General features: G+C 37.6%; 1 pseudogene; it reads right to left on the bottom strand.

The window, feature by feature from the left end:
- Positions 1-42,880: 42,880 nt before the first annotated feature.
- LOC142442470 (histone-binding protein RBBP4 pseudogene) lies at positions 42,881-44,880 on the bottom strand (annotated as a pseudogene).
- Between the last annotated feature and the right edge of the window lie 27,209 nt (positions 44,881-72,089).

Here is a 72,089-nt window from a genome sequence, read left to right as displayed (position 1 = left end):
ACTGGTGGGTTTGAAATGCACACCTTACGGTTAGCAGTCTAATGCTTACCTGGCAGCGCCACAGAGCATTTAATAGGAGTGAACTAATGATATAACCTATCTTTTCATTTGTTTTTTTGTTAGTCATTTATCTTTTATAATGACATTTTCTTTCCAGTCTTCAGTCCAGTTGCATTGGGCTAGATGCATCTTATTATTTAATTTTTAAGAGTTCTGGATATGTTATGTCACTACTAGATAAGTCAACAGGTTGCAGATCATTCGTAAACAAGTTTATTCCTAACAAAATATGTTCAGTCATATGTCTGCAATCCCTGGAGCATGGCAGACACAATCTCTCGGGAATATACTTGTCTTAGTTTTCTTGTTGTTGCTAGATGCTTTTGAGTGAGTTCTGATCTCATATTTAAGAGAGAAACACTGTTCCATTCCAACTAAAATTGTTATTATAGTTGAGTCTACATTTGCAGCCATATGCCAATCAGCTCCTTGAGGCCCTCCACTTTCATGCTGGCCTTCCACTGTGCCAAGCATGATGCCCTTTCCCAGGACTGGTCACTCCTGATAAAGTGTCTGAAGTTCAAGAGAAGAAGACTCACCACTGTAACCGCTAAGAAACACTGTGGCTACACTACTTCCAAGACAGATGTGCTTATTCTTTCGGCAGTCCATTATTCGCGATTTCATCTCCATATGTGATGTGAAGCCTTTTGCTATATGTGATGGTTGTTTTCCTCTACTGAAACTATTTTTGATGGCTTGATTGAATCCTGAAAATGCACCTGTAGTCTGGGTAAATGTATGTCCAACTTTGAATACATCTGGTTTTGTTGTTGTTTGTGTTGTTCTCCAGAATGCTCTCCGTAAGATATTCACCAAGAGAGAGGAAAAGCTAAAAGCAATTTTATTTCAAAGTTTAGGTTAAAAAACAACAACTACCATATGTATGGCTTAGAGTCCAGTACAATGTCCATATCCTTGAGCACTAAAGCTTGGTCTGCTGACAACTGCACCGATGGGAGAAAAAGGCAAATGACTGGAACTTGTCTTTTATCACTCAATACATTTCCTTGTTAGTCTCCATGAAGGAATTAAATGTATGGTGGCGTTTTGGGTTCCTGCTGGCCTGCTGACTACTCACTGCCATGTCTACAGTTAGAGTCTTTGAAAGAAAGCTGAGGCTGTCTCCCCCCCTGAAGATTAACAGGCTCAGAAACCCACAGGGGCAGCTCTACTCTGTTCTGTACAGTCACTAGGAACTGGAATGGATTCAATAGCAGTGGAGTTTATTTCCAATACATATTTCATGATCAAATAACATTTTATAAGTTTATGTGGACTGAAAAATCTGTATTAGACAATTTAACTGCACAAGAGACTAGATATTCTAAATGGGAAGGTAACATATGTATATGAAATGGTGGGCAATTATTTCTATATTCTTGATTTTCTTATCTAGTGGAAATAAAGAAAAGATTGCTTAAGTTACCCATCTAGTACCAATTTTGTAGGATCGAAAATGTCAAAAGAATTTCTTTTTTATTGAACTTATTTTTGTGATTGATAATGAGAGCTAGTTCATGGTTATCCTCAGAAAGTACTGTTTGTCTTGTCCTAGGGATGGAAAAGCTTACCAATTGTGACTTTACAGTTGATCTCTGTATTTATCACCATGTGTATAGACCACAGCCATATCTTCAGAAGTCGGTGGGGAGTAGGGGAGTAGGGGAGAATCGGGTGCTAGGGAAGGTACTACATGAACAGATTGAACATTAATGGGACCAATCCACAACCCTCCTTCAAACGTGTTGTATGGTTTCAGGATAATTCTCTAAATTTCTAACTAGTTCAAACTATTATATAATAACCCTTGATACTTGTCTTCATGATTGAATCTCTGTTGGATCCCAATGACTATTATGTAGGAATGTGATGTCCTCAATGGCAGACAGAGAGTGTTGTAAAGTGGATTATAGAAACTGTAGTTAGCCAGGAATGTAGCACCTTGTATGGAGACACTTTATGTGTGTAAAAGAGAGTTTTGTATCAAAAAGTAGTTATACATCAGGGACACATCCCAGCCCAGTCCAGATCAAGTTCATAAGTCCTATACTAGTCTATAAATTCCTCTTCAGATTCATGCAGCCACAAGCAATGATGCAAAGTGCAGGAAGATCACAGGTCAGGCTTGCGGATCTAATGATGATTGATGCATCGCAGGGCTCGTGCAGGGTCAGACATGAAGGTGAAGACATAGCGAGGGTGAGTTTCCCAGGCCTCTTTTGATGAGTAGGCAATGCCCACAAGGATGCAGCATTAGGCTATGACTTGATAACAGGCTTACACTCCACCCCCACACGTCAAGTTGACATGAAATTATGTAACTACCACATGAAGTTCAAGAAATAATTTTGTTCCCACTGGCAACTAAACTGCCTCCAAAGAAGTAATATTTTAATGCTCCTTAGATGTAAGTATGGTGAGACTTCCTCTCACATACTTTTAACACTTTATTAAGAGAAACCAGTCACTTGAAATGGACATCAGGTTTGCTAAGGTAGAGGATCAGGGGAAAAGACAAGACCTTTGACCCTTCAGTAAGAGGATTGACACAGTGGCTGAAGCAGCAGGCTCAAACATAGCAACGACTGTGAAGATGGCACACAGCGGGGCAGTGTTTTGTTCCTTTGTGCATGCAGTTACCAAACAACAAGGGTATAGAGGATTGGGACAGGAAAAAAATAGCAACCTCCAAACTATAAAATACCGATGGAAGGGATTATGAAGACTTTAATAAATGGAAAAAATAATTTTCATGGATTGGAAGATTTCATATTATTAAAATATCAGTATTTTAGAAAACAGATCTTTATATTAATTGCAATTCCTTCATTACATAAATATGGAAAATAATACTCAATTTTATATAGAATGGCAACAGGTCCAAAGTAATAAAATTATGCTTAAAGAAAAGAACAAAGTAGGATAATTCACATTTCCAGATTTTAAAACATAGTCTACAACTACTGTACAGTAGTTTGTACTAGTATAATAATGGACACATAAACAAATGGAATTTAATTGAGAATCCAGAAGTAAATACAAAATCTATGGATAGTTGATTTTTAACTTGATAAATCCATTCATTAGGGAAGAGGAGTGTCTAGTAAATGGTGTTGGGAAAATTGGATTTCTAATTTCAGAATAATGAAATAGAAGCCACAACTCACTCCATGTACAAAGCAAATAAAACAAGTTAAAACATTAAGGACCTAAATGTGAAAACTGTTGCCAGGAAAGAATGACACCCTAAATTCAAATATAATTATAGAGACACGTTTATTCGATCTTAAATAACACAAAACAGGACAAAGACACATAATCTGGATGGGAGGGACGTTGAGACAAGGATATAAAGACATCCAAGTGTTTACAGAAACAGGGGCGTTTAAACAGCACATGGAGTAAGACGCTTGTACAAGGCATCCAATCTCTGAAGCATGACTGGTAGCAAATTGATACACTCTAGTTGCAGACAGAACTCTAGAAGTGGAACGGTCCCAGATTGAGCTGTGTGTATGGTGCTGGAGAGGAAAGTTTCCAGGATTCTCTGTGGGCCCCTGCACCTGAAGCTACCAAGATCTGACTCATGATTATGAACTCCAGGGTCACGAATTCCACTGTCAGTCAGAATAGACTAGAGAGCAGCGAGTGTTTGGTGGTTTTCACCATCATTTATGAATGTTAAGGAGGCATCTATTATAATACAAGGAGTCCTTGTATTATAGGAGAGAAAAAATACAATGATCATGGTATGTGGAAGAAATACTACTCATGATACCCAAAATCAAAACAAAACAACAAACCTCTGCCATCAAGTCATCCCTGACTCATAACAACACTTTCAGTGGAAATCTTTGTGGGTTTTGTGGGTGTGAATTCATGACCTCATGGTTAGTAACACGATACCTCATCCACAATACCACCAGAACAGCTCACTACTAATTATAAACATAAATAAGTAAACAAACATTGTGGTTATTAGGGGCTGTCAGTCCAACTCCTACTGATAGTGTCCTGTGTACAACAGAACACAACACTACTTGGTCCTGCTTTATCCGTGCAATTGTTCTTACATCTGAGGACACGGTTGCAGCCACTGTGTTAATCTATCTTGCTAAGGGCCTTCCTCTGTGTTAGGCTGGGTGGACTAGAGAAAAAAAAATCATAGAAACTCATATGTGTATAAGAGACAGTTTTATATAAATGGTAATTGTACATTAAGAAAGCATCCCAATTCAGTCCAGTCCAAGCTCATATGTCTGTTATTGCCCATATGTCTGATCCCAATCTATGAAGTCCTCTTCAGACTCACGAAACACATATAATGATGCCAAATGCAGGGCAATTGCAGGCCAGTGGGTAGAAAGTCTTTGGATCCAGTGGCATAAGCATCTCAGCGCTGGCAGGGATTTCCTTCCGCTTGGCTTTCTACTTCCCAGGGCTGCATCAGGGTAGATCCATGTCTTCTCATTAGGGATGCCTCACAGGAAGTGAATAGAGAGAGTGTGTGTGTCTTCTGCCTCCAAGGTGGAAATTCAGGATTTTCCAGAATTCTCAGGAGAAGACATGCCCACAGAGAGGCTTCATTAGCTATAATCCAATGGATAGACTAGATTCCACCCTTCATTCTTAATCCTATCAAATCCCAAATTGACACTAGATTATGTAACTACCACACTTATCTTTGTCACCCTTCTACTTTACCAGGCACTTAACTCCTGGTAGCATGGCCACAGTACGTGAAAGGAAGTCTTGTCATCCTTGCTTCTAAAGGCACTCGACTACTTCTTCTAAGAGAGATTTGTTTGTCTTTTGGCAGTCCACAGTGCTTTTGATATTCTCCACTGGTACCATAAGTCAAATGCCTTGACTCCCCGATGGTCATCCTTATAAGTAGATGGATAGAGGAAATAATTAATCAAACTATCTGAGGACTGCATAGCAAAATAGAACTACTATTAAGGAAATGTTGGATTAAAGAGAGAAAGGAGGGATGAAGAAGTTATTACCACATTTGATTCAACCATAGTCTATCTAGCAACATACATACATTCATATATGCATACATACCGAGAGGGAGAGAATTTCAAGGAAGTGGATCATGCAGAGTGGAAAATAGCAAATCCCAAACTCGTGGTTTAAGCATTAAACTAGAAGCTTCTGCTACCTTAGATGGCTGTCAGGGCTATATCTAGAGATCAAATGGCAAGATGCTGGCTCACATTTCAAGAACTGGAGATCAGAAGTGGACGAGGTAAAAGCAGGTTTAGGAGAGGCTGAGCTTTGCTAAGATATCCCTGCATCCTATTCCAGACCTCACCTCTACGAAACCTTCCCATGTCTCTCAAACCACTGAAAAGCATGGCCCTAGTGAAATTGACATTTAATCTTCGCCAACATAGGACTGTTCTGATGATAACCAATGTGTCAAGAATTGAAACCCTTAATATTCTAACCCAGCGCTTCTCAACCTGTGGGTTGCCACCCCTTTGAGGGTCGAAAGACACTTTCACAGGGATCGCCTGATTCATAGCAGTAGCAAAATTACAATGATGAAGTAGCAACTAAAATAATTTTATGGTTGACCGGTCACCACAACATGAAGAACTGTATTAAAGGGTCTAGGTTTTAGGAAGATTCAGAACCACTGTTGTAACCAGACATGAAATTTAAAAGCAAATAAAAAATTAAATCATAACAATTTCAATTAATTCTAATGGATGATTTTGAAACCCTATATTCTATATTTATTTTTGTGGCCTTCTTGGTGCTACCCCTTCCCTATAATCAATACATACTTATCATTACAATTCACTGAATCAATATTAACATAAACATGCCATACGATAGGTTTAGCCAAGGTTTTCCTGACATGAACTTAAAAGGGAATTGATTTTGTGAGATGGACTGGATAAATAACTTGAAGCTCCCCCATCTTCCCACATTTTAATATATTCTCAGATCAACTGGAAAAAACGAAATATGAGCTCCACAGGATTCTAAACCTGGCTAAATAACAATGGTTAATAACTAAAAACAAACCAATCTGTATTATAGGATCCCACTCTTATTTATGGTTTCGGTATTTGTTCAAAAAGCACATGACTCACTTCTCTGAGAAGATGCTGTCTCCTCTAAACTGCAGAACTGATCCTTTGCTACCTGCTGTGGGAGAAACTTTCTGTGCTTCAGTTCTTTGTGAAATGTGCCTCACTCCTCCATTAACATCCGTTAGTGTCTCTCTGCCCTGCTGCTTATCAGAGCTGCCTGACGTATTTCCAAGATGAAGAGCTGCGCTTTCTTCCCTCGCTGCTTACTAGAAGATGAATGTAGGCAACACCTCTCTGGTGCCAGCACTCTTAGAAATTTAGTGTCTTAAATATTTTCGTTGTTACTGCAGTATAATATGGCACACAGACAGTTGTGAACGCAACCTCCAGACACGTGATGTTATGAGCTGCTTGGGAGTCATCTCTGATTCATGCTGATCCTACAGCATAAAACACTAACAAGTCCTGCCCCATCTTCACTGCCATTGGCATGTTCAAATCCATTGTTGCGGCCACTGCGTGTCAGGAATGCCTTCCATGGAAGAGCTCATCTTCTCTTCTGGTACTATATAGAATAAATAATATTGTGATCTGTATGATTTTCATGGTCTCATTGTTAAAATAGAATGTCAACTCTTCTTTCTAGTCTCTTTGAGTCTGGAAGCTCTCTTAAAAGCAATCTACCTGGACAACCTTGTTAATATTGGAAACACTGGTGGCAAACGTCTCACGGCATAAAGCCACTGGTACATACAACAAACTGTCACATTGGTGGTCTGGTGAGGTTCTGCCACTCAGACAACATTCTTTAATTTTCCATTTAAATTCTAATCTTTGTTTTAATGGCTATACAGGATTCACATACAATATTCATGGTTAAAGAATTTATTAAGGAAATTAATAGGTGGCAATGCAAGTGAGAAATGCTCAGGATACATATGTTCAGGCAGAACCTGTTACAACCCTTTAGGACAGCTGAGAAATGCCTCCAAGGAATGGCTGGTGTCTAAGCCCAGATCCGAAGGTGTTCAACTCAAGCTCGTGGGTCGGTAAGCCCAGCTCCCTGAATTAAACGCCCAGATGCCCCCACTACAGTAAGCCTCAGCTTGACGGCACTCAACTCTCCCTCTCTAGCAGCAAGCCCAGCTTCCCCAACAAGAGGCCAGAGGCACCCCACTCCACAAGCCAGCCTTCTGCTCCCCAAATAGCAGCTTCACTTGCTCTGTGGACTGAGCATCCACTGCTCTGTGCTGGGCTCCGTCTCCTGGGGCTGCTGTTGCCCTTGATATGCCCCAGCTCTTCTCTCGACCAAGGAGACTCTCAGCACAGCGATCTTGGGTCCAGAAGATACACCGGACTCCTGGATCCTGCATCTGTAAGACCCCCTCTATTGCTTCTCCAAGGGCTCATTTTATACCCATCAGAATGGTATGCTAATGAGTTAGGTTAACAATTACTCACTTTTCAATGCTATTAGTGTCTTCCCCGGACTTCTTCCCCGGACCTCGGGGGAAAAGATACCTTGATGGAGGGAGAGAGAAGCTACCTAGGAGAGCACTCTAAACAACGCTGGCATTCGATCATATGCATGCCGTGTTTAGTCCTAGGCCTCACGTAGTCTCCCTTGGGTCTTTTGCTCCCCATCGTTGTTTAGATGGCTTAAGAGCTAGAATAAATGATTTAAGTGTCAATAAAGCCCACTTTTCCTTATTGTTTGGTGCTAGTCAGAAACGAAGTGGCTATGGGTTGGAACTGCCTCGATGGCACCTACCAACAGGACCAAGTGTATTCGAACCAGCTCCCCAGTCCTCCTCACACAGCCGTCTGCACTGCGTGTCTTTCCGATAAGATCATCCCCTTGGCGAGGGAAGAAACAGCATGGGAAACATCCGACCTCTTTGGGCCACACAAACGAGAAGGAACATTGAGCTGTGCACCATTCCCAGACTAAGGGATAAAGGCAGGGCTCAGGCATGCCTCCCCCTCCGTTCTACTTTACTGCTATTTTGACACCAGCCATTCTTCTCATAACACTAATTTTCTGCTGGGTTTGATGATTCTTAGAAATGACCACATAGACCTCGCGTATGTACTCACAAGTATGGTGTTTTAGTTGGGGTATTAGCAGGCTACCCCCAAGCCAGGGTCAGACACTAAGCCCTCTCCTCAGCCCACCTCCAGGTCTGTCTCTTGTCCCTAGCCTTTTGGCCACTTGGTCCCTTAGTCTTGTGTGCCTCTGGTCTCCGCGTGTCATGGCCTCAGAGGCCCCCCTCACTTTAGGCAAAGAGGGATCTCCAAGGGGTTTAGCTTGTTGCTCTTCTTCCTGGGCGGTCACAGTAATTCTCTCCTACTTCTGAGGTGGCTCTTCTATAGGGAGAATGGCAAAATGTCACTTTTTAGGGTTTCACACACTCTATTTGTAAAGTCCACCGAATCATTTGGTGCACCCTGTAGAGAAATGGCTAGAAGAGCCAGAAGTAAGTAATTTCATTTCACCACAATTAGTTTATTAAAATTTGAGGACTTGTATTAAAATATTGTATTAAATCATGATTAATAAATTCATAGAAATGACATTGTGTTCTGTTTAGAGAAAATTAAATTATCCTGATAATGGTAAACATCACCTCCTTAAACTTATGGCTTTCACCTTAAATATGCTTTCTTGGCCATCAAGTCGATACAGACTCAGCGACACTATAGGACAGGGTAGCACTGCTCCCCGTGAGTTTCTGCAACTGAAACTCTATGCGAATAGCAAGCAAGTCCTGTCTTTCTCTCATGGAGAGGCTGGTGGTTTTGAACTGCGGCATAGGGGTTAGCAGACCAATGCATGATCACTACACTATCAGAACTCTTTGAAAATATAGTTAGTATCTAACTTTTCATATTATATTCTTCATATGCTAGGAGTATACTTCAAAATTTAAAGGTTAAAATAACCAAAGTTAAGTGTAGAATAAGATATTCAGGTGTTTGCTTACTTTGACATTTTATTTTTCCCATTACTTTAATTTTCTATTAAATATAAACTGCATATCAAATAAAATTATAATAAATCTCCCACCTATGTAATCTCCCTGCTATGTGTATGCTTCTATCAGTGACAAACTTAAGAACTAATAACCAAATAGGCTTGGACATTATGTAATACATCTAGCTAAATGTATTTATATATCCATTTTTATAACCATAAATGAGAACCTAACATGTACCTTACCAAGTCATGATATTTTCAAGAGCTTTATATACATGTGAAAACTGTACAATGAATAAGAAGACTGAAAAATATTTGGTGCATTTGAACTCCGGTGCTGGCAAAGAATATGAAATGCCCCATGAATTCTTAGAAGAATGACAAATCGGTCTTGGAAAGGGTTCAGAGAGAGCACAAGAGGCTGCTCCTACTTTAAGCATGTTCGCAGGAAGGACCAGGCTCTGGAGAAGGACATACTGTTTCCGAGAACAAAGCACCAGCAAAGCAAAAGGAAGACCCTCAATGGTATGAAGAGTAGCTGCAACCTTGGGTTAAAAAATTCAGCTAAAATATGGTTCTGGTTGCGAAAATGGTGTAGAACTAGACCTAGGTATGGTGCCACTATGAGTCAGAATTGACTCAATGGAATCTCAAAGCAGCATTATATCTGCATAATGTTATTTTATGAGAGTTGGGATTTATTTTAATATTTTTCTTCTCTAAATTATCTGTTCTAATTTTTTAGCTAATTTCAAAAAATTATCCTTCTAAATAAGCTGTAATGAATTTGTTATGTCCTGTTTACTTCAAAACACAAAACTAGTGCTTTCTGTACTCATAAGGATAACAATAAATACAGTGAACACTTACAATATTAATACATTAAACAAGATCTTCAGCGACATTAAATACGTAGTTTACTTAAAATTTCTGACAATTTCACTCCTAAGTATACGTCTAAAATCATTGAAAGGAGGCAATGTAAACAGAAACACGTACACCAATGTGCATGACTGGATTATTATGGACATCGGTGTACATGCGTCTGTGAAATTGTTGGATTATATAGTAATCCTATACCTACCTTTTTAGGAGCCTCCAAACCATTTTCCACAGTAGCTGCATCATATTATATTCCAACTATAAATGTATGAGTAGTCTAATTCTCCACAGCTTCACCAGTGTATTTTAACTTAAACACAAGTTTTGTCCATAATTTTACATAATCAATATTATTCTCCGAGAAAAACAATCAGGCATATTCCTTCATAGTTGTGTGGGAGAAAATGGTCATTCTTTCTTTTCTATTGTATTTAGAACCTTTTGAGTTGTCAGTAACAGAAATCTGACAATGGGACAATTATTTTATGGAATACAAGTTTGTTTGCTTCATAGGTGCCAAGGACAGAGCAATAGCTGGGTCTCAGAAACAATAGGGACTAAGCCGGCAAGTCACTCCATCTTTCTGATTGGTTCCTTCCTGATGGTCGCCTTCACTGTCCATCTGAAGACTCGCAAGTTTTCTAGGATTAAAACAGAAAGCAATAGCTGCCTCCTGGGTCTCTTGAGTCTACTGATCGTGCATTTGTCTTTCATTCCAAATTTGCCTCCTTAGAGAAACCGCTGACTGGCCCAACCTGGATAAGCTTCTGAGTTATGAAGCAATTAGACGGAACCAGATAGAACTAATGTAACCATGTACTGGGACATGTGTTCTTCCTTGACTGGACCAGGCGATATATCTAGGAAGCAGCGACACATTTTAGGAGACCATGATTTAGAAATTAACATCATAATTATCTAGAAATGGACTGACGTATATTTACTCTAGTAGGACTTTAACTCTCTTGGTGTTCCACCATATGTTTAAAGTTCTTGTATTTTGCGGATGTTTATTTACTGAATTGAGAGAGTTTCAGTGCTTTTACACTAACTGCAAATGTGATAATAGTATAGACCTGATCAGTTACAATATCCAGTAAGTCTTAATAGTGTAATTTATCACTTTCTCAGACTCCCAGAGTTGAAATCCAGGATTTGCTTCTTAATAGACATGTAATCTTAAACAAGTGATTTATCTCTATGTCCTCATTTGCACAGCAGTGACAATGCCATTAGAATATTATTATTTCACAGGTCCCCTTTGAGTATTACATGAGATCAATCGTGTACAGTATTTGACAGGGTGCAAGAATCCAGTGACTCTCTGTTGGTGTTATAATTCCAACTGTGTATCTCAGTAAATCAATTTAAAATCTTAATAAAAGGGTTCCATTTATCAGACATTAGAAATGAATACACACCACTGTGAGAGACTCAATTTGAATTTTTTCAAATTAAGTAACTTCTGAATTTTAGTACTAAATTTGCTAATAAATTAAAAGAAACGAAAACACTAACTTTAAAAATTCAATTTGAATTTCCAATTGGAGAAATTCAAAATAGATCACCTACTTATATTTTGCTGAGGTAAGGTTCTGACAATTTTTATTTTTATCACTGTGTTCTTGTGCTGTTTTTCTTTAGTTTTTTTTTGTTTTAATTTTTCATTTTTACACAAATATCTGTCTGGGGACAGTTTCTGCTGGGGTGCACTACATCTTTCCACAACTCATTTTCTACAACCTGTACTTCTTACTTGAAAATACAGAGAAAGATCAATAGGAGAAGCTGTAACTTTTACAGGGAAGAGGTTTTTATGATTCATATTCCCCTTTTCTGTTAGCAAAGACTAGTCTGAGAAAGCTATTTGGGGAATTATATTCTCAGTGCACCACAATAAAGTAAACTTCGGGAAAGTTGCAAAACCACCTCTCATCATGGCTGTTCAGGACTAATACTCCAAACAATGCTACAAATGTTAAGTGACAGAAATGGTACTCAGACGTTACAATGTTAACACATGCTTCAATGTTGCAATTAATGAGATTTTTTGATATCTCTATTCAAATAACTGCATAAAACAAGTTGCTACTTTTCATGTTGCTCAGTACTCAGTGGAAAGATCTCTGGCTAATCATCCTACCACAAAATCCTCACAACTGGGCCAGTAGGTATGCTAAATGAGAATAGAGTGAAGTTGTCAAGGACTTTGTCCTCCTTGGACCCACAGTCAATGCTCATGGAAGCAGCAGACAAAAGATCAAAAGCTGCATTGCATGGGGTAAATCGGTTGCACACGCCCTCATTAAAGTGATGATCAGCAAGGAGTTGCTTTGAGAACTCAGGTTCACTTAATGAAAGCCATGGTTTTCAATGCTCTCATATGCATGTGCAAGTTGGACATTTGAACAACATTTGAAGAGCAATTGATGTGTTTAGACTGTGGTGCTGCAGAAGAATATTGAAGATAGCATGGATCATCAAAAGGACAAATAAATCTGTCTAGCGAGTAGTATGGCCAGAGTGCTCCTTAGAGGCAAGAATGAGGAGACTTCATTTTACATACTTTGGTCATGTTGTCAGGCGAGATCAGTGCCGGGAGAAGGACCCCATGCCTGGCAAAGTAAAGGGCAGGGACAAAAGAAGAAAACCCACAATGAGATGGTTTGATGCAAAAGCTGCAACAATGAAATCAAGCGTAGGAACAATTGTGAGCATGGCACAGGACCCGGCAGAGTTTCCTTCGGTTGTGCACAAGGTTGCTATGGGTTGGAACAAATTGGATGGCACCAATATTTGGTATGTAAAGGAGGCTGGTGGCACAGTGACTAAGGGAACTTGGGACACTAATCAAAAGGTCAGTGGTTCATACCCACCAGTCACTCTAACAAAGATATATGTGGCATTTGGCTTCCATAAATGTTCACATCATTGAAAACCATATTAAGTTTTGAGCCGTGTCCTATGTAGTTGAATGGGAACTGACTTGACAGCAGTGACTATGTAGTATGTAACATGATAACATGTATGACCAGACAGCTAAGGATGTTGGGTCATGAAAGGATAACAGTTTAAAACAATTATGGCACACAAAAAATAGTACCCTTTCACAATCTTCCCTAACACTCTCACCATATGTGTTTGGAAATATTTGGTTAAAAAATAATGTCCTATATATTTCAAAAGTTATTTTAGGATATTATTAGTGCTTAGAACAATTTTGGAGATATGGAGAGCACTGCAGCTAGCCAGTTTGTTGTTAACTTTCAAGGGACCAGGAATAAAGGTAAGATAACTCAATTGTTTGCATCCTAAGCAGAATAATTCTCAGGAGAATACCCAAAGGAGCTTTAAAATCTCATTTTTGCTATAATCTATATATTGTCTGAGGAATATTTTCTGAACTTTTTTCTTCCTTCCTCTCATGTCAGTCCTTTCATGATCAATGTAAGTATAAATCTTCCTGAGAAGTACGGAAATGTAAGGTGCAGTCATCCAGCCCCATATTGTAAACGTGAACCACAAATTTAATGATACGAAGACACCAACAGATATCCATCCGAAGATATTTCTGTTTGTGCTTTGCCTTTTTTAATCTTTTTTTTTTCCGCCCAAGAATTTGTACTGACATTACATTGACCAGCAAATGAGATTGGGTACTATTTTTTAACAAGGCATCTAGTATAAATTATTTTGCTTATAGGCTCTCACGTATATATTTTATTTTATGCATCTCTATAAATTCATCTGTAAAATGGAGAAAATAACATACATTTTATAAAACACTGCTGACATTTTACCATTACATGTCAGCTTGTCCTACTTTAGTGGCTTGTGTTCTGAGATGATACTGGAAGTTGTGCCGTTGGTATTTCAAATACCAGTAGGGTCACACAAGATTAATAGATTTCATTAGAGCTTCCAAACTAATAACAGACTTCAAAAAAGGAATAGGGTGTTTATTTTTTTTTTTAGGAAATAGCCTCTGAAAATCTTATAAATAACAGTAGAACAGTATGAGACATAATGCTGAAAGATAAGCTCATCCATTTGGAAGGTTCTCTAAATGGAACTGAGGATGAGTTGCCCTCTGAGAGTCAAGTTGACCTTAATGACATGATGGAGGAAAGCTCTCGGGCCCTTATTTGCTCATGGGACCAATTCAAAATAAGAAGAAAGGACTGCAAACATCTACTAATAATCAAAACTTAGAATATTCATTCTATGAATCTAAGACAATTGGAAATCACCAAAAATGAAGCGGAACACATAAAGAAAGTCTAATGAAGAAGAGTAGAATATGGTCAGAGATATTGCCAGAAATCAGAAGGTTCTCAAAAAGTTGATTCTGACCTTTAGAGGTCTCCATGCACCCCAGAAGGAAACACGGGGTAGCCTAAGTCATCCTCACAGTTATTTCTGTGCTCAATGCATTGTTGCAGTCCCTGTGTTGGTCCATCACATTGAGAGCCTCCCTCTTTATTGCTGCTCCTGTATTTCACTAAACAGGATGTCATTCTCCAGGCACTGGTTTCTCCTGACAATATATCCAAAATTGGTAAGACCAATTCTCCCTACACTTGTTTCTAAGGTGCACACTGGTCATACTTTTTCATGTTTTCCCTTTTTGGAGTCCATAGTACATTCAAAATTTTCACCAGCACAACAATTTGCATTTGCAATACTAATGATGTAGAGTCTAATACCAAATTAACACATAAGCCACCACAGTCTGACAAACTGACAGACAAGTGGTATAGCAAAACAAATTAGGCTGTAAAAAATTGACAGAATACTAAGTGTAATATTTTCAAAATATTGCAAAACTGCAGCATTAGAGAAACTCCCTTGTCTATACCAAAGAACTTCCAAGACAGCTACCTGGCCAACTGCCTGGACTAGATACACATTTATGTCCTTTCAAGAGAAATGTGACCAAACATAATTTAGGAATTATTGAAACAATGTCATTAATAGTTCATGCAAGTAAAATTTTCCTAAAGGAAATTAAAAAATGATTGAGGCATAAATCAAGATGAAACAACTTGATTCAAACCAGATTCAAGGGGAAACAGAATGAGGAATATCTTTGCTAATTCAGATGAATCTTTCCTGAGCAGAGAATATGAGAAAGATTTCTACTTGTGTTTACTGAATATGAATATGCACTATTTGCTTATGTGGATCATAACACATATTGGATAGCACTGTGGAAATATGGCAGGGTTTAAAATCAAGAAAAGTATGTTCAGGATTATTTTATTTTATTACATTTATTCAAGCAATACGCTGTGCAAGCACTCAGAGGAGCTAGACCCTATGGAGAAGAACCGGGCATCACAATCAGAGGGAGGCAAACTAATGAAGTGTGATGTGTAAATTACATAATTTTGCTGTTGAAACAAAAGATAAGGAGCACTTTCTGATGAAGATCAAAGATGACAGTCTCCAGAATGGGTTATAATTCAATATAAAGAAATAAAACATGGATGTGATTGAACCAATGGATAACATCATGATAAATGGAGAAAAGATTTTGTCAAGGATTTAATTTCCCTTGGATCCATAATCAACTCTCCCCAGAAGCAACACTTAAGAAATCAAATGATACATGGCATTAGGTGAGTCTGTGCTACAGGATCTTTTTAAAGGATGAAAAAAGAAAGGGTTCACTTTGAGGTCTAGTGTGCACATGATTCAAGTCAGAGTATTTTTTAACTACTTCATATGCATAGGAAAGCTATAGACTGAAGAAGGAAGACCGGAGAAGAATTGATGCTTTGTATTATGTAATTGATGAAGAATATTGAAAGTAACAAGGAGATCCAGAAAAAGAAATATCTCTAGGCAGAAGTATAGCCAAACTATTCCTTAGTAGCATATTTTAGACGCAATATCAAGAGTGACCATTTTGTAGAACAGGACATGAAGGTTGATAGAGAGACGGTGAAAAAACTGAAGATCATAAATGAAATGTATTGACACAGTTGCTACAAAAATAGGCTCACACCATGACAATTGTGAGGCTTGACCAGTACCAGAAGGGGTTTCATTCTGTAATAAAGTAAGTCATTATGCATCAGAGTTGCTTAACAACAACAATATTTGAACTTGAAAGAGTTACATATTTGAACTACATTAATTCAGAATTTTCGATAATTTGAAAGGAACTCAGCATTACCTAGGGAAAATGGCTTTGCCTTAAATTTTGCTACATAACACTGCTAACAGATTTTATACCTGTCTATAAGTAAACAAAGATATTCTCATTTTTAATTTTCCTCATCTGCTAAAAGCAAGTCCCCAAACACCTAATTTAGGCACTGCTTGTTTATGTGTGAGCTCCTCTGGCTTGTACAGGAAAATTACTCTGAGTTATTATGAGTTATTCCCTGATGAAAATATTGGAGACATTTAGAGGAATTTCATGTTAGAACAGCTAAATGAACAAAAATAAATATATTAGAAAGTTTGAATATATTTTGAGAAAATGGTTTCAATATATTAGACCAAAGAGCCACCATGAGACTTCAACTCTATACAGAAAAATTGTTAAGTACTGACAGAAAGGATGTTAAGCTTGCTGTTTATCTTCCATTTAAAATTGCTCAGTAGCTAATAAAAAGCTTAAACTAATAATACCAGTTTGTTCTTTGACCTTACAGCCTCACTTCCTACAGATGTTATTATATCATATTAAAACTTACTGAAAGTTCATTAAAATGATACTACTACTACAAAAATACTATGAGGCTTCCTAAATAAAAACAACATAATGAGTAAATAAAAACTAGTAATAGAACAACCTATGATGCAGGACCACTACCAATCTGCCAGTTTGCTGCTATGCTTGAAATGATGTCATGGTTATTTTAAATACCAGCAGGATTAGCCAAAGTGAATAGCTTTCTACAGAGCTTCCAGATTACGATAGACTAAAAAGAAGCAATAAACTGCCAACTTCATAGGGATTAGCCACTGATACTTTGTGGATAGCATCAGAGCATTGTTAGATACTGAAAACTTCATGAACAGAAGTAGAACATTGTTAGAAATAGTGTCAGAAAATAGGTTCCTCAATTTGAAAGGTACTCAAAATATCACCGAGGAAGAGTTACCTTCTCAAATAGAGTCAGCCATACTGACAGAGATAAATTACATTCTGTGAGAGGAAAGCCTTTGGAAACTTATCTGCTGATAGGACATAATTAAAAATGAGAAGAAAGAGCTACAAGCATTAATTAATAAATGGAAGATTGGAAGTTGTCAAAAATTAAGTGGAATTCATAGAGCTCCATCTTCTAGTCGTTTGTGAACTAAAATGGACTGGTATTGGCCATTGGGAATCAGAAAATCATGTGACGTACTCTGCTGAGAATGTCAGATTCAAGACGAATGACTGCATTCATCCTCAAAAAGGACATTCAAAATCTGTAACTGAGGAAAAATGCTATTGGTGATAGGATAATATCTCTCCCCATACATGGAAACCAAATCAATACAACTATTATTCAAATGTATGCACCAACCATAAATGGTAGCCATGCAGAACTTGAAGAACTCTACAAATGTCTTCAGTCTGAAAATAATCAAACAAGCAATTAAGATGCATTGATGAGTACTGGCTACTGGAATGCAAAAGGTGAAAGCAAAGAGGGAGGGGCAACAGATGGAAAATGTGATTTTGGTGATGAAAACAAAGCTGGAGATCACATGATTGGATTTGGAAAGACTAAGGATTACTTAATCACAAATATTGTTTTCAACAACGCAAATGGGGACTACACAAATGCGGGACATTTCTAATGGACACATAAAAATCAAAACCAGATCTGGGCCAACTGTGGAAGAAACCCTCAATTTTCATATGCAAATTCAAGTTAAAGAGGAAGAAAGCAATACAAGTATATTCCACTTGGATTTGGAACATTTCAAAAAAGATTTGACAAATCGAACACTAATGACAGAAGACCTCTGAGCTATGAGATGACATCAAGAATATGAAGAAAGCAAAAGGTCATTCAAAAGACAGAAGAGAGGCAAAAGATCACAGTGGATGTCAGAAGGGACTCTTAAACTTGCTCAAATCATAGAGTAGCTAAAGCCATTGGAAAAAAATGTTGAAGTCAAAAGCTAAACATAAACCTAAAACAGAAGTAGTGTAAGGCAACATTGAGAGATATAGAAGCATGAAATCAATAAGGAAGAAAATAGTGCGTTAAACACAACAGCTAAAGAAAAAAATGAAGCCTTGATTTGCAATATTGAAACTTTCTGTTGGCCAAATATTGAAAAATGCAGAAAGCCTCTAAAGAAGATTGAAAGAATACACAGTCACTGTAACGAAAAGAACTACTCAGCATTCCACTATTTCAAGAGGTCGCATATAATCAAGGACCAGTGGTACAAAGGGAAGAAGTCCAACCTGCACTGAAGGCAGTAGCCCAAAACAAAACTCCAGGAATGTATGGACCAATAGGTAACATCATTGAAGGCAAATGAAAGATTGAAGTTGTCGAGCATTTTGTCTTCCTTGTATCCATAATCAATGTTATGGAAGCAACAGTCAAGACCTCTGAACATTGAATAAAAAAGACTAAAAGATAATCAATGAATTTGAATTATGGTGCTGGCAAGGAATATTGAAAGTACAACGGACTGCCAAAATGAACAAACAAATCTGTCTTGGGATGAGTACAGACAAAATGCTCCTTAGATGCAAGGAATTGAGACATCTTCTCAGGTGGTTGGGACATATTGTAAAGAGAGACTAGAGCCTGGAGACTGACATCATGCCTGAAAAAAGAAAGAGGATCAACTAAGAATTCCCTAGACAAGATGAACTGACACCGGGGTTGCAACAATGGACTGAACCATGAGAACAAGTTTTAGGATGGGAGACTATTTCCTTATTTTGTGCATTTGGTTGCTATGAGTTGCAACTGACTAGACAGCACATCACAAAAATAGTGCAAAATCTCCACTTTGAGCCACATATGCTGAAGATCTACTAGAAGAGTTATAAATATACACATCCACACTTTTCACAACAGCACTGTTCAAAACAATAACAACAAAAGGCACAATCTAAGTAGCCATCAATGGATAAATATTATGTTCTACATGGACATGCATATAATGAAAAACTATGCAGCTATAAAGAATAAAGATTTATTTTAAAAGAACATTATAAAGTTGATGGATCTAACTGAATTAAGTCAATTACAAAAGGAAAAGTAGTGCATGGCCTTGTTTTAATATGAAGGCAGGACATTGTCGTTGTCGGGTACCATCCAGTCAAATCAGACTCACGGTGACCTAATGTACAACAGCAAGAAACATTGCCCAGTCCTGTGGCTCCTTACAAATTCGCCCAAGGTTTGAGCGATGCAGCTATTGTAACAATTGTCCTATCAAACTCTTTCTTTTTCACTGCCCCTCTACTTTACCAAGCATGATGTCCTTCTCCAGAGACATGTCTCTCCTGAAAACATGCCTAAAGGACATAAGACAGTTTCTCCACCCTCTCCTCTAAGGAGCGGTATGACTCTACTTCTTTTAAGACATATTTGTTTATTGGAATTTCATGGCACTTTCAATACTTTTTCCCAGCACCATAATTCAAATTCATAGATCCTTTTTTGGTTTTCCTTATTCAGTATTCAAATTTCGCTTGCATGTGAGGCATTTGAAAATATCGCAGGGGCCAGACACACCTTAGTCCTAAAAGTAACATCCTTGCTTTTCAACAACTTAAAGAAACATACGCAGCAGATTTATTTAACACAATACATCTTTTGGTCTCTTGACTGCTGTTCCATGAGCACTGATTAAGGTTTCAAGCAAGACAAAATCCTTGACAATTTACAACCCTTTATCTGTTTACCATGACAGTATCAACTGATACAGGTGTGGGGACTTGGGGTTTTTTTTTTAATTGAATTGTAACCCATAAAACAGGCTGTAATCCTTGGTCTTCATCAGGAGCTACAAGTCCTCCTCACTTTCACAAAGCAAGGTTGGAATAGCTGAAAATTGCAGGTTGTCTTGATGCCACATTCTTCTTCACATAATCCAGGTTCTACGATGCTCTTCTTATCATACAGATTGAATAAGTCTGGTGTAAGGACATAAATGTAATGCACACTTAAATCATGCAGGATACCCTTGTTCTGTTTGCACAACTTCCTTTAATCCATGTACAAATTCTGCAAAGTCACAATGTAGTGTTCTGGGAATCCCATTATTCTCAAAGAGATCGATGGTTTGTTATGGTCCACACAGTCGATAGCCTTTGCACAGTCAAAACACAAATAAGCATCTTTCTGGCATTCTCTGCTTTTAGCCAAGATCCATCTGATGTCAACAATGATATAGCTTGTTCCACAACCTTTTGTCCTGGAAAGAATGAGTGAATATTTCATCACTGTGTTGAAATATTTTAACTAGTATTCCATAAATTCCTGGAGCATTGCTTTTCACCAATGCTGTCAGTGCAGCTTGGACTTCTTCATTATATACCCTTGTTTCCTGCTCCTGTGCTGCCACCTGACAAGGTGCACTGCCATCCAGTCCTTTGGGTACAATGACTGGGTGTTATTTACATCTGCTTTTGGAGCTTCCTGTATCATTCAATATTTTGCTCATAGAATCTTTCAATATTACAAAGTTGAACTTGAATATTTTCTTGAGTTGTTTCACTTTAAGATATACTGAATGTGTTCTTTTTTTATTTTCTAACTCCAAGTCTTTGTACATTTGACTATAATGTTTTACTTTGTCTTCTTGAGCTCCCATTTAAAATTTTCTGCCAGTTCCTTGAATTCATGATTTCTTCTTTGTGCCTTAGCTAAATTTCAAATAAGAGCAAGATTTAAAGTCTTTTTTGACATCCAGCCTGATCTTTTCTTTCTTTCCTGTCTTTTAAAGAGTTTTTGCTTTCTTCATGTATTGTGTTCTTAATGTCATCCCACAGCTCACCATGTCTTTTGTCATTAGTGTTCAATGCATCAAATCTGTTCTTGAGAGATTTTTGGAATTCAGGAGAGAGAGATTAAAAGTTGTATTTTTGGTCTCATGGAATTGTTTCAGTTTTCTTTAGCTTCAATCTGAATGTCCATATGTGCAATTAATGGTTGCTTCCGTTGGCATCGCCTGGCCTGGATTTAGGTGCTATTTAGCTTCTCCATTTTCTCTTCTAATAAATGTAGCCCCATTTATTTCATTGTTTTCCATCTGGAGCAGGTCACATCTATAGTTGCTTTTTGTATTGTTTGGGGGTGGAGGGAAGTTTTGTGATGAATAATTTGTTGTTCTTGCAAAATGCTTTCATGAGATCTTGGGCTCCATTTCTATCACCAAAGCCATTTTCCAACTACTGTTCCTTCGACTTTGTTTTCAATTCTTGCCTTTTGGTCACCACTAATTATCAATGTATCTCTATTGAATGACTGCTCACTTTCAGACTGAAGACAGTTGAATTCTTCAACACCTTCATCCCTAAATTTGTGGTGTGCAAAATTTAATAGATATTTACAAAGATGTCAATGTCTTTGGTGATTGACAGAAATGGGTGGCAACAGAGAGGGAGATGGGAAATCATTGGACAGATAATACCAGTACTTCTTGTAGAGTAGTCAGTTTTAACTTGCACTGACTGAGACTGTGATCTTTATGTAACCTTCTTATGTTGAAATATTGGTGATTTTGACCTACTGACCTTTAATTAAGCAACTGAGCACTTAAATAATTTATTCCCCTAGGATCTTTCTCTACATAATTCAAACCAACCAAAGCCTACTGTTACAGAAATGATTCTGACTCATAGAAATCCCACCAACCTAACATGTTAAGGGAGGATGGCTGGTGGGTTAGACCTTGAGTAACTGTTCAAAGACACTGGGTCTTTTGGATAATTTGAAAAGCAGCATTAAATGTGAAAGAAATGAGTTCAGCTGGTCCAAGGTAAAAGATGCCACTAAAATTAAATAATAACAAAAGATATAGATATTTCAAGTAAAAGATATGAAAATAATATTTTTCAATGCCAAGAAAATTAAAAAGTGAGTATTGTTATATATGTAAGTATGTATGAGTGTGTGTATATGTGTTTGTATATGCCTTAAACAAAAAAATGATTTTATTTGTATGTGTGTGATGGGTAGATTTATTGTGGGAACCTGGCCAATAGGTACATGTGGAATTAAGGTTGCACTTTGATTGGAGTGCAAGGGGATAAATGGCTCAGCAAGGCCTGCCTCTCTCTCTGTTGCTCTCTGGTGATTGGACCAGCATGCGGCTTTAGCTAATTCTCTGTCTCAACTTGTGAGCTAGAATACCTGTGGGAGAGTCATCACGTGTACCATTTTGCTAGAGCCTGGGGTTCCTTGGAGAACTGCTTTGCCACACTGATGGTTGTGGTAGTTACATAATCTGGTGTCAATTTGGGACTTGAGGGGTTTAATAGTGAAAGGGTGGAGGCTATTCTGTCAATCGGTTTATAGCAAACATTTATAGAAAACATTGCAAATAAAAAGGATTCTGGGAATTCCTGTTTTTCCTCCTTGGAGACAGGAGACACTTCTCTCTTTCTCCTCACTTCCTGAGATTTGCTCTACCGACAGGGCACATGGCATTACACTGGTAGACCCCTTGTCCTGGGACCGGAGAAGCCACATGGAGATCCCTGCCAGTGCTAAGATGCTTACAACGCCACTGGATCCACAAGACTTCCCACACACTTGTCTGTGAACTTCCTGCATTCAGCGTCATTGCATATTTTTTTGAGTCAGAAGAGAACTTTATAGATTGGTTTTGGACATGTGGGCTAATATCAGGCTTACGGACTTGATCTGGCCTGGGCTGGGATGTTTTCTCAATATCCAATTGCTCTTGTATCTAACCCTCTTTCTTATATACATCTGAGAGTGTCTGTGGATTTGTTGCTCTAGTCCACTCAGACTAACACACTGCTGTATACATTGCTTGAGCTTGAAGCTGGCAGGTCCTGTCGTCTTGCATTGCTTGAGTTCAATATATGGTCCTTGCCTTCTTTGCTAAGCTCCTGAGCTGTTGCCTGTTGGTGACCCACCCTGCTGTTTGCTGCCTGTGGCCAGACTGCCTGAATTTCCTTAGAGAAAACTCAGCTGCCTGCTTCCTTGACCTTGGACCCAGCAGCCCTCATGAGTTGGAGGACTTCCAGTATATTAACTCTTTCACAGAAGTGAGTTGAACTGAGCCCTCTGTACTGCTGTGTGGACTAATTATCTGTTAGATTCCTTTGTGTTGTATCTATCTATCATCTATCTATACGTAATCCTAAGTGTCCTGGTTTTGTGTCTCTATAGAATCCTGTCTAACACAAAGTGCTAACACACACACAAAGTGCTGGTGTGTTAGACAGGGTTCTCTATAGAGACAAAACCAGATTGCTAATAATTATATGTATATATATTTATACAGATAGATATACAACACAATAAATAAACAAATAATAAAGCAGTACAAATTGCTCATTGCAACTCACTCCCGTGAGACAGTTGTGAGACACTGGCAGCCCTTCAAGTCTTGAGGGCCACCAGGTAGTCCTCTGTAGAGCAAATCAGGCTATCCAAGCACAGGCAGCAAACAGCAAGGCAGGTCACCAACTGTCAGCCAGATCACAGGGTCTAACAGTCCCCAACTCAAGAAACGTAATTCCAATTGAAGCAGGTCTTGAAGGAACCTCAAATACAGTGACACAGTCCATAGGTTAAGTGGCCCACAGGTTGTGTAGCTTTCAAATGGAGGCACAGAACAAACAAGGCAGCCGCACACTGGTCCAAATATCAAAGAGCAAAAGACAAGAAAGTTGAGGCTAGGAGAGTCATTTATCTCTCACCCTTTGATTAATCCCACATGTGTTTATCGGCCAGGTTGGCACAATAAACTAACTACCTCAGTTAGTATATGCATTTATCAGGTTGCATATAAAGAGTAAGTAAAAAGGTATTGCTAGAAAAAAAAGAGTTTAATGAAACAAAACTGTTAAAATGTGAATATATTGTTTTTCACCATATTCTCTATTTAGGACTACACATTTCTGAAGCAGTGTTTCCATCTCTCTAACCATTCCTATAATAATTCTGCATTCTTTGATTTATATCGCATCAAAAAGAAAATTAACTTCATTGAAAGGATCAATTCATATTCTTTTTGAACATTCTTTTAAGAGTTTAAGGAACAAATAAAAATCTGTAGAGTCCTCCTAGTAGAGCTGATTTGACCAATGCAATCATTGTTGCTGTTAATTGCCATTGAGTCAGTCTTGACTTCCTGCACGATGGAGGAGAATACTGTCCAGTTCTGTGCCACTCTCATGATTGTTTCTATTTGTGGCAACTACTAATTCAATTCTTCCCCTTGAAGGCCTTTCTCATCTCAGCTGCCTCTCCACTTGACTAAACATGATGCCCTACTCCTGAAAGGCTTAGACAGGTAATGGACTGATCTCTCCTGACCATGCAAGTTCAGTACTATCTGTTATTAGATTCTATCTATCAGCCTTCACGAAACTCCAGTAAGTACCAATATACTTCAATTTTCTACACCAACCCAAAAGCTATTGATAAAGAAATTTAGTCATTCTACAATTGACTTCATTCAAAATTGATCTAACATGCCATCTAGATGCATGTATAGATATTAATAATTGGCATGCAAACATTGCAAATAAAAATTAATGAACAATAGTTGGAAAATATGGGCCTGGTGATAGAAAGGAAATGGAGAACACATGATAAAATTTTGCAAAACCAACAACTTGTTCATAGCAATTACTTGTTTTACTAACACAAATGGTGATTAAACACATGTACTTCCCCAGAAGTATTCACAAAGAAATAAAATTCACTACATCTGTAGGAAAACATTCTAGAGAAACTCAATAGAAATTCAAATCCCACACCCTGGCCCTCTGTGGAACAGAGCATCACTTGCTTATACATAAGTTCAGTATGAAGCTGAAGAAAATTGAGACATTCCCACACCATTTCATTTTTGAGAACACCTTGAAAACAGATTTGACACATTAAACACTAATGACAGAAAACCAGATGAAGTGGGAGTGAAGAGAGTGGATGGTGCCTGGCTATCAAAATATATAGCGTCTGGGGTCTCAACAGCTTAAAGTCAAAAAAGTGGCCAACTAGCAGTGAAGCAAAGAAGCCCACATGGAGGAAGCACAGGAGCCTGTGTGATCCTGAGGCATCGAGGGGATCAGGTATCAGGTATCAAAGATCCCAAACAAGTAACTATATCAATGTGAAAGAGGACGGTGGAAGTGATATAGGGAAGAGGTGATTCAACCAAGTCATAATATAGTACCAATGAATCATACATCCTTTATCTAGTTCATGAATACTTCCTACCCGCCCACCCGTCCTCCCCCCCCCCCCCAATCATAACCCAGTTCTAACTTACAAATCTGGCTAGCCCGGAGAACACACATTGGTACAGATGCAAGCTCTCAACACACGGAATTCAGGACACATAAAACCCTCAGGAGAAATAATGGGAGTGGCAATATCATGAAATGGAGAAAAGGTTGAAGTTTTCAAGGATTTTGTCTTATTTGGATCCACAATCAATGTTCATGGAAGCAACAATCAAGAGATCAAAAAACCTATTTCTTTAGGTAAACATGCTTCACAAAGCTTCATTAGAGCATTAAAAAAGCAAGGATTAAGGTGTGCCTGACCCAAACCATAATGTTCTCCATTGCATCATATGTACGTGAAAGTTGGACATTGAATAAAGAAGTCAATAGAAGAATAAATACATTTAAATTGTGGTTCTAGAGACTATAGAAAGTACCAAGGACTGGTGAAAGGCCAAATCGAGCTATATTGGAAGAAGTAAGGCCAATGTGCTCTTTGAGACAAGGATAGCGGGACTTTGTGTTACATATTATCAGGAGCTACCTTACCCTGGAGGAGGACATCTTGTTTGGTAAAGTGTATGAAAAAGAGGATGGTCCTCAAGGAGACTGATCGCCACAGTGGCTATATAGATGGACTTGAACATAAGAATGATTGTGAGGATGGACACGGAACTGGGTGGTATTCAGTTCTGTTGCCGATAGGCTCACTATGGGTTGGACGTGATTGTATTGCCCCTAACAAGAACACCAACTCTAGATCAAGAGCAAGTTTTAGAGTCTCTATTGAAATCCACTTTGATGTCTCCTTTCTTTCCTGTCTTTATACTGACCTTTTCTTTCTTCATGTAGGATGTTCATGATGTCATTTCTATCACCAATGATAATCATAAAGACTTTATACAATCGATGTCATTGTGGTCGACTCTACTTTAGGAAGGCAGCTCTTAATCATGTTGTGCAAGCCTTCTATCCTGAGGGGCTTATCTTCTGCTACTATCCATGAGGTTTTCAGTGTAGGACCATGTGAGGCTGCCATTTGTATTGTTTTTCATCGCTAACTACTCTGAAGTGGACAGCATATCAATTCTTTGTAATGTGGAAACTCTTGTTCACTTTGGATTATCCTGCTGGTATCTGGAATACCACTGACTAGCTTCTAGTACTGCAGCAACGAGCAGGCCACCACAGTGTGATAAACTGACAGACAGTGTTGATACTCAACATAGAGATATTAAATACTCTATATAAATGCCATTTTCAAAACAATATTGTGGTCAAAAGTATATTTACATATATTTAATATAAATAGTATATTACAGATATGTTTTCTTTACATAGACTTAAACATGTAGTTTTAGTATTTATGACTAAGAAATTATCATTTTAATCCATCATTCATGTTATTTCCCCTGCCACATGAATGGTTTAAAGTAAAATTTTACATTCAATATTATTGCTTACAATATATGTAGAGATTACAAGGGAGTAATTATTTTTAACTCTAAAATGTATCATGTAACGAGCACCTGCTAAGACTGTAGGTCAATGTTTTTGATGAAGCATTTTTCAACTTGTTATTGTAATTATCATTAGACTTTTAAAACTTTTCCCCACAAGAAGAAATTATTTCTTAAGATACTTTGTGTGTGTGTGAAGAAGAAAATAATTTCCTTACTAAACTTTTGTGAGTGTCTATAATGCCTGTTGATTTTCAGCGGTGAAGACATCGTTTATTTTATTCATGGAGTTTTATGGAGAAAAATCCAGGATAAGCTTTTCTTTGTAAATTGATTCCTAATTGATTATATCATTCTATGTGCAGTAAATACCCAAAACTTGATATCTTTCAGATGAAAACATCTCTTTAAGTCTTACACTTAGATATTGTGAGATATATAAGTCCCTAAATTGGTAGAGCCAGATACAAAATTTGAAAGTTGCTTCTAAATATATAATAATAAATTTTAAAATTTTCCTATGTAGTGCTTGCATGATAGATGCTTAAATTATATCAAATGCATTAGGTGTCCCTCGACACAAACCTATGAAGTTTCTGCTATTGTGCGATTCACAATACATTTGAGGGACTAAGTGGATAGAAAATTTGTTTAACATCACACAATATTGAATAATGTAAGCAGGATTGAAGTAATAATTTGGTCCAGAATCTATGTGCTCTTAGTGAGCATGCTAAAAGAGAAATATTCAGTAATCTATGGAGGAGTGAATGGAAAAACCCAGAAAGCACAGCAGTTTAATGTAGTGTAATGGGAAACTCTACAAGCAGAACAAGTTGCACATTTATTTTAATGTATTTTCTGAGGTTTCGTTTCCCAGTCTTTAAACTTAGAACCTTGGACTGATAGATGTTGCTGTTAGGGTTGGCTCAGTTGATTCTGAATCCTAATGACCTTACGTGCCACCAAACAAGCACTGATCCTGTACCATGATAACAATCATTGATATATTTGATCCCATTTTGCAGCCCTTGGTCAATCTATCTCCTTGATGGTCTTCCTCTTTTTAGTTGATCTTCCACTTAACAAGCATCTTGTCTTTCTCCAGGGATTGCTTTTTCCTGCTTAAATGTCAAAAGTTTTTTCTATGGAGTCTTGTCATCCTCTTTCCTGGCAGTACTTATTCTTGAAAGTTTGTTTGATGCACGAATACAAAGCAATTACTTTCAAAAACCCAGATGTGTTCATGGTTACCAGACTTACTCTGTGATTACTGTTAATGCGGTCAAGTTGGTTCTGACTCATAGCAACACTATCCACACCAGAAGGGAACACTGCCCTGTCCCATGCCTCCCACCTGCTCCACTGTTGAGATCACTGTTGCAGCCACTGTCTCAATCCATCTATCAAGAGACTTTCTCTTTTCAGCTTCCCCTCTACTTTACCAAGCATACAAGACCAAACATCACCATTCTTGCCTCCATGGAGCACTCTGACCACATGTATTCCGAGACAGATATGTTTGTCCATTTGTACTGCATGGGATTTTAATGGGCTTTGCAAGCACCACAATTCAAATGCATCCATCCTTCACTCCTGACCTGAAGGTATGTATGAAAGGTATCTTAGAAGTCAGAAGAGTCAATAGGAGCAGAACAATTTATACAAATAGTTCACCACTGAGTCCTGTAATAAAAGCAGAGTAAAACATTAGGTTACAGGGAGCACAATGAAGGAAGTTAGTGTGCTGCATTTTTTTAACCTAAGTAGCATAAACAAGGATGCACTTTATTTGAGGTTTCTTCCTGTATTAACCCCTCACACATTAGTCTGCTTTCCACACTAGGAACATTATATGTATACATATGTTATTTCATTTGTAGTTCTATATATAAATATATATACAGTGATAGGTAGATTTACTGTGACAATCTGTCCAATAGGAACATGTGGGATTAATCAGATCACAGTTTGATTGGAGGGCAAATAGATAAATGAGACTGTAAGGCCCCACCTCCTGTCTTGTTCTCTGATGATTAATGAATGTGCATGCAGCTGCTGTAGCTAGTTCTCGGCTTCATCCTGTGAGCTACACTACCTGTGAGCCAGGACAATCTGTGGACCATGTCCCTACAGCTTGAGGCTTCTTTGAGATCTACTTGCCATGCTGCTGGTGTGTACATTGCTTGAGCTTGAGGCTGATGGATCCTGTCATCTTGCATTGCTTGAGTTCGATATCTCATCCTAGCCTGCTTCACTAAGCTCCTGAGCTGCTGACTGTTAGTGACCCACCTTACTGCTTGCTGCGGGGAGGCAGACTCTGCTTGCCTTGGCCTAGGGAGGGTTCTGCTGTCTGCTTCCTTGACTTTGGACCCAGTAGCCCATGTGAATTTAAGGACTTTCAGTGTATTAACTCTCTCTCTGCTATACCTTCCTGCTACAAGTCACATGGGGCTACACTGATGGAGCCAAAACCCTGGACCTGGAGGAGCCACATGGAGACCCATGCCAGTACTGAGATGTGTCTACCACTACTGGATCCACAAGACTTTCCACCCACTGGCCTGTGATCTTCCTGCATTCTGTGTCATTACGTGTCTTGAATGAGTCTGAAGAGGAATGTATAGACTAGTATCAGACATAGTGGCTAATATCAGACTTCTGGACTTGATCTGGACTGGGCTGGGATGTTTTCTTAATATACAATTACTTTTTGATATAAAGCTCTTCCTTATATATGTATATAATATGAGATCTAGAGGCAAAAGTAAATGAGTACTTTCAGGAAACCACTTTTAGTTAAGCAACAGCTATGGTCTTCAGCTTCAGGTAAAGCAGTTTTAGAAATTAGATAGAGTTGATCTATTATGCTATGATAATAACTTTTCATTTTAATCTCAGTGTAGTGCTCAATCACTAAATAATTTTAATCTATAATGCAATACTCATTCATTCTTTCGGTCAATAAATATTTATTGAGTGCTTAATATGGTACCAGACATTGGTCTTGACTCGGGATAATTACCAATAGATATGAAATTATGAAAAGATTAGTCTTCCTTCAGATCAGAAAATTGATAGGATAGAGTAAAAAACCAGGAGGCTGGAATATCAATAAGAAGTTGGTGCTATAACCCAGAAAGGAAAATTATTCTGGACTAAGGAAATAGAATATTTCCTTGGACATGGAGAAACTGTACAATAGATTTTGTTGTTGTTGTTAGTTTCCTTAGTTCTCAGTCTACATATCCATGATGTGATGGTATGTTTATTGAGTAATTTCATTAACTCATCACTTAATTCAGTAAATATTTATTGTGGACCTATTTTCAGTGTATAAATCTGGAAAGACCTGGTTATCTGTTTCCCAGAGGACATGATTGACAACTCTATAGAGCGCGTCTACTTACACTGGCTTGTCATAAGTTAAACTTGGATCAATAGCAACTCTCACTAAAAACAATAGCATCAGATAATTTGTGGTGATTTTATTTTTTTAAGAGTATAAAGCATATGGAGATATTTTTTATTTTATTTCCTCATTTCCTTTCCCACTTTCTCCATTCCTGATACTCTCCCTCTCTTTTGTTATTTTGGATGTGAATATCAAATTGTCCAGGCACCAGATTTTAAAGATTATTTTGACTGTCGAATGTTGTAAAGCTTTGTCAAAAATTGATTATTCCTCTATGTTTGGGGGTATTTCAATATCCTCTTTTTTATCTCTGATGTTTTTGCAATTATTTTGCAAATATATTCATCAGAATTGCTACATAATAAGCCTTCAAATAAGACAGTGTTTATGTTCTTCCTTTCTAAGTTATCTTGGATAACATAGGCCTTTAGATGTTTTATAAGAATCTCAGAACTAAATTTGTAACACCCTAAACATATCATAGGCTTAATATAAAATTTAAAACTGTAACTTCTGGAAGAAAATCTTATTACCTTGACTTAAAAGATTTATTAAATATTGCATTGAAAGTATAATTTATAAAAAAACAGAATGGTAACTAACACACATAATTATTAGAATCAAGCAAGAAAACAGCACTGTTCTGCCTAAGATACTATAAAACAATGAAAATTTATATCAAACTGGGAGAAAATATTTACATTTGTTTATTTGTTGATATATTTTTTAGTATAATATAAGCTTCTTGGGGTACAAACTCTTGTTTGTCTTGATAATTATTTTTTCATAAACCATTTTATTGGGGGCTCTTACAGCTCTTGTAACAATCCAGACATCAATTGTATCAAGTACATTTATACATATGCTGCGATAATCATTGTCAAAGCATTTTCTTTCTACCTGAGCCCTTAGTTTCAGCTTCCCTTTTGCCCCTCCCTCCCCAACCCTCCCATCTTTGTGATACCTTGATAAATTACAAATTGTTATTATTTTCCTATCTTACATTGCCCACTGTTTCTCTTTACCCATGTTTCTGTTGTTCATCCCTCATGGTGTGTGTGTGTGTGTGTGTGTGTGTGTGTGTGTGATCATTGTGATCATTGTGATCACTTCCCCCTTTTCTCCCCCTTATCCTCCAACCTCCCCCACACCATCCTGGTATTGCTACCACCTTTATTGTTCTCGAGGAGTTATCTGTCCTGGATTCCATGTGCTGAGAACTCTTACTGTATCAGTACACACGCTCTGGTCCAGCCAAAATCGTAAGGTAGACCTGGGGTCATGAGAGTTGAGGGGAGGAAACATTTAAGAACTAGAGTCATGTGTGTTTCCTCGGTGCTATACTGCACCCCGACTGGCTTGTCCATTCCTTGTGACCCTTCTGAGTTGTCTACTGATAAGCCTAGGTCTCCTCTCCAACCCCACTAGTTGTCATCGAAATGATTGTTTTGGGTTTTCTGATGCCTAATACTTGATCCTGTCGATACGTCATAATCACACAAACTGGTGTGCTTCTTCCATGTGGACTTTGCTTCTCAACTAGATCACTGCTTGTTACCTTCAAGCCTTTAAGAACTCAGATGCTATATCTTTTGACAGCCGGGAATCATCAGCTTTTTTCACTACCTTTGCTTATGCACACAATTTGTCTTCAGTGATAGTGTCAGCAAGGTGAGCACAGAATGCCATGTTATTAGATCAAAGTGTTCTTGCATTGAGACAGGATTTGAGCAGAAGCCCAATGTCTATCTGCTGCCTTGATTCTTAGCATATATACATATGTACATAGGCCTACATCCCTATGATTATATATTTACATATATACATGCCGTTATTGTTATCTCTGTAAATTTATTTTGCCTCTTGGTTCTTTATTCTATTTCTTTTTACTTTTCTCCTGTCCCCCTATAATATTTTATCTTCATTTGGCTTCAGTAATTCCTCTCAGCTACACTGAACTTGATAAAACCCCGCCAGGCATTGTACACCCTCCTCACCTTCAATTTTAGATCTCTTATTATTCCCTTGTCCGTGGGTTTGTTGACTCCTCCCTTTTTTCCCCACACCTACCTCTCTCCCTTGTCCCCCCCAAACCATCGGCTGGTTGTTTTTTCCTCTGGATTGTTTATCTTGCCTGTCACATAGATAAACATGACAACGACAATGAAGAAGAAGAACGGTCCTATATAGTTCCAGGTCTGTCTGCTGACCCATATGTATGTTTTCTTTTCGAGTTTGATTAGGTGTCAAGTCCTGTCCTCTGAGTCTAAAGTCTATTTGGGGGATTCCTCTGAGAATTTGTTGCTTTGCTCCACTTGCTGCTCTGTTGTGCTCGCTTCATGATTTGCCTGTGTGTGGGGGAGGGGGATGGGTTGTCAGACCAGGCACAATCCCCACACTGTCTCCAGTGCTGCCCCTTTCAGCTCTGTGTGTCTGTGAGGGGAGGTCATGTCTTGTGGTGCTGCTGGACCTATGCTCCTCTCTGTGCCTTGGCTGCTCCAGCAGGAGTGTTGTCCTTGGGACTTGGTAGGCCAGAATAATGCAGTTCTCTCTCTCTCTCTCTCTCTCTGTTTGCTTCCATGTGGTCTGGGCAGATCTTCGAGTCTCCCTGGGCTGTATCTTCAGTGCTGTCCTCTGTAGTTCAAACTGCTGTGAGGGGGTTGAGGTATTCGCTAATTTAATATCTTTCACATTGCAATGTATTGGTCTTCTGTGGTTGTTGTTGTTTCTGTGCCAAGAATATTTTTGTTGCTGTTAGGTGACATCCAGGTTGTTCTAACTCATAAAAACTCGAGAACAAAAGAACACAATACTCCCAGTCCTTCGGCATCCTCTCAATCAGTCCTGTGTTGGAACCCAATGCTGCAGCTACTGTGTGAATCCATCTCATTTGAGGACTTCCTGTGTCTTGTTGATCCTCCTCTTTACCAAGCACGATGATGTCTTTCTCTATTGACTTGCCTTTTCATATAACAGCTTAAAAATAAACAAAATAAGGTTAGTCCTGCCCCCTTCTAAGGAGCATTCTAGTTGCATTTCTTCTAAGACAGTCCTTCTGGTAGCACATGGCATAGTCAATATTCTTTACGAATACCCCAGATAAAAGGCAACGCTTCTTCTCTGGTCTTCCTTATGTCCAGATGTCTAGCTTTCATGTACATCAGAGGCAACTGAAAATATGCCTCGTGCTGGTCACATCTTATTCCTGTGAATGACAGCTTTCTTTTAACATGTTAAAAAATCATTTGCAGCAAATCTGTCTCCTGCAGTAAGTCCTTTGTTCACTTGACGGCTGCCTTCGTGGACACTGAGGACCCACAACAATCCTTGACAACCTCAATATTTGTTGTTTTTCTTGACATTGCTCATTGGTGCAGCTGTGCCCATTTTTGTTTTCTTATGATGAGCTGCAATTAGCAGTGAAGGCTGTTCAAGGGTCTTCATCAGAAAGGCTTCAACCTCTTAACTTTAGCAACTAAGGCTGTGTCCTCTAATTTTACAGATTTTTATCATGTATCCTTTTAACCCTGAGGCCATGTCCTTCACATCCACTCAGCTTTTCTGATTGTTTCCTTTGCGTGCCGATGGAAAAATTATGATGAAAAAAGCACACATGTTCCTGATCTAAACTATGCAGGATTCCTTTGTTTGGAGGGAATGATTGCCTCTTGGTCTATAGACAGGTTCCAGATGAGCACAATGTGGGGTTCTGGAATTCCCATTCTTCACAAGATAACACGTCATTTCTTATGAAAAAAAATGCCCAGGCATAGTCATTAAGACACAGGCAAGCATCTTTCTGGAATTCTCTGCTTCCTGGCAAGTTCCAACCAGACAACTGTAATGATGCCCCTCATCCTATGCTCTTTCTGCATACACTATGGATTTCTGATAGTTCCTGTCAATGTACTGTTGCAAATATATACAATCAAATTTTACATCCATGTAGCATTAATGACATTGTTAGATAATTTCCACATTCTGTCACATTACTTTTCTATAAATATGGATCTGTTCCAGTTTATCGGCCAGTTTGTCTCCTACATTTTGGGGCATTGCCTCTGTTTGCTTAAACATCACAGTTGATTTTCTACCAATTCCTAGAGCCTCATTTCAGTGACATTTGAATTTCTTTTTTCAATACCACCAGTTCTTGATCATATGCCCTCTCCTGAAATGTTTATGTGCCAACCATAGCTCTTGAAATGATTGAATGTCAAACAATTCTTTTTTGTATATTTTTTATGTATCTTTTGCAATCTTCTCTTAATGCTTACTGCATTGTTCAATGTTTTCCTAGCTATCTTTCAGTTTTGCAGCTTTCACTAATTTTCTTGGTAGTTATTTCATCTAGAGGAATGCTGAGTATGTTTTTCCCTGAGGATATCTACCTCGAGGTGTCTGCACTTAGACTATGCCTACTTGAAGGATTTAATAAATGATGTGATGAATCAGTGCATTTCCAAACAAGCATACCATCATGCAAAAGGAAATCAAGAACTTAGATGTTTGTTCCAACTGAGAAAAAAATATCAGTAATATTTTAAAATTGTTAGTGTAGAATTGAATTTCTTTGTCATAAGGTCTAATGAAAATTCTTATTGAATTTGAAAATGCTGGTTGTCTTGGAATTATACTTTGAGAAGCAAGGGAAAAGGTGCATAAGGTTAGATATTTTGTATATAGGAGAAGAAAAGAAGAGCTGGAGAAAGAAAAAATAAGTCCAAGACAGATAAAAGCACATACTAAGTTTGAGGATGAAACCATTAGCAGTACTTGACAAATGAAATTACTGATAACTTCTTTATGAAACTGCATGTTAGGTCATCTACTAGGGAGAATGGATAGGAAGCAAGGAGAGTATTCAGATGAATGAACAACTAATGATAAAAATATTTTTAAAGAAAATGTGTAAAATTATTTAGTTGAATCATAAGAAACATCTGTTCTTTGAAGAATTATGAAACAATTGATTATATGCTTAATCAACGATTCTATAAAAATAGCCCTTAACTTTCATAAACTCTGAAAGTGTATTTTCTTTCCTGTTGTTTATTTTCTCTCTCTCATTTTACATAAACTAGACAAAAGAGGAAAGTATAAAACGTAATTCAATTTAGTAAATCTGCTTTTGACAACTCCAGGCAGACTTTGATACCTAAGGAATGTTGACATTTAAATGTACAAATTAGATTTAGATATTTTCTTGAAATTTCAGTGATATGCTTTGCCTCCCTTCCATTTCCAAAGGGACTTGATCATTGAGAATGATGAACATATATTTGATCTTCTAGGGGGAGGGGAGTAAAAATTGTCACCAAGGTATATATGTCACACATATTATCTCTTGTGTAACCTACAATATATTATTAATTAAGAAGATAAAAAACATTTTAGAAATGAAACTTTCCCAATCACACAAGAAACTCATGACATAGCTGATTAGCTCTATTTCCATACTCTTTTTATATTGGATCAAACGTCTGCTTTCATCCATTTATTCTAGCTCATTCTTTTTGCTCTTGGATCATAAGTTAAAATTCATACTTCATAATTCAAATGTGTAAATTATTGAGCAAAAATCATGCTTTCATTTCATTTACAACTGCATATCCTTATCATTTCCAAACATACTTAACCATAGGCATTAGAAACACTCACAAACATTTATTGTGCTCCCAATGCTAGAAACTAGCTTATGTTGCATCTGTTTCATTGACCGTGATACCAAGTGTAGTATTAATCTATTTCAATAAAGGAATTCGGTGTTCTTGCATTAGAACTTGACTTCTGACGACAAAGTTTATGAGAGGCTACAGTTTAGAGTCGTAGAAACAAAGTTGGAGAGCACATGAGAGAATTTTCAAGATCAACAGTTTTTTTCTTCATGGTTTTATTTATTTTTAACTGTTCTATTAGGGGCGCAAACAACTCATCACATTCCATACATACATCATTGTGTAAAGCACATTTGCACATTCATTACCTTCATGATTCTCAAAACATTTGCTCTTCACTTAAGCCCCTGGCATCAGGTCCTCATTTTTCCCCTCCCTCCCCGTTGCCTCCTGTCTAATGAACCCTTGATAATTTATAAATTATTATTTTGTCATATCTTGCCCTGTCCGATGTCTCCCTTCACCCACTTTTCTGTTGTCCGTCACCAGGGAGGAGGTCAGATATCGATCCTTGTCGTCGGGCCCCCTTTTCCAATTCACCCTCCCTCTACGTTCCCAGTATCACCGCTCACACCATTAGTTCTGAAGGGATCATCTTCCCTGAATTCCCTGTGTTTCTGGTTCCTATCTGTACCAGTGTCCAACCTTTGGTCTAGCCAGATTTGCAAGGTAGAATTAAGATCTTGATAGTGGGGGGCAGGGAGGGGAGGAAGCATTTAGGAACTAGAGGAAAGTTGTATTTTTCACTGTTGCTACATACATCTCACCCTGTCTGGTTCATCTCTTCCATGAGACCCCTCTGCAAGGGGCTCTCCAGTGGCCTACAAATGGGCTTTGGGTCTCCACTATGCACTCCCTCCCTCATTCACTGTGGTAAGATTTTTTGTTCTGAGGATGCCTGATACCTGACTCCTTCAACAACTCATGATCTTACAGGCGTGTGTGCTTCTTCCATGTGGGCTTTGTTGCTTCTGAACTAGATGGCTGCTTGTTTACCTTCAAGCCTTTAAGACCCCAGACACTATATCTTTTGATAGCTGGGCACCATCAGCTTTCTTCACATTTGCTATGCACGCATTTGTCTTCAAATATCTTATCATGGAGGTTAGCACACAATGATATGATATTTTGTTTTTTGATGCCTGGTAACTGATATTTTGGCACCTCGTGATCACACAGGCTGGTGTGCTTTTTCCCTGTGGGTTCTGTTGCTTCTCAGCAAGATGGCCACTTGGTTACCTTCAAGTCTTTAAGACCCCAGACACTATATCTTTTGATAGCCAGGCACCATCAGCTTTCTTCACCACATTTGCTTATGCACCCACTTTGTCTTCAGTGGTTATGTCGGGAAGGTAAACATAATATAATGCCAGTTTAATAGAAGAAAGTATTCTTGCATTGAGGGAGTACTTAAGTGGAGGCCCACTGTCCTTCTGCTACCTTAATACTAAAACTATAAATATAGGCACATTGATCTATTTTCCCATCCTCATGTATAAATATATTTGCATATGTACATGTCTTTATCTAGACCTTTGTAAGTGCCCTTTGCTTCCCAGCTCTGTCCTCTATTTCCCTTGACTTTCCTTCTGTTGCACTGTCATGCTCAGTCCTAACCAGGGTTTCAGCAATTCCTCTTGGTTACATTACGCTTGATCATGCCTACCAGGCCTCCCACACCCTCCTCACCACCAATTTGGATCACTTGTTGTTCCCTTGTCCCTGGGTTTGTTAACACCACTTCCTTTCCCCACCTCTCCCTCTCCCACGTACCCCCGGAACTGTCGGTCCCATTGTTTTCTCCTCAAAATAGTTCATCCCACCTATCTTATTTAGACAGACTTTTGGAAATAATACATGCACAAAAACAAGACAGAGCAAAACTAAGCAACAATATACAACAAAACAACAACAATAAACCAATGACAAAACAATACAAAACACAAGAAAGAAAAGCTTGTAGTTAGTTCAAGGATCATTTGTTGGCCTTTAGGAGTGTTTTCTAGCCCAGTCTGTTGGGGCACCACGCTCTGTCCCCAGCATTCCTTGGGGACCACGTGGTTCTGTTGCCCGCCCCCAACCCCGTCCTTAGTGTTTTGCCTTGGTGTGGCAGGATCAGATTGGGTGCAATTCCCACACTGTGTCTCCAGTTTTGTCCTGTGTAGAGCTATGGGTCAGTGAGGGGCGTCATGTCTCCTAGTGGCGCTGGCCATGTGGTCCTCTCTGTGAACAGGCTACTCTAATTGGGGTCATCGTCTCAAGGCCTGGTGGGCCAGGATGTGCTCCATGCTAACCTCCTCCCCCTTCATCAGCACCCATGTGCTCTGATTAGATATTTCCAACCTTCCGGAGCTGCAAATTCAATGCCTCTTTTGAAATAAATTCTTCTGGTGGGAGGGGCAGGTGTCCATTTAGTAGTTGGGATTGGGACAGACCCCTCCCCGCACCTCTTCACTGGTTTCGACTCCACACCAGCATGTTGCATTCACATCTTGGAGCACTGGAGAATCAACCATTTCTTCATTGCAAATACTTTTCCTCAAAAAATTAAATGACATCTATATATGTTGACTTCTTTAGATGGAGTATACAGAGACTAAATTTACTTTATGTGTGAGAAGAGACAATGAAGACGCTATATATTCGCAACTAAAACCTGAGCAGGGGCTGACCATGAAACAGACCATCAATTGCTCATCAGTAAGCTTAGGTTGTAGTTGAAGAAAATTAAAACAAGTACACAAGAACCAAAATATAAACTTAAGCCTATCCTATCTGAAATTCCAGAACATCTAAAGCACATGTTTGATAACTTGGACAATAATGATAGAAGACCAGGTAAGCTGCATATATCAAGAACATCATACATGAGGAAAGCAAAAGGACATTAACAAGAAAGAAAACATCAAAGTAGAGGAAAGAGCAATTCTGAAACCTGCCATGAATTGTAGAGTAACTAAGACCCATGGGAGATATGATGAAGTAAAAAAACTGAGCAGAAAATTTCAAGGCGTAGCTCAAGAAGACAAAGTTTAATATTATAATGACATGTAAAAATGACCTAGAGTTGGCATACTAAAAATAAAGAATATACTTAAAATATCTCTTAAATGGAAAGAAGTAAAGAAAAAAAATCAAATCTGTGTTTTAATACTGAAAGATCCCATGAACAAAATATTAAATGATGCAGGAATCATCAAAAAACTGGAAAGAATACACAAAATCACTGTCCCAAAAATAAGTAGTCAAATGCCACAATTTCAAGAGGTGTCATATGAGCAAGAACCAGTGGTTCTGAAGGAAGATGTTCACGTGGCTCTTATTGCATTAGTCAAAAGTAAAGTTCCAGGAACTGATGGAATACAAATTGAAATGATTATTCTAAGACAGTTATCTATGTGAACCATAGCCTTGGGAAGAATGGAAATCACGAACACAAGATTGTGCTTATGCAGAACTTGTACATGGATTAAGAGGCAGTTGTACAAACAGAACAAGGGAGTACTTCATGGTTTAATATGAGGAAACGTATACATCAGTGTTGCAATCTCTCACCATACTTATTCAGTCTGCCTGCATGACTCAATGATTGGAGGAGCCAGAGTATGCGGACAAGGAGCCTTCTGTGTCAACGTACTTCTGCCACTGTTGTTAGATGATCGCAAGCAAAATTTTACTTGGGGGCCATACCAGTTATATAGTTCAATAGTGTGAGAATTCCATTGGGACCATTCTGTTGGAATCATCACAATATGGATCTATATCAGTCGGTTGACAAGGTAGTTGTCTTCCAAATTTCCTGGTACAGAGGAGTGTGTGTTTCCAGTGCTTCTTCAGCTTGCTGAAGCATTTAAATGGGTATTCCATCAATTCCTGGATCCTTGTTTTGGGTAATGCATTCAGGACAGTTTAAACTTCATCCCTCAGCTCCATTTGTTTTTTCTCAATATTACCCCCTGAAATGTTAGGCTGTCAACTATATCTTTTTGGTACAATGACTGTGTTCTTTCCATATTTTTTCAAACTTCCTGCATCTTTCTATACCTTGCCTCCATAATCTTTCAAAATTGCAATTCAAGGTTTGAATTTTTTTCTTGAGTTCTTTCCATTTTGAATATGTGAATGTGTTTTTCCTGTTTGGTTTTGTAATTCTGGGTGTTTGCACATTTCATTATACTATTTTTTTTGTTAAAACTATACACGGAGAAAATCATTACAGATGTGTTACATGAAGAAGAAAGGGGTGATTAGGATTGGATGAAGGTTTTTTGTTTTTTTTGTGTTTTCTGAAGATCTCACAACCCTGCATGCTGAATGCAAGGAGGACTTGAAGCACTTTTTGTTGAAGATTAAAGGTTACCTGGATTTTCTTCACTATGCATTCAGTATGGATTGCACCTCAATGTAAGGATGACCAATATTCTCACAACTGGAACAGTAAGGAACTGCATAATAAATGGAGAAAAGGTTAGATTTGTCAAGGGTTTTGTGTTTTTTGGATCCATGATCAATTCTCATGGAAGCAGGAGTCAAGCGATCATAAGATGTTTGCATTATTCAAATCTGCTTCACAAGACTTTTTAGAATATTGAAGAGCAAGTATGTTACTTTGAAGACTAATGTGCACCTGCCCCAAGCCATGATATTTTCAAGGGAGGTCATAGAAGAATTGATGCATTTGAATTGTGATACTGGAAAAGAATATAGAAAGTACCATGGATATATCAAAAATCAAACAAATCTATATCAGAAGTATGGCCAGAGTGCTCCTAAGAGGCAAGGATGGCAAGACTTAATCTTGCTTACTTTGGACACATAGTCCAAAGAGACCAGTCCGTGGAGAAGGACATCATGTTTGAAAAAGCAGAAGGATAGTGGAAAAAGAAGGACCTCTAAAAGATGGACTGACACAATGGCTGCATCAACGAGCAGAGTCATAGAAACAGTTGTGAGGATGACCACGCTCTGCTTTGCTCTGTGATGCATAGGATCATGTGGGGTTGGAGTCAACTCAATGGCACCTAACAACAACAACAAGAGCATCAAGAACACATTTAAGTGTTTTTCAAATTGCATTTTATATGTATTAAAAAGCAAAGATGTCACTCTGAGGATTAAAGTGAGCCTGATGTAAACAATTGCATTTTCAATGGCTTTCAAATATATTGGTACTTCTAGAGACAAACATCAACAATGAGTAATAGTGATATTAAATTATGATATAGGATCAGTGTCTATATTGCAGTGATGTGACATCCTACTATCTAGAAAATGGACATATTTTAAATGTTTCACAGTCTATCTTTAATTCAATACCATAAAATCATTCATATATACCAGAGAAATAGTCTTATTTTATCATTTAAGTCATTTCTAAAAGTGTCCTTAGGTTGTTCATTAATGACAGGAATATCTTATTTTAAAGCATATTTAAGCAAATTGATTCTATTTAATTGTTTTCTAAGACATGAAACAACAACAAAATGAATGAACAAGCAAAATCCCTTTTCCTCCAGGCTGATTTCTACTCATAGGATCAATATAGGGCAAGGAGGAACTACGCAAGAGGGTTTCTTAGGCTGTTATATATCAAAGTAGCCTGCCATGTCTTTCTTCAACAGAGCTGGTGGTTTTGAACCAAAAATCTTTGATTAGCAGTCAAGCACATTAACCACTGCATTACCAAAATAATAAGTTAAGAAAAGGACTTATTCTTTAGAAAATTCCTATTAGTCACAAAAGCATATTATGTCACTAGACAGATGAGGGAACAAATGGGAAAATCCACAGAGACGGCCTGTCATAGTGATGACAACAGTAGGCTCGGTATCGCCCTGATCGTGAGCACGAAGCAGGGCCACAGGAGATTTCATGGTGTTTCAATAGGATTGCTCTGAGTCATAACAGACTGCACACACCTAACGACCTCACGAGGCCACTGCAGTGCTTTAAGCCGATCAACTCTGAAGAGAAAATAGCACTGACTTAGAAGTATTTTTTTCTCTAGAGGAACAATCGTTTCATTTTAAGTACTCACAGTTCCTCACAGGAAGTAACAGGCAAGCCAGGGAAAAGGCCAACCAAAGGGGAGATGGCACCGAAATCGTGGTCAAAGACCAAGTTCCAAAAAAAAAAAAATCTTTTCCAGCATAAATCTAATTTTAGAAACAAATATCATCTATTGATTCACTCTTCTCAATGTAACTGAACCATCTCCCTGCAGTTGGACTATCAGATCTAAACATCTATCTTTACAGGTTGGTCCCAAGTTACAAAAATACACATCCAATTATTTCAGAGAAAGGAAAGAAATTATATGCAATTTTTAAAGAAATGCACTAACAAGTAAAAATATATAGGAAAAGAGTAACATAGAGAATAAAGTTTTGACTTAAGTGAAGAGAGAGACGAGTCTACATGAGAAAATGTGCATCAAGGCAAGTCAGGGTGAAGATTTTTGAGTAGAAATCTACATAACTTGAATCTCACCTGCATCTGAATAAAAATGACATCTCGTAGTATTATACTTCATTAATCAGACCTACTACACTTAGCTCTCTTCCTTATTCTCTCTAGCTTTTATTTACATGAGTTGGAAAAAACTGAGATTATGAAACACAAAGAAAAATAATCATATACCTATATTCCCCTATCTGTGGTTACTTCAGAACTGGGCTTATTTCTTGAAAATTCTTGAAGAAAATTTAATATAACTTTTCCTTTGCCAAATCGAGTCTCGCAGTCAACATCCAGAAAACACCCACTATCTGAGCTAGGAGTACTGCTGTTGCTTCCTATAGAGGGGTAGCAAACTTAGTCCTAGCTCAAAACTAGTGTTAAAACAGGTCTCTGTGTTGAAAGGAAACAGGGGACTCTAAGATCACAAGTACAAATATGTTTAAGATTCTTGTCTTTCTGGATCCTCACTTAACGCAGGGTCTTACACATTAACAATGTTCTCTACCACCTCCCACATTTGCATGATAGTATCTTCTGATACAGAGCAAATCGCCCAAGCTTCACTGGGATTCCAGGTGAAAGCAGGTATCTTGCCATCGTCGTCACCATGAATAAACTAAGTCTTGCAGTTCATCTTCTGCACATTTTGGGGATTGTTCCTCTCCAACTGTCCACTCAGTCTATGATAAGTACCACTGGATGCTGAAAATAGTTTCATTGTGAGGCAACCACTGAACTTGGAAAAGTTCATATTTATACAATTCAAAGGAATGGAGCAAGTGTTTCAGATTTCTCAGATGCTGCAGAGCAATCGTCTTGTCTGCTGATCCCGTGAAAGCAATGAAAGGAAAGAAGATCACCTCAGCAGTGTGAGCATCAACTGATGGTCTTAGTTTGGAAACATTGATGGAATGACTTTCTAGATCAGAAGCTTCTGATCATCAGCAATGACCCAAACTGAGACTCATGAAACAGATGCCAGGAATCATCTTCAACTGCTGCAGTGTGTCCAGTAGCAATGGTCTTCGCATTCACCACTTTTCCTTGCTTGGCAGTAGTGTTGATGTTCCACGGGCAGACACTATGATCATGCGAAGCTCTATGCAAGTGCCCATTGTGATTTGGGTCCCACAGAATCCCATAGCATTCCTTCTGATATCCGAGAAGGTGAACCTGGGTTATACTCTCCAGGTGGGACTGGCTTAGAAGATTGTTTTGTATAGTCAAAAATAAGAACATCGTTGGGTGGAGTCTTGGTGGCAATGATGCAACGTCCTGGGGTATATAATAAACTGATTTAGTTCTTCTTCACAGTTAATCTTGATTTCTATTTCATTCCCCCTGCCCCCACTGATGAGCCAGAATATCCAAATTCTCCTTCTTTGCTGTTGTAGTGTGAGGCATCAAATTGAACATCATAGTGAGGGATGCTCACTGGAAATGACAAAGTGGTTTATTCTTTGTCTGCCATGGTGGGCAGGTGAGCTGTCTAGCCAGGAAGGGTCCACAGTCGAGTGTTACAGGAGGGGTGGGGAGACTGCAAAATTTTTTTCTAAATTCTACCATGACCTCAGATGTTTCAATAAATGAGAATTAAATGTGCTGTTAATGTTACTATGTCTTAAAATATAAATATATCACACAAATTAGAAGACAAGATTAAACTCTTATACGAACAGAAAATTTGGAATTTTTTCCAAAAAAATCAGAAAATAAATTGTGTAAAGTATGAACACTCAAATATCTATTTGGCAGTATAAAATAGAAACCTGGAATAGAATCTGGCTTTTTGCCAAAAGAGCTTTTAATGATCCTGAAATGATTATTTTTCATACAGGGAAGAAAGCAAAAACATGATTTGCAGTCTTGGAAAGATTACATCAATGCACAGAAGTGTCTGCACACATTAAATCAAACTTTATGGATGCAGACATAAAAATGGATCAGTAATAAAGATATAACCTTTTAGAATAGTTGTGGGTGCCAGAGAGTGTAAAATCCAGGCTTTAGTAATGATCTACTGAGAGGGCTGCATTTTAATTTAAGCCCATTTTATCCACAAATTAATTAGTTGCCAACTAATTCTAACCTCTTTTGTGAACAGCAAATATTTTCTAAAGAATAAGTCCTTTTCTTAAATTATTTTTGGTGGGGCAGTAGTTATCCATCTTATATTCAATATCCTTTGACAATACCATAATTAAAAGGTATGAATTCTTCTTCCTATCCTTCTTCTATCAACCTGTATTATTCCCAGGAATTGCGTGTTGTTCTGATCCTGAAGCTATATCGTGGGTATTTCAAATACCAGCAGAGTCAGTCAAGATGAAAGGTTCCAACAGAACGTCCTGACTAAGAACAGAAAAGTAAATGATTGCTCACTTCTGAGACTGTGTCACGGAAGACCTTATGAATAGAAGCAAAACAGTATCAGGTAAGATAAATATGCCAGGACCTACCTTTCATTTTCCCATGGGGCATTACACAAAATGAGAAGAGGCAACAGCAAACATCCATTACAAATTGGAAATTGAGAAGTATAAATGTGGTAGTTTCATCATCTGTCAATTTTGTTTTTTTCACTTATAGAATGTTATATTTAAATTAGGTGGCACGTTTTTTGAATTGTATCATATTAGTTTTATCATCCTGTTAGGTACAGATATGATTTTATTATTTTTTGTTTGAAAATTATATAAGGCTAAAGAGTTATGGGAAAGTGTCAAATTGACAAAGGGTGGCCTGTGGTAGTCATGCAATCTGATGTCAATTTGAAGATTGAGAGTGTAGGAGTGGAATCTCACCTGTCAATAAGGATAAAGCCAATGAGGTCTCTGTGTGGGCATAGCCTCCTCCTGAGGATTCTAGGAACTCCTGTAATTCCTTTTTGGAGGTGAGAGACACTCTTTCTCTCTGCTCACACCCTGAGAGACATACCTGTGGTGAAGACCCATGGAGAGCAGCTGATAGAGCCAGACCTCTGAAGCCAGAGAAGACATGTGGACACATCTGTCAGCACTGAGATGCTTACAATTCCACTAATCTATAAGACTTCCCACCCACTGGCCTGTGATGTTCCTACATTCGTCATCATTGCATGTGTTTCATGAGTCTGAAGAGGTCTTTATGGAGTGGTAATAAAGATGTGGGCTAATATTGGATTTATGGTTTTGATCTGAATTGGGCTGGGATGTTTTCTTAATGTATATAAAGTTGCTCTTGTATATAAAGCTCTTTCTTATACATATGAATCTCTATGAATTTGTTTCTGTAGCCTGCTCAGACTTACACAATGAAATATAATATTGTTTTAAATTGGAAGTTGTTAAAAATGAAAATAAACCCATAAAGAAAGTGAGCTGAACTGGATGATATTGGCCATTTTAAATCAGATAATAATATGGTTTACTATGCCAGGAATGTCAAATTCAAGAGGAATGATATCACATTTACCATCATAATGAACATATCAATATTTATTGTGGTGTGCAATGTTAATCTGTGATAGAATGATATATATACTCCTATAAGGAAATCCAACTCATATTCAAATTCATACACTAATCATTAAAGGTGGTGATAAAAAAAATTGAATGATTCTACAAACGCTTCAGTATGAAATTGGTCAAACATATTGAACATAAGAATCAAGGTGCATGATAATTATTGGTGACTGGAATATGAAAACCAGAAACCAAAAAAAAGAAAGTAGTTGGTAAATATGGCCTTGATGGTAGAAAGAAAGCAGAAAATTTTAAGATAGAATTTCCCAAATCCAATGACTTCTTCATTGCAAATACTACTTTCAATAACATAAATGGTGGCTCTACACATGGTACTGACCACGTAGAAGCACGACTGACTACATGTATGAGAAGTGATGAAAAAGATCAATATTAGAAATCAAAGATAGACATTACATTCCTCTTCAAAAAGCACATTTCAAAAGATAATTTGACGGTCAATACTGTATCTGATAGAAATAAACATATCCACATTCAAGGAAATATAATCAATAAAATTATTTTCATATTTATGCACCAAGAAAACCTACTTATGAAGAAGTTTAAGAATTCTACCAATCCCTGTAGTATAAAAGTGATCAAACACACACTCCAAATGTCTTGATAACTTTGTGACATTGCAATGCAACAATCGGAAATGAAGAAGTATGAACAGTATTCAGAAAATGTGGTCTTAGAAATAAAAACAAAGTTGGAGATTGCATGACTGAGTTTAGCAAGACCACGGACTTATTCATTGAAATACAATTTTTCAACAGAACAAAAGGGCAACATAAATATAGACTTCTGCAAATGGAATAAAATCAAACTAATGACAATTCCAGAAATCAAATTAATTACAACTGTGGGAAGAGAAGATGGTAAAGCTCAAAAACAGCAAGCAGACCAGGTACTCACTGTGGGACAGACCATGTATTGTTTATATGGAAGTTCAGGTTGAGGTTGAATCAAATTCAAAAGATCAAAAATACAACCTTGAGTGTATGCTACCTTTTGAGGGCAATTTTCTAGTATATCACAGGAACATATTTGCTGCCATGAACACTAATAACATATTACCTGATGAACTTCAGGAAGACATCAAGAGTATCATGTATGAAGAAAAGCAAAGTCAATTATGAAAGAGGTTAAAAATCAACATGAATGTCCGAAGAAACACTGAAACTTGCTTTTAATCATAGAGTTGATAAGCATATGGAAAACAGGATAAAATAAAAAGGTTTAACAGGAAATTTCAAAGGGAAGCTTGAGAAGAAATAAGATTCTATCGACAAAATATGGAACAATGTGGGAAGCATCAGAGATGATGGAAAATATATACAGAGTACCTGTGCCAAAAAGAACTAGTTAGCATTCAAATATTTCATAAGGTCGTATATGAATAAGAACCAGTGGTGCTGAAGAAGAAATTCAAACCGCACTGAATACATCAGCCAAAAACAAGGCTCAAGGAATTGATGAAACACCACTTGAAATGTTTCGTCAAGCTGAGGAAGACCTGGGAACACTCATTAATCTGTGCCATGGAATTTGAAAGCCAGTTGCTTGACCAACTGGAAGAGATCTATATTTCTACCCATTCAAAGAAAGGTGACCCAAGATCATGTTAAAATTATAAAACAGTATCATTGATATCACATATAAATATAACTATGCTGAAGAATGGCAACAGTGGTTCTGCAGCATTCACCAGGAACTGCCAGAAGCCCAGTCAGGATTAAGAAGACACGAAAAGAGGTCTATCATTGCTGATGTCAGACGGATCTTAGCTCAAAGCAGAGAATAACAGAAAGATATCTATTTGTGTTTCATTGAGTATGCAAAGGTGTACAACTGTGTGGACAATAACAACCTAGATAATTTTAAGGAGAACAGGAATTCCAGATCACGTCATTGTGCTCCTGCACAATTTGTACATGGATCAATAGGCAGGTATGTGAAAAGGAGAAGGGAATTCTGCGTGATAAAGATAATTAATGTTATTCTTATTCATAATTACCTTGTGCGCAGAAGAATAAAACATTTCCTGGTTATGCTCCATCAGCACATTTCTTATTATTGTGGAACCCATTGTTTCAGTCACTGTGTCGTTCCATCTCCTTGAAGACCTCCCTCTGTGTTTGCTAGTGATACAATTTAGCAAGCATTATATCCTCCGGGGAATGGCCTCTCCTGATAACATGTCCAGAGTACATGAGACACAAGCTTGTCATCCTCCCTATGTAGAGCATGCTTGCTTTACTTATTCCAAGAGAGAGTTGATTTTTCTTTCAGTGATCCACAGTATTTTCCAGTATTGTTCACCAGAACAAGAATTCAAATTATTCTATCTTCTTCCTTGTCAGTGTCCAACTGTCACATTCATATGAGGCCATTGAGAATACCATGGCTTGGGTCAGGAGCATCTTAGTCCTCAAAGTAACGTGCCTGCTTTTAAACAAGTTAAAGAGGTCTGTGTAACAGATTTATCCAATGCAATGTGTCATTCAATCTCTTGTCTACTCCTTCCCTGAATATTGTTTGTGGATACAAGCAGTACCAAATCCTTGACAACTTCAATATCTTCCCAATTTATCATGATGTTATCTATTAGCCCAACTGTATGAACTTTGCTTCTCTTTATACTAAGTTGTAATTCATACTGAAAGCTGTGACCCTTGCTCTTTACCAGCAAATTCCTCAAGTCTTCCTCACTTTCAGCAAACATTTTTTCTCATTTGCTTATCATATTTAATTAACAAAGTTTCCTCCAAATGTAATCCCACATTCTTTTTCATATTGTCCAGTATTTCTTGCTATCTTCTCAGGATACATATGGAATAGGTATAGTGAAAGGCTTCATCCCTGCCACATATCTTTTTTATTTTAGAAAGGTTTTCAGTATATCTGACACTGTTTTTCTGCTATACATGCGTTTTTAGGGGTGATTCATGCAAAGACAGACAGACTACACCTTTTTTGGAGTTTGCTTTTTGTCTGCAAGTCCCACTGAAACCTGCTCCCCTCTTTGGTAACTCTCTTGGTATTTGAAATACCAGTAACATAGCTTTTGGTATGACAATGACATTCAAGCCATAATAGTAGGACAAATTTAAAGACAAGCATTTGGTATGGTAATACAAATTTTAACAAAGAGATAGGAGTATCAGAACTATACAATTGGCAACTTATATTTGCTTGAAGCTTCCTGAGACACTTTTAAGCCCTTGAAGTAATACAGAGAAAGAGAAAATAAGCTAGAAAGCTCTAAAAAGGAAGCCCACAGCCGCGAATTCTGCTTTATTTGATCTTCTATCCATTTAAATTCCCTGCTGCTGCTGCTGCTGCTACACATTGTCAGTTTGATTCTACTCATAATAGCCAGTGTATATGGACATCAAATTACATCAATCATGATGTCTTTCCTAATTTACTCAATGTACTGGTTTAAAGATCATGAAAAATAATTAATCTCTGGTCAGCTATTAGTAGAAAATTGTCATGAGAAATGAGCAATCTGTTCAGTTCAACAGTGATATACTTGGTTAGCTTGGGATTGGTTTTGTTTGCATGTTAAGAAGGTTAATTAACTGTAGCACAGGTTTCTGGGGTTTTTTTCCCTATGGTTGATAGTTCATTAGATGGGTCATTTTAGTATAGATCAGTATTCTGTTTGCAGATTTTTCTAGTAAGCCATTGCCCAGATGCTGCTGTTAGCGTCACACTTTTCTATCTGTTTTATAGTTTTAAGACAAAGAAATTCAGTCATAAATTTAAGTTTAAAGTCTTATCATCAGTTATATAGTTTCCATTTTTTATAAAAAGAAAAACAGGTTTACCTTAATGCTAAATGCAAGAAATGTAATTAAATTGAAAGCTGGAACTAATACTATTTTTAATTGTTGCAACATTATATATTTATGAAGCACATAGTAATGTGTGCAAGTATCGAGTATAATTTTTAATGGTAGGCCAGGTCACAAAAATGTATAACATGTAAAAAAACTGTCATATAACCATATGGTCTAAGGAGAAAAATAAAGGTTGTGATGGTTGGCTAGTTTAAATATGCACTCAAAAATCTTCAATGATAAGAACTGATGACCAATTAATAATAATATTTTATGAATTTTTATAAGTAGAAAAATAGCAAATATATAGTTAGAAACATCCTCATCTCCAATAAACATCAACGGGTCCAGTGTGGATTTCATGAATGCTTAAGCTGCCCAAGAGGAGAGGGCAACTTGAAATAAAGATCATATGCAGCTACACTATGTAAAAACGTTGATGATCATGATAGTTTTGACTTTGTTATAAGAAAAATATAAATGAATTGTGATACTTGAATATAGAGTGAAGTTATCTAACTTACATTTAAACAGGATGGTACCCAGCTGATACACTAACGACAGACTGTACATATAACATTTTAAAGGAGATTGAACTCATAGATTTAGCAATAGTAATGTCATGGTAAACCCTAAAAGCAGTGGTTTCTTGAAGAGATGATGGGGCCAAGGCCTAATTGAAAGGGTCTCAAGAGAAAGGAGAAAGAAAAAGTGAAGGCAGTCATTTAGACAGCTCTTTGGGGAGTTTTGTATGAAAAGGACTGTAGTTGGAAAACATATGATGTCAAGAGAAGAGGTTTTTTTCTTGATTTTCTCTTAAGATTAGTGAAATGTTACGTTTGTACCCTGAAGGAAATTATCCCTTAACACGCAACATAAAGTCATAAAATGTGACATATCATTCACCACTGATGAAACTAAAATAAAGAAGTGACTAATTAAAGAAGCCAGATATTTTTTAAAAGGAAAACAAAACACAAATCCTTTATATAACCTATCTGGGAAGGGCAAACTAATGGAGACAGAAAACAGATCAAAGGTAGCTTGCAATCTGGGCCGCAAACTAAAATTGACAGTTGGGGAGTTTATGGAGATTTTGGGGCATAGAGACAATGTTTTAAAATTAGATTTCAGTAATCACAGCACAACTTCATACATTACAAAAAACAAAAACAGTGAATTGTACACACATAACACAAAAAATTCAGGGGATTTTATGGGGAGTTAATATTTTCCATTGAAACCAAACCCATTGCCATTGAGCCCATTCTGATCCTAGGAGACATATACAGCAGACTGTGGACTTTGGTAATTTGGCCTTCTGTTAAGGGTTGGGTTCTTTAACCACTGCATCACCAGAATTCCTATTTCAATAACTCAAAAATTACTCAACCAATACCCATAAAGAATTAGCTAGAATGGTATTCTATTACTTTGTAGCACAAAAGCCTTAAGATTTTCCTTTTTAAACCAATGGACTTTATGGGAGTTGAGCATTTTAAAATTCTAAATAGTTGCTATTTCACAGTGTATAAGTATCAAAAAACTTTAACAAAAAATGGAACTCAAATTTGATTAAAATGAAACAAATATCCGATATTAAAAACAAATCTTGGCAGTATTGTTTTAAAAAGTTGTGTCCTCTGCCTAGGATAACCCTTGGATTGTTCTGGATGGGGTGGGGTGGGGAATAGTAACAAAAGTAATATGATACACCTGTTACATGTTGACAAGGAGGAAGCGTATTTCGACGTCATCTAGGAAAGCTTTTCCAACCGCTTTTCTCCTTCTATCTGACTTAGCTGTCGAACACACGTATTCTTTGGCCGTAGACATTACTGTGAACCTGCACTGTACGCATGAAATTGGAAAGTCAGCAGCATGTGTGGGAGCACCTGCAACATGGAGAAATCATTGCTGTAATATGTTCAAATTAGACGGCCTTATACTTTGTTAGTGTTTTGGGAAAAAAAAGTCAATCCCCACCCCCACAAAAAAAAACCCAACAACCTGGTAGAAGCTTGAAATCTGGAGCTGGAGACACTGCAAGACATATACTCTAACAATTTGTTAAAACGTAGCCAGGGCACTGAGGCTCTTAGTCCCAATGTCAGGACCAAGAGAGTGAATGTATTCTCCAATGGATGTATATAATGGGATAACAGATCTTTCAACAGGCATCAAATTTCAATTCTTAGTCATTTGATCACAAAAAGAAAGCTTGGATTTTATCTTACATGCATATTCTACATATGTTTAACAGACACAAGGGACCACTAGTGTACAGTCAGAAAACTAGAATTCTGGTACTAATTCTCTGAATTCACAGATAACAGTTAAAGCCCGTTTGATTTATATATTAGTTTATTTATTGACTGAGAAATATACGATATGATTATTAAAAAGGATATTAGAAAGGAGACCATTGTTCGGTGTTTTCTACTTCATATCACTCACCGAACAAGATTTCTCATGTATAAAGAAAATATGATCCACAAATATATTAAAACAAGTGGATCTCTAGATGTCATTATTCAATTGACATATACTATGGGTTTAAGAGTATTTTGAAGTAAAAAAGACTATTACCATAGTGAATGAAGGGAGAAGTGCAGAGTGGAGACCCAAAGCCCATTTGTCGGCCCTGGATAATCCCTTGCAGAGGGGTCTAGGGGAGGAGATGAGCCAGTCAAGGTGCGATGTAGCACTGATCAAAAATACAACTTTCCTCTAGTTCCTACATGCTTCCTCCACCCCCCACCCCCACTAGCATGATCCCAATTCTACCTTGCAAGTCTGGCTAGACTAGAGGATGGACACTGGTACAGATAGGAACTGGAAACACAGGGAATCCAGGGCGGATGATCCCTTCAGGACCAGGAGTTTGAGTGGTGATACTGGTAGGGTAGAGGGAGAGTGGGTTGGAAAGGGGGACCCGGTTTCAAGGATCTATATGTGACCTCCTCCCTGGGGGACTGACAACAGAAAAGGGGGTGAAGGGAGACGTCGGACAGGGCAAGATATGACAAAATAATAATTTGTAAATTATCAAGGGCTCAGGAGGGAGGGGAAGCAGGGAGGGAGGGGAAAAATGAGGACCTGATGCCAAGGGTTTAAGTGGAGAGCAAATGTTTTGAGAATGATGAGGGCAAAGAATGTACAGATGTGCTTTACACAATACATGTATGTACGGATTGTGAGAAGAGTCCCTAATAAAATGATTAAAACAAACACACAAACAAAGACTAGATAGAGGTAAAATTATGCCTTGATATTCATTGGGCTTTTGTTCTAGAACACTCCCCAAAATTCATGGATTCTCAAATCTCTTAAAATGGTGTTCTTTTTGTATATAACGCATGCATATATTCCCTTATACTTTAAATTGCTTATATTACCTAATCTTTTAGTAAAGAAACTTTATTTAAGATTTAAATCAGTTAAACTTCATGTGGCAAAAAAACACAAACACACAAATCTATCTGCAATGTTATGATTGTACAATTCTTATTAATGTGGTTTAATTATTGAATTGTAGATTTTAATTATATGCCATTAAAGCTGTAAAAAATAAAATGATAAAATATATAAAAACAAAGAAAACTGGTAAATTTTTAAAAATCATGAATTTGAATTATGTCTTGTGAAAGAGTTTTGCAAGAGAACAAGCAAACCTGTCTTGGAAGAAGTACAGCCAGAATACTCCTTAAAGGTTGGTGACGTGGGAGGGACTGGATGAAACTGCAATGTGGTACTGAAATAAGTATGTCCTTTATAAAATAGTGAATGTTCCAATAAGGCAATTAAATGATAAAAATAACGTTTGAGTTTGTTTTCCATTAGAAAAATAATCTATGTTACTCTCAGAGACATTTTCAGAAGCTAGCCTGTACTTTCAGATTCTCAGCCCTAAAAAGAAGAATGTAAATTAACACTGGATTCACATTTCTAGAAGTCACAAGAGCGTTATGTAGACCTGTTGAAGCTCAACACAGAAAGTGAATGTCATGCTTGCCTTATTTTCAAGTTTAAAGTATGTTTCTGTAAACTATATGGGATGACAACTATCATTGTCATTTTGATATTAAATCAAATGCCATTGGTTTTACATTTCATATTCGCTCTGAGTAGTGAAATCTAGACTAAGTTATGAATTAAGTACTGTAGTGTTTACTATAAAGCAATTAACAGACTTAAGAATAGTAACAATGGTTTCCTAAATTTTGTGTAGGCAACATATGAATGTCAATAACTGCTAAATCTGATAGTAAAAATTTACATACATTCCATCTTAAAGCAACTATTAAAAATCATCAAAATTTTTGAATACAAAGATACAAAGAAAAAGAAAAAAATGAGAGGTGTCCACATTTTTATGAAATCTTCTATTTAGATGCTGAAACCTGAGATTCTACATTCAAATGAACTATTGAAAAATAGATTGCTTCTTAGATGTGGGAAACACCATTAGAAATTGCTTTTTTATGCCATTTTAGAGTTCCACCTGCTCACTTGGAGACAAAATGTCAGAAAATAATGAATCAACATTATATATATTGAAGTTGCAAGATGGGAAATGGGATTCAGATCAAAGGTCTCTGAGAGAAAAAACATACCAACAAATGAATTTTTGACATTGAAGGGCACATTGCAGTCTATCTTAGAAGCCCTGTATAGAGCTGCTGCTGCTGCTTGCTAAATGCTTTTGTGTTGCTAAATATCCTCCTCCCTCCACCTGTAATCGAATTATGCACTGATACAAAGTTAATAGTAAGCACGTGGGGTGTGAATTTTCTAGAATATGAAAATATCGACCAGTAAATAATTATGGAAAAAAATAGTTTAACCCCAAAGAATTCTGAAGGTTTATGGTGATTGAAAAGAATGGGCAAATTTACACCAAGGAAGATGGTAAAATTCAAAATCTATGACCCGCAATTTTAGAGGTACAATTACTCAAAATATGCAGAAGGTGAAATGTAAAGATTGCCATATTACTGCTTCTGGAGAGATTCCGAATTTAACTAAGTGGTATTCTTCAGAATAAATCGGTATTACCTATTATGAAAACGTCAGTTCCTTACAGTTTTTTTGTCTGGAATAGAACATATAGATCTCTCAGCAAAGCTTCCTGAGTATTTGGAAGATATAGAAGCTATGATTAAAGAAGAGCAAAACAGGAATCCAGGAAAAATGAAAGCTGAAATGCCTTTTATATCTTAATCTAAAGGTGACATGACATGAGTTCTATGATACTCTGTTGTTCACACAGGCCAACTCTCATGAAATTTGGAAGGGATAAACATTAGGAGGGTGATGTAATTGAAGACCATACTACTAAGAGGCAATTACAAACAAAGAGTCATACAATTTAACACTGAAACGGTGAATATCACCATCATCCAAATAACTAACCATTCTAAATACAGCAGGAATTAGAAGTCCAAGAAATAATGTTGTTGGTGCATTTGAATAATTTTATAATTATTCTTTATGGACAACATCTAATTATGTAGTGAAAGAAAACTCGTTAATTCTAAAATTTACAATTCTGCCTTTCCTTGAGTATAGAGGATAAAACTTAATAAACACACACACATATTTGGAGCTTAATTTGGAAAAGATATTTTCTTTTATTAATAAACAAAGCCAAATCCACCGTGATGGTGTTGATTCTGCTTCAAAGCGACCATATAAAGGGTTTGCAAGGCTATAAATATTTCAGTGAACAGATAGTCTTATTTTTTCTGAGATTTCATTAATACAAGATGGTAGTGCAAGATGTTCAGGTCTACAGCTGGCTTGTCACAAATCAATTCCTGAATTGAATAAACATGAAAATTTCAGGCAATTTTATATTAGAATCATATACATATTCTGAATCAAAAAGAAAATGGAAAATATCTCAAACTATATTATGTAGACAGATATGTCATGAGAAAGAATTAAAACTCTCCAAAAATGTATACATCTAAACATGTTTCTCATGATAGAGAGAATAATAAGCATCCAATCATGACAATTATTTGATATCATTAGGTGACACCCTGTTGGATCTGACTCAAATCAGACAACAGGACCAAGGTCCTGCAGCATCCTCACCATTGTGTTTATGTTTGAGCTCATTGCAATCGCTGTTAATCCATCCTGTCAAGGGCCTTGCTCTTTTTCACTGCCCTTCTACTTCACTGAGCAAAATGTCTTTCTGCAGGCACTGGTCTCCCGGGGTAACGTGCCCACAATACGTAAGACAGTCTCACCAGCCCTACTGTGCAGGAACATCCTGATTGCACTTCTTCACAGACAGACTGCTTGCTCTCCTGACAGCCCACCATCGTTTCAGTATATTTATTCTCCAGTATCATAATTGAAATGCCTTGATTCTCTGATCTTCCTTATTCAATGTCCAAATTTCATATGCATATATTTTATTGCTTACTAACAACAGTCATGTGATTTAGAGACTAGAGGGACCTTCTAGGACTGGGTAATACTGCCCTGTGGGCTTCTGAGACCAAAACTAGACCAAAACTGGACATCCTTGTATTTCTCGTATGGCACAGCCCGGGGGTTCCAATTGCTTGCATCATATTTAGCAGCACAAGACATAAACAGGGCTGCTATCGCATGCAGATGAGGAAATTGAAAACACCATGATGACTCTGGTCAGGGGCAACTTCCTTCCTCAAAGTAATATCCTTGCTCTTCTACATTAAAGAAGACACTGTCTGATCTTATGCCATCTTCACAATTGTTACTATGCTTAAGATTATTGTTGCAGGCACTGTTTCAATACATATTGTCGAGGTCCTTCAGCTAGAGATTGAATACGTATGGCGAGATGTGATAGTTACATAATTGTCAACTTGAGACTATTAAGAGTGAATGGGTGCAGTTTAGACTGTCAGGTAGCAGCTTGATGAGCTCATTTGTATACATGAAGGAGATAAATAGCTCACTGGATGCCAGATACACTCACTTTCCGCTGGGTCTTCATGTTGACAAGACCAATGAAGCCAAGCTGATGGAGCCAGAGCCCTGGAGCTGGAGAAGCCACATGGAGACCCATGCCAGCTCTAAGATGCTTCCACCACCACTGGATCCACAAAACTTTCCACCCACTGGCCTGTGATCTTCTTGTATTCAGGTTCATTGCAGGTGGTGCATGAGTTGGAAGAGAAATCTGTAGACTGGTATCAGACATACAGGTTAATATAAGATTTAGGGACTTGATCTGGACTGGGCTGGGATGTTTTCTCAATATGCATTTGCTCTTTTAAATAAAGCTCCTTCTTATACACATATGAGTGTCTATAAATTTGTTTCTCTAATCTACCTGGACTAACACATGAGAGGATCCAACCCTGACACACACCTATCCTGATTTTTAACCATGCAGTATGCCGTTAATCTGTTTGCCTCTTGATCCAGGTACAAGGTCTATAGGTATACAATATATTGTCCTGAAATTCCTGTTCTTCACAAGGCTTTCCCAAGTTTGTTATGATCTACACAGTTGAATGCCATAGGTTAATTAATAGAACACAAGTAAATATCTTTCTGGAATTCTCTGCTTTCAGCCAAATTCCATTTGTCATCTGTAATGATATACTTTTGTTCCATGTCTTTTTCTGAATCTGGACTGAACCACGGGCAGCTCCTTGTCAGTGCACTGCAGCAACTCATAATTTCTATTTACAATTATTTAATTGATTTCCATTGTTTTAATGATAATTGTTCAAATGAGGTTTCTCAATTATTTTGAGAGCAATTTTAATCATTTTTGGTAAATTTCCACTTTCTCTCCTTTTATTAATCTTTTCTAATCATATATCTACTCATAGAATTGTCTTATAATTATTTCAATTATAAAATACCTGTCATTTTGAATACTTTATTATTCCTAGTCATGAGTATTTCTTCTTAATATTTTAGTACTCATAATCAGACTAATGATAAGTTTTCTTGTTTTAGACATTTTAAAACCTTAGATTTGGGGTTTCTTTACATGAGCTACGATTTCTACTTACTTTAAACTATATTCATTTCAGCTTCTATTATTAATTGAATGCTGAGAAAAAAGTAATTCACCATTTCAAAATGAAATAATTAATAGAATAAAATATCCATACATTTGGAAGTAAGAAGGGACATATGGAATTTGGGCAAGAAAACTACTGTAAGTGATACAGACATTTTTGTGGGTGATTCTATGAGATGAAGGTGCATAGAAATGAAACTAGAAACATATTAAATGTTATTTCAAGGATATCAACTTTATTCTAACAGCAAAGATGCACCCTGTAACTGATTTTTTTAATATAATTTATTTTTTGATGTTATTATTGAGAAAATGTACAGCAAATATACACCCATTCAACAAATTCTACATGGTCAGATCAGTGACTTTCATTACATTCTTTGATTGGTGGCAACATTTTTATTCCAATTTTCTGAGTTTTTAAATGTGAGATTGGCATATACACACTTCCAGCAAAAGTTCTTATCATTTTAAAAGGATTCAGGGAAAGTATTTAATTTAAGATTTTAAAATTATCTCAAAGTACTCTTCAATTGGTGGATTCAGTTTCCTCTTGTTCAGGTTCTTTGTGAACATAATGAAGTGTCCTGGATTTCATATTCTTCTTACTGTTGTCTGTTCTTTGTTATGAGTCAACTGTTACATGTTGTTGAAAATAAGAATTTTCAATAAAAATATAGTTGCCTTATAAAATCCTGATATGCAATTTCAAGTTTCACTTCAGACACCAATGTCTTCTTTATAACTACTGCCTTTTCATCCTTATTTCAAACCTTCAATTTTGGTTATTTAACTCCATTTGTGTTAGTTACATAATTTCTTGTCAACTTGAAGATATTAAAATAGTATACAGGTGGTACTCAACCTATCAGGTTACAGCCTGATGGTGCCTGCCTGTAGGCATGGCCTTCTCACAAGGAGGGCCCTGGTATCCCCCCTTTCTCTTTCTGCATTCGCCTTCCTGCTGGTGGGCCACCCTGGTTGCTGCCAGAGCCCAGAAGATACGTCCACCACCACAAGATTGGATCCACAAGATTTTGCACCCACAGGCCAGTGATATTTCTGCATTCTAGATCATTGCTTTATGACTGCATGAGTCTGAAGAGGGCCTTATGGACTAGCATCGGACTAATGGACTTGAATTTAACTGAGCTGGAACTTTTGTACTTACTTCTTTATATAAAAGTCTTTCTTGCACATATGAGTGTCACTGGATTTGTTTCTCTAGTCAATCCGGCCAAAAATACCATCTCATTGCAAAATTTATTAAAATGATTTACTTTGTCTTCCTGGAATGCCCTTCGAAATGTTCTGTTCAAATCTTCACTTCATCATATTTTCCCATTAATTTTATATAGTCTGCATTAAAGAACTTGAAGCCTTGCTGATGACTGCCAAGGGTTGCAACCTACACATAGATTACAACTCAATGTAAAAGAGACCTAGATCCTAGTAACTGTACCAACAGGTAACATCATGATAAATAGAGGAAAGATTGATATCACCAAGGATTATGTCTTGCTTACATCCACAATCAATGTTCACAGAAGTAACCGTCAAGAAATCAAGGAAGGTTTTTGCACTGAGGATATATTCTACAACAGAACACTTTAAAGTGTTGAAAACAAGGATGTTACTTTTATTTCCCTCTTTATCCCTTCATTTGTTTAGCTTAGATAATTTTATTGGCATATGGTCCACATACCATAAAATTCAAACAACAGTTCAGGCATATCTAGAAGAATTGCACAATCATTACCACCATCAATTCTAGAACATTTTCTTCTTTCTTGTGCTTATTGTTATTTAGCTCCCCAACCAGCCTATATTTATATAATTTCCCTTTTTCAACAGCTTTTAAAATTTATGTACTGTCAGCAAGGATATTACTTTAAAGACTATGGTGTGCCTAACCCAAGGCATTATGTGTACAATTAACTGCCTCCTGTGCATGTGAAAATTGGACACTAAATAAAGAAGACAGAAAAAGAATCAGTGCACTTGAATTATGGTGCTGGTGAAGAATATTGAAAATATAATAAACTGCCAAAAACACAAACAAGTTCTCTTGGAAGAATTCAGAATATTGATATTTCATTTTACTTATTTTGGACATGCTCTCTGGAGAGACCAATGCCTGGAGAAGGACATCATGCTTATTAAATTAAAGGGGCCATTTCAAAAGAGGAAGACCTTTGGGAAGATTGATTGACACATTGGTTTCAACAATGGTTTTAAACTTAAGGAAAATTATAGGGTAGCACAGCACCTAACAGTGTTTCGTTCTGTTGTGTCCCCTACCAACAACAACAGTGAAGAACAAATTGAAAGATTCAGAGCTTCTTCTGATGTCAACTTGAGTCATTTCTTTAGTTCCTATCTTTCTAATAACCCTTTATTTATGATTTTCTTGACATACCATAACCTGCCTGGTATTTGGTACCAGTTTCCATGGAGTCAAATCTGTACTGACTCTTGATGCATCTTTTGTTCCATATTTTGCATTCCAAACACCAGTCATTACCATAGAATTTTGATTTCATATTTGTTCATTTTTAGACTGAAGAAATTTATAGACTCCTTCAGTTTCCCCATCACTGACTTTAGTGGTTGAAGTATACATGTAAATATTAATTGTATTAACTGGTCTTTGTAGTAGCCCAAAGATATCATGCTCTTATAAGAGTATTGTACCTCTATATGGATCTGCAAATCTTCTTTATGTTGAGGAATAAATATGTCACCATACTTTATCAATTTATCATTCCTGGGATAGTTAATCTAATATTCTCAGATTTAAAATGGCCAATTTGAGTCCATTTCAGCTCACTGTTGTCTAAGATATCAGTCTCCATGCATTCTAGTTCATTTTCCAGATTCATGCTTTATGCATGCAAGGATAAATTCTTGATGAATGTTTGCAACTGTTTCTTCTCATTTTGATCCATGCCCTATCAGCAACTGAATATCCCCCCAAATTTGTTCCATTCATGAGATCTAAGCTGACTCTACTTTGGGGGACACCATTTAAAACTTATGCAAATAGGTTTCATCAGCCAGAAGATATTTCTGCATCTTTGCACTGTCTTTGTGACTTTTAAGACTCAGTTTATTATCCTTGAATTATACATGAAATGGGATCTCTTTTGCACCTTAAAACAAGTGTTTTAGTCAGAAAATAGTAATCTAAATCTGTATTTCTGGTAGTATCTCCGGAGGATAGGAAACTTGGCACCAGAAAAGAAAAAGAAGCAAGTCCTCTTCTTCACATTTCCACGGACGACCGGAGACTCCACACGGTTCGGCGTTCTTGTCCTTGTGAACCCATGATTTGGGGTTCCCAGAAATTTAATTGAGTCAGTAAGTCTGACGTGTTCTCTTGGCTGTGACTTGTGGATTTCTTTGCTGTGGTATGTTTGCTTTTAATATCTAGGTTTGCATGACTCCAGAATTTTCTAAAAATTGGAGTTCTGCTTTGGCTTTTGATAAAGGTAATTCTTAATTTTGGAAGGAGTTCTGGGGTCATGTAGTCTTGTGTACTTTTGATGGGAATGCCAGTAAATGTAATATGCTTAGACTCTAGACCTCTACAGGTGACATAAATTAAACTTTGCTTAATATTGTTTCCCAAAAAGGAAATGTTACAGGAAGAAATACTTTCTCCACTTTTTTCAGCCTAAGCTGATTCAGATATGAAAGTGATGAGTGTTTATTCTAGCTAATTCTAAGTAGAACTAGCTAGATGGCACAGAGAGAGCTAAATGCTGGCTTGCTAACTGGAAAATGGCACTTTAAGCAAAAATGATTACTGGAAAAAAGATCAGGCAGTCAACTTCCCTTGCTTATTTGTATCTCAGAAACACGGCCAACCAGTTTATCCTCTATTCTATGAAAGCTCTGAGTTAGAATGTTATGATGACCAGGCTTGTTTTTAACTCAAGCTGTAGACATATTAAAGAATCTAAGAAAGCAAAATAGATAAAATAAGGAAAATACTTAAAATGAATTCTACTTTATTTCAATTGTATCTTGTGTTACATAAATAATTTAAGATCTATAAAGTTATTTGATGGCATTAAAATTGAGTTAATTAATTGTTTATTGTGCTTAGAAGTTTTGGAGGAAGGATATATCTATACTCAAATTTGATAGTTTGTTTTCTTTTTCATTTATTTTGTTCATCTTTATTAACTTTAAAGTGTAATTAAGAGATATAAAAGAAATGTTTTAAGAAATCATTAATGAAAAATGTGTTTGAAATAATCCAAACTTTATTCTTCTGACTGAAAATTTGATAAATTTAAATAAACTTCAATAAATGACGTTTAATAAGTTTCAGGAAGATATTAATATTAAATAGTATCAACAAAGAGTTGATTTTTTTGCTTTGATTTTGCCATTAGAAAAAAAATTTTATTACTAGCTTGAAACTCTGTTTTATGAGGAGGTAATTCCCTAAAAAAATGGGAAAAGAGCCCCTGGGCAGAGCTTTTGTAGTACACATTTCCCACATGAGGCGGGCATCTAGCAACGTGCTCTGAGTTAGTGTACCAGTGGCGTTGCCTGCAGAGGCTCTGGTCACAGTTAATTTTTTTCATAAAAGCAATTTCACTTGAACCTCATTTTTTTGTGATGGTTGATTTAAGAAAACAGAATGCAGCTGTGAAATTTTATTTCCTGCTCAGTAAAAATGCTGCAGAAATTGCGGTGATTTTGAACACAGCTTACAAGGACAGGCTTGGGGAAAACTCAAGTGTACAATGGTTTTCTCATTTCAAAAAAGGTGAAATGTTGGTTGATAACAAACCTCTTTCTGAAGGTCCATCAACTTCCAAATGAATGAAAATGTCAACAAAATTTACCCACTTGGCCTAGAAGACTGACGAGGGACCATTGAAAAGATGGGCAAGTTATTTGGACTATCTTAGAGCTTGGTTCAACAAATTTCAATGAATTATTTGGGAATGAGAAGGCTCACTGCAAAATGTGTTTCTCTGGTTCTGACTGACCAGAAAAAGAGCGTCCAGTGGAAACACGCCATGCTTTGAAAGTACAGTTCATGAACGATCCAAACTTTTTTTCAAGGATATTAATGTGACAAGACATTGTGCTATTCTTATGATGCTGAAGTCATTGAAAAACAGCACCATCACCTTGCTCCCCAAAAACTCACCAAATGAAATCAAAAGTAAAGATGTGCATTTGGTTTTTGCTTTTTTTTATGAAAGGAGGAAATTGTATTTGGAGTTCGTTCCACCAGGTCATCAAGCTTTCTATTTATAGTTTCTGAAAATATTGCATAGCAGTGTGTGACAAAAAAGGCTTCATTCGTGGCAGATGGGGGACTGGTTTTGCCACGATGGCAATGCACCTGCTCACACAACCATCTCAGTGCACCAGTTTTGGCAAAAAGCAGCATGCCTCTCTTGCCTGGTGTACCTTCCTCACCTAACCTCTCTCTGTTGACTTCTTTTTGTTTCCATGAATGCAGAGGGACATGAAAGGACAGCAATTTGACAACATAGAAAAGGTGAAGGAAAAAATGAGGAGATGCTGTCAAATATCCAAGCAGATGAGTTAGAAAAATGTTTCAAAAATGGAATTGCAGATTTGACAAATGTATTAAGTGTAATGGAGAGTATTTTGAAGGTGATAAGATTTTTGGTTTTTTTAAATTTAAATACATAGCTTTTAAAAATTCAATTTCTTTGGGAGGGATACCCCATCTTAATCTATGGAAATATGGTTTCCCTTAAAGGGTAGATTACATTTAATGAACCACAGATCTTTAAAAAAGGCTCATGCTCCAACATTTCTCAGATCATAGGAAGTCATGTAAATGCAATTCACTTCCTATTATACATACATATGTGTGTATATATTTCATATCTTATACCATCCAATGTATCCCTTCACCCACAGCTCTGTTACTTGTCTCCCTCAAGGGAAGTTATGCACCAGCATTGCTATCAGTAACCCCTGCCTTAATTCCCATACTTCCCATACCCTCATAGAATCTTTATTACCATCACAGTTTCTGAGGGGTTTATCTGTCTTGGATTCTATATGCTGAAAGCTCTTATCTGTACCAATGTGCATATGCCGGTCCTGCAGGATTTGTGGGGCCAAGAGGGGCCACAGTAGTTGGGAGAGGAGTCATTAAATAACTAGAGGAATGTTGTGTTTTTCATCAGTGCTTTACTGCACCCTGGATCAATCATCCCTCTGTGTACCTCTTCTATGAGGTAATGTCCAATTATGAATAGATGGGCTTTGGGTCTCTACTCTCCTTCACAATGATATGATTTTTTTGTTGTTGGTCTTCTGATCCCTAATCCAGTCAACACCTCATGATCACACAGGCTTGGTGTTCTTCCATATGGACCCTGTTGATTCCAAGCTAGATGGCCACTTGTTTTACTTCAAGCCTTTAAGACCTCAGAAGCTCTATCTTTTAATAGCTAGGCACCATCATCTATATTTATCACATTTGCTTATGCACTCATTTTGTCTTCAGTGATTGTGTCAGGAAGGTGAATAACACACAGTGCCACATTATTAGAACAAAGTGTTCTTGTGTTGAGGAAGATTTAAGTAGAGGCCAAAAGTCCATCTGCTACCTCAGTGCTTTAATATATAAATAAATATGTAAATAATCCCCTTCCATTTATATATTAATATATTTACATATATCCATGTTTATATTTACACCTCTATATAGCTCTAAACTCCTAGTTCTTTCCTCTATTTTATTTTACTTTCCTCCTGCCCCACCATCATGTTCACCCTTCAGTTGGCCCTCATTAATTCTTCTCATCTACATTACAATTGATCAAACACCACCAGGCACTCTACACCCTCCTTACTGTCGGTTTTAGATACCTGGATGCTTCCCTATACCTGAGTTTGTTGGCTCACCTCTCCCTTCCCTCCAGGTCCTCCTCTCTCATGCATCCTCCTACCCTCACCACCATCCCTGGGAAATGTCCATCCCATTGTTTTGTCCTTGAGATTGTTTATCCTGTTTATCTTGTATAGATAGAGATATGAGTTTTTAAGGAAAAGCCTATACATAGTTCTTGGTCTAGCTGCTGTCCTTTGTGAATGTCCCCCAACCAGGTCAGGTGAGGTGCTAAGTACTACTCCCCAATTCAAAAGTCTATATTCAGGATTCCTCAGGGACTTCATGACTTGAGTACCATTGCTGATCTGTTATGGTCCCTCTGTGATTCACCCAACTGTAGGGGGATCAGAACAGACACACTTCCCACACTGTCTCTGGTACTGTCCTCTGTAGCACAGTGGGCGAGTGAGGGGACATGTCTGGAGCTGGAGCTGGAGCCGACCCAACAGTCCTCAGTGGCCCAGGTTCTCTCTCTCTCTCTCTCTCTCTCTCTCTCTCTCTCTCTCTCTCTCTCTCTCTCTCTCTCCCTCCCTCCCTCCCTCCCTCCCTCCCTCCATGCCTCCCTCTTAGTTTTGCTCTCTTGTAGACTGTACAGGCTGGTCACACTCCCCAGGCATCTTCATTGCTGTCTTCCATAGCACAGTCTTCTGGGAGTGGTAGGGAGGGGTGGTGGTAAACATAGCTTAGATTGGGGCCAGCCATGCAGTTCTCTATTTAAATGAGTTGCTCCATACGTTGCCCTCAAGCCTGGAACAGAGAAATGAGATCTGGCCTCTCTCTCCCTTTTCTGTGGAGACATAAACAATACCTTCATTGTGGGTAGATTAGTGCTCTGCTCTCCCAGTTCCCTTTACTTTCTCTCTCTCTCTCTCTCTCTCTCTCTCTCTCTCTCTCTCTCTCTCTCTCTCTCTCTCTCTCTCTCTCTCTCTCTCTCTCTCTCTCAGACATTGCCTGACTGGTTGTTTTTTGCTGTAGAACAGACATGGTGTCCAGATATTTGACTTGGAGGCTCATCAAAGACTGCTGCAACACTTAGGATCGTTAGGACATCCAAGGAGATTATTCAAGACTCATACATGTCACTCTTACTGTTTAATCTGACTGATGGTATTTATATCTTATGGTTGTCATTTTTGATTCATAAGAAAATGTTGATTATTCTGATTGCTAACTTGTTTCTTTTAAATCTATTTGCTTACCTGAAGGCTTAATTAAGGCTTAACATTTAACTTGATGCCTTTTCAAGTTATTATAGGTCTTCCCTTATTTCAGATTAGTGTGTCACACTCAATTAGTGAAATAGAGCATTTTAGTGGGAAAAGCCACGTGAAAGAACTTAGTTTATTCTAAGCTATTGGGTCAAAAGAACTGAGTTAAAAGTTTTACATAGGCTGAAATCTGAAAACATGGGATGGCTGACAGCAAATTTTTTGGCCATTTGTTATTTTTCAGAAAGAAAAAGAAAGCAGTATTTTTTAAGACTTATGAATGCCTGGTTGCAACAGAAAGTGAACAATAGTAAAAGTTAATCTGAGGGTACATGATAAGGTATAGAAGGTTTGAATGGAAGTGAATTTTGCTTTGGTGTATAACTGTTTAGAAATGAAATTTATGTTAGAGCTTTTATGACAGCAGATATATTTTCATGAGTTTAATTGTAAAATAGAAAACTAGAGAGTGTGCTTTTTATACATCAAAGATATTTGCATCTCAAAATATTCTGCAGGTCAGAGGTTAGCATATGCAGACTCTTCTCCATTGGCAGGCATGTTCAATGAAGACCTAAGCCTATTTGTATTAGTTTGTAAGTTATAGTTTTGGACTTTCAATCATTCACAAACTAGAACATAATAATAATATTCTCTATAAAGTAGCAATGGGATCATTATTTTTAAAAGGACTAAGTAAAACTGTTAGGTTTCTGGAATGGCGAACATCAGTTCTTGCTTCACAATGCTGGAAGAACACATGCATCAGAAGTACTTTTTGAAATCCAAGTGCCTTTTATTTGGAGAAGCAACGTTTCAGGTATTACAGTCTCAAAAAGTATACGCTGCTTCTGGAAAATGTACAAGGCTGCGTGGGAACTACACAGGAGTTCGTGAGTGAACACAAAGAACAACAGGGAAAGAATGTCGGAACAGGATCACAAGACCACACGTGCAGAAGCCGCAGGTGGGCACCCGCCCGTGGGAGGAATCTCACCCTCCAACTGCAATGTGCACCCAAGCAAGAGCCAAGGACAAAAGGGTCCTGAACTTCCTGTGGCAGGGCCTCCTGTGGCCTCCTGTGGAGGTGTGGTTGAGGGTATTGACTGACCTCATTGACTGGGTGTAAGCACACCTGGGTGATGTCACATTGCTGGAGCCTATGGTGGGTGTGCCCAGGTTAACTTTCTCCTGGGCCTAGTGGACTTGTGTCTGAGCATGCTCAGTTCCAGATTTTCCCATAGGTGTCTAATTAGGGTGGCTGGTTTCTTTCCAACCCCTTTATTGTGGCAGAGACAGCAGCTTTCTTCTAGTGCAGCATTCAGAAAGACAAACCCCCTTTGGTCCCTAGTCTACTGACCTGTCAAACGAAGAACTCTGTATCGTGGCTAGTTTGTAAGGATAGTCAGCTCAAGGGAATGTTAATCAACACGTTAATTAGATTTGGCCAGTGCACATAAAGTGGAGAAAAGAGTGAGGATAGAGCTATCCAACTACTTCTCAGAGGTACACTAGAGAAACAGCGATGAAGGCTTGGCATTGTAGCTGAGACTTTTAAGAATTCTATTTGGATGTATTCCCTTTGGTCAGACCTTCCTTTTGTCTTTTAATTAAGCTTGTTTGTTTTACATTTCAGGAATCTTCCAATCAAGTCTTTCTAAAATATTCATAAATTACTATTTATATATATTATTTATATATAATTAACAATGATCATATCAGGTTTTACTAGCTGCAGATTAGCTTGTGTTTGCTGCCCTGCTAAGACTTCACATTTGACGAAAGGGTCAACAACAAAGGACTAGATTGGATTTACTAATATGGACTGATATTCTGAGTTGGAATTCACCACTCTAAATAAATATTTCTGGAATTCAAAGATGATAGTGTTTATGAATTATACTTGATCCCAAAATTGCCCAGGATAGAAATGCACCACTGAGTAGATTACATAATTTTTGTATTTGAGACTGTGAGCATTTTGAAGGGTATTTTCTGTCTAGAAGAAACTACATTTCTCATTTCACACAAATGGCATAATTCATGTGTTAAAACACCACGACACTCTGATTGAAAGTTCCTATTAGACAAAAATGAGAAAATTCATAAAATTCATGATGACAGAAGCTGCTGAGAATTGAACTGTGGTGTACAAATAGAACAACAGTAAAATTTCCTCTCACCTTTCAAAGGGACATTTCAGTATCTTAATAGATGAACACTTTGAGTGTCCATATTCATGTTTTTGTTCATATAAGACCAGAGGTTTTTATAGAATTCCCTTTATATTGGTGTTATTAATAAATAAATGAATACCCCATAATACCTATTGTGCCTAGTCTTTAAAAAATATTTTATTATTTTTATTTTTTTAAACTTTTTTTATGGGCTCATACAACTCTTATCACAATCCATACATACATCAATTGTGTAAAGCACAACTGTACATGTGCTAGCCTTATAAGCTATTTTCAAATATTTGACCAAATATTGTTAATATTTCTGCTCCGTCTCAAGCTTTTGTGAAAGTTAAGATAACTCATGTGTGAACCATTTGCCCCTATATACTGGTTCTCTCTCTCTCTCTCTCTCTCTCTCTCTCATCACTTGGGGGTTTAAAACAAATAAAAAATAGTATCTAAAAGCCAGTTCAAATTTGAACGATAATACCCAAAGCCAGCACACCATTTTACTCTGAGATTGTTCCCTCATGGAGAATTCAGTCTATTTACAGGAAGAAATCAGACTAGACATTCAGATTTAAAGCAGATATTATCATCAATTAATTTTGTCTCCCAAGAAACGTTATGATGTGTCTGTCTAATGCTCATAACCTTCATCACATTCTTAGTTGTACATATTCAGATTTACTTCCTCAATGGAAGCATCACTTCCCCAGGGTCAAGTTTTCGCTTTGTGGGAGGCTAAGACAAGTCCAAATAGTTCCTGATATATAGCATTGGGTGACCCATGGTCACCCTAATTATAGAGACACTTCTCTGATGTTTCTCAGTGATTTTGCATGTAAACTCATGACTAAAGGCAGGTGGATACATCTCTCCCTAAGGAGGTAATTTGACTTGTATTTGTAGGCAAATTAGGGAATGGAAATCTTTCTTTGGAAAAAATGCTTAACATCACTATTATGGAGTCTGTCTTAGTCCAAGTAGACTAGAGAAACAAATTCATGGACACTGTTATGTGTATAAGAAAAAGATTTATATGCAAGAGCAATTGAACATTGAGAAAACATCCCAGCCCAGTCTCCAACAAGTCTATAAGTCCAATGTTAATCCATATGTCTGATACCAATCTATCAAGTCCTCTTCTGAGTCATGAGATCCATGCAATGACAAAGAATTCAGGATGATCACAGGCCAGTGGGTGTAAAGTCTTTTGGATCCAGTGGTGGTAGAAGCATCCCAATGCTGGCAGGGATCTCCAAGTGGCTCCTTCAGTTCCCAGGGCACAGCTCTATCAGTTTAGTGCCATGTGTCTTGTCAGTAGAGCATCCCCAGAGGAGTAAACTCTCAGGGTGTCTTCCATCTCCAAGGAGGAAAACTGGAATCTCCAGAATCCTCAGGGGAAGGCCATGCCCACACAGAGGCCTCATTGGCTATGACCCAATTGACAGACTAGACTCCGCCCCTTCACTGTTAATCCACTCAAGTGCCCAATTGATACAAGATTATGTAACTACTACAGAGTCCTAATGAAAAAGAACCACCCTATATATTGCTAATCATGCAGATTTGATATCATTTGTTTCCTGCCTCTAAGATCCTGGACTGCAGCTTTTGGGTTTGTTTGTTGTTGTTGTTTTTTCCCCTTTTCTTTTCTTTTCAGAGTTTGTAGCTAGGTCCTATGTGAAAGTCCTGATTTGGAAACAACTCTAAATGAACTGGACTTTACTTTAAGCACCTGCTACAGATTAAAGGACCCTAGATACGTCTTTGGACTTGAACCTAAAATGCTCTAGTATAGGAAGAAACAGAGGCCTGCTATCCCAACTAATCTCTTGGACTTTGACATCATTACTGTTTTACCCCAACTCCACAACTGCACCCCCCTCCACCCTTCTTCAACTCGCTGCCCCTCTAGGTGCATCAATCCTAGGCTACACATACCGAACACCTGAAAAGCATAAGACACAGCTTCAAGAGGGTGTCCTCCATTGACATAACAACTTTGAGAAACACTCCATATGCATAAACAAGAACTAAACAAAACAATCCATACCAAAAATGATGAAAATTTGGAAACCAGATCAAATCCAGCCTTCATCATAGGGGAGATCCACTGACAAAGTTTTAACTGTTCAGGTCACGTTTATGCCTTTGGTCTTCTGTGCTCCTCTCTCCCAACCACTCTGTTTAGTGACCACTTTTCTCCCTTCCCTCAATTGTAGGTAGAGGGAGGTCTCCAGACACTGTGTCCTCATAGTTCCCCAAATGCATCCTGGGCTCCCACCGTCATCCATCATCTTCTGTACAGTGGATTTTCACAATTTAGGCTCTGATACTGATCCCTCCTTTAACTTTGTATTATATGGATTCAGATCCTTCAGTGACTGATGATGGTGTGCTTCATCCACGTGGACTTAGTTGACGTCTCTCTCAGATGGTTGCTTGTTTGGAGATAAGCCTTTAAGACTCTAGATGCTATCTGGCAACCATCTAAATTCTTCACCACATTTTGCTATAACACCAATAATTTCTGTTTTCCCTTCCTGGGGGAGAGTATCTCACAGTGCCTGTTGTAAAAACCATCTGTTCTTAAGTTGGAGCTAATATTTAGAGCGAGCTTTGGGTGCCATTTTAACCTCCTACTCATGAACTCCATCATCTTTGGGTTGTCTTTGTCTCTTTTAAGACTTAATAATTATTCTGCTTAAGGAAAGAAAGCTAGTTGAGTGTACCTAGAGATAGCAGCTCTTCTCCAGCACTATTTTGAGTACTTCCCTTCAGATCGGCTCAACTTCTGACACTGGTACCGACAATACCGTGCCAGCCCCTCAGAAGTGGATTACATCTTCCTTCTTCCTCGGCTATTATTAATAAGAAAGCTTCACTGAAATGTGCTAACCATGGCTGATTCTGCTGACATTTTAAATCCCATGGAATTACTTCCAGCATTACAACCACACACAGGTCCTCACTAGATGACAAAATATTCAAAAAGTGCGGAATAGGCTTCAGTGGGTATCCCAGATCTTAGATATATTTTTCATTCCTTTCCTTTTATGGATTTAAATTCCTCACTGGAGGCCAGAAGCAAGCATGTATCCTTCTGGCAAGATATATGGATCTACGCTAGAGCCCTGAAGAAGGAGGGGCCATGTGGAGACCCACACCAGCGCTGAGATGCTTCCACTGCCACTGGACCCACAGGACTTTCTACCCACTGGCCTGCAATCTTCCTGCACTCAGCATCATTGCATGTTTTGTGAGTCTGAAGAGAAATTTCTAGATTGGCATTGGACATGTGGCCTAATATCGGACTTATAGACTTGATCTGGACTGGAATGAGTTGTTTTCTCAATATACAATTGCGCTTTTATATAAAACTCTTTCTTACACACATATGAGTATTCATTAATTTATTTCTCTAGTCTACCTGGACTAACACATTATGGTACCGGGAATGGGGAACTACAGAAACAAATCATAAAGATGGAGAGTGGATGCTTGTTCAGCCTCTGCCTCATGGTAGTTTTTCTTACTTAGCTAGCCGGAGGTCAGATATGGCCATGCAACTTACTGTGTGGTTTTCTGGAAATAATGTGGAAGTTCAAGTTTTGATTATTTTGTTGGGTTGTTGTCTTTGGTTATGCCTGCTGGAAATGGTGAAAATGAATGTGATTCTATAATGTATATTTTGAGCTCAGGGAACAAAATCAACCCTTGAATTTCTCAGAAATCATGCTGCTTAATGAAAATAGCTGACTGGAGGCCAGATACACAGCACTCCCTGCTTCATCTTCCTGCTGAGAAGCCACATGGAGCTACACACTGATGGCGCCAGAGTACTGGGGCTGGAGGGGCAACATGGAGACCCACACCAGTGCTGAGATGCTTCCACTGCCACGCGATCCACAAGAATTTCCACCCACTGGCCTGTAATCTTCCTGCTTTCGGCATCATTGCATGTTTTTCATGAGTGTGAAGAGGAATTCACAGACTG

Source organism: Tenrec ecaudatus, chromosome 3, assembly GCF_050624435.1.
Source record: "Tenrec ecaudatus isolate mTenEca1 chromosome 3, mTenEca1.hap1, whole genome shotgun sequence".
Lineage (NCBI taxonomy): Eukaryota > Metazoa > Chordata > Mammalia > Afrosoricida > Tenrecidae > Tenrec > Tenrec ecaudatus.
The sequence above is the reverse complement of the archived record's forward strand: the minus strand, read 5'-3'. Positions and strand labels throughout refer to the sequence as shown.